Genomic DNA, 62,652 nt, shown 5'->3' with positions numbered 1-62,652 from the left:
ATTTGGTATCCTGGCTTCCTCCTATCCCACACAGAGGCCAGGAGCCACCCACCGGCTGTCCTTCTTCTGCTCACAGCCCTCCATGGCCTCCATCATGCAGGTAAAAGGCCAACTCCTCACTGGGACTCACAACTTACACTCATGCTCTCCTCTCCATCTTGCTCCCCATTTGCTACTCTGGCCACCTCACTGTTCCTCTAGGACCCCCTGCACACTCCTGCCTCAGGGCCTTTGCACTGGCTGTTCCCTCTGCCTAGAATGCTATTCCCCCTGGTGCTAGCAGGGACCCTCCCTTTCTTCAGACTTTACCTACAAATGTCACCTGCTCAGTGCACCCCTGACTTTCCCATCAGTCTTCTTGGCAGGCTGCTTCACTGTGCCTGCTACTCGTTATTCCTGACCATGCACTCTGTGTGGGCAGGGGTCCATCCAGCCCATCAGACCAGGAAGACAGGCCCAGCCTGTGGGAGGTGTGAGGCCTGCCTGGCCTGGTCAAGCATGATGGCCCAGCTGGAGGCCAGAGACATGATCAACGCTGCGGCTCACCTAACAGCAGAGGAGGACCCAGGGATGCTCAACTAGCCTGTCCCCAGAGGCCTCCGTAGGCTGTGCTGCAGCCCTGGACGTCCCAACTCCCCCGCCCTCCCACCCCGCACTATCTGGTCACCATGGCAGCCATCAGTAATGGGAGAGCGCCCCCGCTCACCAGCCCAGTCCCAGATGTGTAGAGTTTCATCTTGGCGGGACCAGCTGGAAGGCCACCAGCGGGTGGGTGCAGGGCAGAAGTGAAAAGTGGCTCCTGGCGCTGGCAGCTGAGACCTGACAAGGGGCTGCTAAGGGTTCCCTTCCCTGTTCCACCTGAGGGCAGGCCTCTTCTCTCCCGGGGAGCTCATTCCCAGGCCATCTCTCCCCACCCCTGACAGCCACCTCTGCCCAGGGAGACTCCTTTCACCTCCCTCCCCTGCTGAGCTCCTCACCAGGCAGGGAGGGGACAAGGGGGGGCCCTGCTGCTGGGGTTCCCAAGCTCTATGTCCCATGCTGGCAACCAAGCACCACGGCTAAGGTGGATGAGGCCAGACTCTGGCAACCCAGGTACCTTACCTTCTTCCTGGAGAGGCCCAGACACTGGCCTAGGGACAAAGGGCACAGAGCCCCGTCCAGCTCACAGAGCCCAGTGCGGCCTCCAGGACTTTGCACGGACTGTTCATGCGGCCTTGAATGAATGCTGGTCCCCCCGGAACCTGGCCTGGCAGCTCCTTCCAGCTGTTCGGGTGGATACAGCTCAATGGTGACCTCATCTAAGAGACCCAGCCAACACCCCTCCCCTGCATGCCTGCCTCCCCCTCTGGATAAGGGATGCCAGCTAACACCCTGACTTTCTCGTACGGAAGGTTGCTCCCCATCAATTTCTCTCTCCAGGTGGAGAGCTTAGTGCCTCAGTCACTGTGCACTCCCACACCCGCAGCCCCAACAGCAGCGGGTCTCCCAGACCAACCGGCTGGACTCCCCCCCAGGGCAGCAGATGGTCCGGTGGCTTGTGGGGGGGTGGCATATGCTCCCTGCACACACCCTCCCCATGTGGCGGAACCGAGGCCTGGACTCTCCCTACCTCCCTCACCACCTACAGACCACCCTGGGATACCGGTTTTGAGTCCTGATGCCCCTCGTAATGGCTGTGACCACCCTGTACCTCAGTTTCCCTAGATGCCAATGGAGCTTGGGAGACACGGCTGTGCCACCTGTAGGGTGGCTGTTCAAGGGGCAAGGGTCCATGCACCTGCTGCTCACAGACCCTGGTCTCCAGGGCTCCCCTCCCGGGAGTAGCCTTGGGTGACAGTGCCCAGGACCGTCCCTTTTGTCCCATTCCCACCGGTCCCTCCCAAAGTGGCCAAAACAAACATAGATGGTGGGGGGAGGATACCTGTGGTGGAGACATTTATTGACAAAATGGGGCCGGGCTAGGCTCGCGCCTCCGCCTCTGGCCAGAACAAGCGAGAGGGCACGAGGAAGGGTGCCCAGCAGTGCGGGCAGAACACCTGGCCTCGCGGGGCAACGGCCCGGGAAACGCATCTGGGGCCAGCCTCAGGCGCTGGGAGCGTACTGCAGCACCAGCCGGTCAAAGTCATTCTCCTTCGGCGTGGATTGTGGACGACGGGCACAGAGAGAGAAGCAGAGAGAACGTGAGTCGGGACTCCAGTCACAGGCCCTCCCTGGCCCAGCTCCGGGGGTCTGGGGGTATGTTACCCGGTGCCAGCGCGGGCTCACCTTGGCCTGGTACTCCTTGATGAAAGGGTGGGACCTGTGTGCGTCCTTCAGCTGGGACAGGTAGCGGTTTGTCACCTGCAGGGGAGGCAAGGCCAGGCTGGATGATTAGGGCCTCCCCGTCAGGTGGCTCTCACACGCAGGGCAAGGGAGGGGGGACCTCCCAGCTGATGCCAAGCAAGAACCCTGGTCTCCCATCGCCTCTGTCACCCCACCCTGAAATCAGGCTGACGACAGAGGACCCTCAGTGGCAGAGCGGAGTGTGGGGGACCGCCTGGAACGGCACCTGGCACAGAGCCCACGCTTAGCACATGGCTGGAGGATGTGCCGCAGGGTTCAGGGGTAGGGGACTGGGAGGGACCCGGGACCCATGGCCCCCAGAAGAGGGCGGAGGGCCGGGAGCAGAAGGCAGGTCAGGCGGGACAGGGTTAGGAGGGGAGGCGGGTTTGTTCCTGGCACGCTGCACAGAGAAACCCCAGCAGGCAGAGCCTCGCCCCCAGCCTCACCCAACCTTGCCAGGCCTAGCCCTGACTGCGTGGGGCGGGGGCGTCTGTCTTCCTGAGAGTAGGGGTCCACGCTGGGGTGAGTGGGACAGTCGTCCTGTCTGTGCTGCACTGCCCTACCTGGGGGCCCCTCCACAAGGGACGGGTGACTGAAAGGAAGCCCTGGGTGGGCCCATCAGTCCTCCCGCCCTCCCTGCCCTCAGACAAGGTGGGCTCACAGGGACTGCTCCCCTGGGCGCCTTTTCTCTGTTTGTTTGCCCACCCCCCACCCAGAGGTGGCATGGGTGGGGGTCCCGGCTCGGCTCACCCTCTGAGCCACAGCCTGCTGGTCTATAGGGTCCATGGGAGCAGCGGTCCTATGGCCTTGGCCAGGGTACGGCCTCAGGCTGATGGCAGGTGCACCCCCTCCAAAGGAATGGGTTCTGCCCGAGATCCACATCACAGGACCCCGCCCACCTCAGGGTCGCACCGTGTGGGCCAGAAAACCTCCCCCGCACCAGCAGGCCCTACCTCAGGGGGCTTGCCCAGGTGCTGTGACAGGACGATGAGGTTGATCAGGGTCTCCGGGTGGCCACTGTCCTGGAAACATGGGGGACACCAGGCGAGCAGGGTCAGCTCCCCAAGGCCTCCAGCTCGGCCCCAACTCAGGCAGAAGAATGCCTCCCACTGTCCCAGTGCGAAGACACAACCCACACAAGGTCACAGCCTTATAGGTGGGGCAGGCGGGGGCTGCAAGACCCAAAGTGCGCCCACCGGCCAACCTGCAAGGCAGTGACCTCGGGGACCTCCCTTCCGCCTAGGAGGCAGCGTGGTGGCAAGGGAGCCCCAGCCCCTCCCTGCCTCCCGGAAACAGCGGCTTCCCTTCTGCGCCTGCTGTCTCACCTGTACACCAGGATGGGACCGAGTGCTGGCGCTTGTGGCAGGGGTGTGTCAATCTCAAAGTGACAGAGCCCAGGCCAAGGCAGCCTCCACACCCGCACAGCCAAGCTGTCCCCCTTGCTGTAAAAATGAGGTCTGAGGCCTGGGGCAGACCCCACCTGCGCCTCCTGCTCTCCAGGGGCCTTGGCAAGAAGCTGCCGGGAAAATTACCAGTTCATCCAAGTGGCTGACCTCACCCCGCCCGCCCACGCTGGGCTCCAAGGCAGAGAGAACCCTGGGAACTGGCCCAGGACCACCTTGGCCAGGAACCCCAGACGGAGCCCCTGGTGGCTCTGAGGCAGGGGCGCCACAGGGAGCCCTGCTGGGCACACGCAGCAGAGACACAGCAACCCAGACGTGCAGGGCCGTGGGCTCGAGGACCCCAGCCTCCCGGGCTCCACTCCGTGCCCGCCCTTCTTTGGGGAGACTCCACTCCCCCACTCCTTAGTCGCCTCACTGCTCTAATGGGGAGCTCACAGGAGCGCCATCCCCAAAAGAAGAGGGAAAGTAGTCAGAAGCACGGGGTGGCCCACAGGCACTGCAATGAGCGATGCCACGGAGGGTCAGGCCATCCGGGGGTCAGGGCCTCGGGGCAGCAAGCCAGCCCAGTGGTATCTCAGAGAACGAGGACACACAGGTGTCATTTGACTGGGGACCCTGCTGCTCTCTCCTTCCGGGGCAGAGACGCCGCACCAGGCCAGGCATTCCTGACCAGCCCCCCCTGCACACAGCAAGCCAGCTAGTCAGACCCTGACAAGGATGCGTGGGGGCCGGTGTGGACACAGGGCGGTGGGCAGGGCCGGGCAGCTCCGTGTGTGTGGCCTGAGGAGCACCTGCCGGCCCGTCTCTGATCTGCACACAGCCTTCTGAAGGTAACGTGACTCCTCCCAGAGATAAAGGGGAGAAGGCTGCCTACCGGCGTCCATTTCTCACTATATCGAGAAACGTTTTCCAGAGGCGCCTGGGTGGCTCAGTCATCAGGTTGAGCCTCTGACTTTGGCACAGGTCATGATCTCACGGTTCGTGAGTTCAAGCCTCACGTCAGACCCTGTGCTGACAGCTCCTGTGTTCCCGTCTCTCTGCTCACACTCTGTCTCTCTCTCTCTCAAAAATAAACATTAAAAAAAATTTTTTAATTAAAAAAAAAAAAAGTTTTCCAAAATGGAAAAGACTTTGATGTTTCTTCTAATTATGAAAACAGCACATAAGCCCTCCCATGCTGGCGGGGAGAAGACAGCTGGGCTTCCCTGAGAGAACACTGCTCTTGGCCCCTCCTCCAGACAAGGATAGGCCGGGCAACGACCCCCAGGTCTGTGGCACCTCTTCCAAGTGCAGGATCAGGCGACCAATCACATCAAGGCCCCCAGGCCAGGGAGTCAAGGGGACAGAGAGAACATTTGCTACGCTCAAGCCAGCGGAAGCCCAAACTGATGGGATCCCTCGCATTTCCGAGAGAAAAAAGAATCAACGTTTTCATTTGCAATCCCAATTTGTAGCTGATCTGGCGTTAAGACACAATGCCACAGGCCTGTGGTAGGTCCCGCAAGCCCGAGCCCGCGCCGTGCGCACTGCCGGGAGCTGGGAGCCGGGGCGCGGGCCAGGCCGGGTGTACCTTGTCCAGGGCCTCCTGCAGCACGCCCTCGGCGGCCTCCCAGCGGCCCTGGGCCATGTGGCAGGCCGCCTGCCCGTTGAGCAGCAGCAGGGTGGATGAGCACTTGTCAGCCATCTCCTGGAAGATGTAGTAGGCGTCCTGCAGCTTCTCGCCACCCTGCAGGGACAGGTCCCACACCCCTGGCTCGTCACCCCGCTTCCCGGCCCTGCCGCTGCCCGCTCCCTCCCAGAGCAGGGATGTCAGCACATCGCCGAGGTGACCCCGGTGCGGGCAGCCCCTGGCTGTCACCCACAGTCCCGACTCCACCCACTCAGGTTCTGTCTGCCTGTGAAAGACGCAGCATCACTTAAGAGGGGGAGCCTGAGACCGAGATGTGCTTGTGGAGAAACCACCACGCTGGCAGAAAGAGCAGGCAGGTTCTCCCTACTGCACTGGACAGATGTTGCAAAGCGGCGTGGGTGAGGCCTCGGTCCCCCGAGGGCAGTGCAGGCACACAAGGACGGGGAGCACATTTGAAGAAGCTCATGCAAAAAAACTGCTCAGAGAAAGGAAGCCCAGGGCCAAAAGCCTGAAAAGAGGCCATTGCCAAGACAGGGGGGGGAAGTGGGGGGGTGGGAGACAGGCATGGGGGAGGTAGGGGCTGGGTGCAGGGGAAGGTACGAGAGGGACTCTGGCAACTGCCCAATGCCAAAAGTCTGGAGAGCAAGCTGAGTAGGAGCCCAGCCCAGGGTCAGCCCCACGAGGACGCCGCACTGCCGGGGCGGCCCCCTCCGCGTACCAGGTCTGGTTCCAGAGTCCCCTGGCTCAGCTTCTCTGGCTCTGGCTAAGCCACTCGGCTATGAGGAGCCAGGATTGGGGCGGAGCTGAGCAAAGTGGAAAGCGAAATGTGCCAGGGTGCAAGCGGTGGGGGGCTTGCCTGGGGGTTGGGCCCCTGGCCCCAAAGGAAACAGAAGGCCGATGTGTTCGCAGAACCCCACAGCGGCACTCCCCCCACGGGAGCGGCCAGCACTGCATGCAGGGGACACCTCCCAGCTCCCTGACGCCCCCCCGCCTCCCCCATCCCCCCAGCACGGCCCAGGGGCTCACCACAGCCAGATTGACCCAGGCGGTGGCCAGCTGGGTGAGGGTGGCATCCTCGTCCTGGTCCTGCATTTTCTTCAGCTCCTTCCTGGGGACGGTGGGGTGGGTGGGAGGGGCCCCCACGCTGCTTGCTCACGAGGCACACGCCGGGGCTGGCTCCCAGCCCTGGCCCGACAGCCGCCACCACGTACTTGTGAAGCCCACCCCGACCCTGTGGGTCCCACTGCCCATGTCACAGAAAGAAACTGAGGCACGGACAGCACCACCCCTGGTCCCAGGCAACATCCTGCAGGGAAGGGCAGGCAGATGAGTGTTACCACCCTGATAGACCAGAATGAAATCAGTGGAGAAGTGCTCGCACCACTCATGCTCTGGGCCTCGGGAAGGGCTCAGGGAGGGTCCCCATGCTGAGCGCCCCCAGCAGGCAGAGGCCGGCTTCTCGAGAGCACAGGGTCCTGACGTGGCCTGGCCTCCTGCTCAGATAGCCCTACGCATGCACGGGCCCCAGGTGGGAACAGACGGGAGAGGCTTACCGGGCGAGGTCCAGGCGGTCCCGCTTCAGCAGGATCTGCACGGTCATGGCCATGCTGTGGGGCAGAGCGGGTGGTCAGGACGCCCCCTCGCCGTGCTACTGCCTGTCGGGGCTCACTCCACGTGGGCACCGCCCCCGGGAACATTCCCAGGAGAGCTCAGGCCACCGGCTCTGCCTCGCGGAGGGCGATGCTGGGCAGAACTGGACTCAGCCCCAGGCACCAAGCGCTGGGCCCAGCCTCCCACCACCTCCTGGGGCCCTGGCTCCCACATTCCACCACTGAGCACACTCGGGGCTGGAGCTCTCGCAGGGTCCCAAGTCGTCCGGCCCTGCCCATCGGTGCTTCACTCCTGGTGTGAGGGCGACAATGGCAACTGGCCAGTGCCAGGAGCCCAGAGAGCAAGCCCAGTGGCCAAGCGCAGGGTTGACCCCCAGAGAACAGTCACAGAGGTGCTGCGGGGGGCAGCTCTTACCCCCTCCGGTTCCCGCACCCATGGCTCCCCTCTGCCTGACAGCTGTGACCACCAATGACCTACATAGTCACTTGTTCCCACGTTTTCGCACCAGCACGTGACCCAACCCCAGGTCAATACCTGTAGGAGCCTGAGAAGTAGCTGCAGAGTCTACTGCCTTGCAAACTATGTGCCAGACCTATTTCTAAGCCACCATGAATCCCTTTCTGGACTTGGGGAGGGGGGGAGGAGGTGAGTTAAAGAGATACAAAATGAACGTGTGGTGACCAACCAACAAAGGGACAGCAGGCAGCAGAGCTTACAGCGGACGGCTGCTGCTCCCTCTGGGCCAGAGCCCCGGACACAGCACCCTGGACCCTGGGGGTGGGGGTGGGGGGCGACTGCATGCTGCAAGGAGCTTCAGCACCCCAGCCCTGGAGTGCCCTGAATGGGGGTCCAGCCACAGGAGAGGGCCTGGGGGAACCTGGGGAGGGCACGGAAAGGCCAAGGCCCAGGGCCCAGGAACACAAGGCTTCGTGTGGGGGTGGGGGTATAGAAACCACAGGCAGAAACAAAGGTGCTTTCTACTCTGCTGTCGGGGACAGAGGGTTTCCAGCCCCAGGAGCCGTGTCCTTGGGAACAGCAGTCCAGTCGTGCAGAAAGGAGTGTCTCCTGGACCAAGAATGGGAGCTGCTGCCTGAATGGGAAGCCGGGGCCCCACCAGTGTCTCAGAGCAGCCCCCCACCGTTCCCATAACAACGCCTACGAGGCCCCAAGCAGCCTGGAGACCGGAGGGGCCGCTCAGGCCTCCAGGCCTTCCCCCCCAGGACAGGGCAGACACTCACCACTCCAGGCTGTCCCCCTGGTGCAGGGCACGCAGGGCCGCATCTGGGTTCTGGTCGTGGAAGTAGATGGAGGCAGCCATCAGCAGGAAGGTGGTGTTGGTCACATCCACACTCCTGCTCATCTCCCGGTCCAGCTCGGCGACAATCGAGTCCCTGTAACACGAGGCTGTTTAGGGCCTGCGGCCAGGGGTGGGAAGCAGCCTCACCCCTGTGGGAGCAGACAGGTCCAGAGAGGGGAGTCAGGCCCCCAGGGGAACACAGCAGCTGCAGGCAGAAGAGCCCAGCCATCTCCGGTGAGCCGCTGGGTGCCGGCTTCCCCGCCTTCCCCTGCGGCACCTCTCACCGTCACACAGAGAGACCGAGGCCAGGTGCTTTCAGGCCTTGTGAGGGGATGTGGTACAGGACGGGCCATGTCTACTAAGCGGCACGAATGACTGCCCGAGCCGACGGTTCTCCGGGCCCTCAGAACCGGGGGACTGAGTGTCCATACCACCCCCAGACGTGGAGGGACAGGCTGACTCGCCAGGGGGCCCTTCACGGAGACTGGAAGCCACACAGACGAACCCCGCACCAGTGACATCGCTGCCTCCCCAGTGAGGCCAGCTGCACGTGGCCAGTGGGCAACATGCTGGGCTGGGGGCCAGCCTGGGGCCAAGGCTCAGCCAAGGAGCAGCCAGTCCCCCCACAGGCCACAGGACATCCGGGCCGCAATCTGCTTAACTAGAAAACAGTCAAGGCCCCTCGTTTCAAAGGGCTGCTGAGCAGCAGACAAGAGAAGGGAAGCAAGGGCCGGGCTCCAGGTCGCTGCCGGACAAAAGGCGCTGGTCAGGGTCCACCGGCCCCCCGCAGATGTGTGTGTGTCGTGTAGGCTGCCGGGGGGCTCGTGGTCAAGGATCCGTGTCTGAGGATGGGGACATGCCATGTGCCTGACAAATGATTTCAAATCAGAGACTATGTCCCACTCTGCACACCCGAACCGCATACTGGGTGTACAGAGTTGGCATGGAGCCCTCGAGGCCGCCCCATGAGGCTTCCTGCCTGGTTTGTGTCCTCAAGAGTAGACACGTTGCGTGCTATTAATGTGACGTCAGCATCTTACATAGTTCCTGTGATATCCCATTGCTAACCTCAGGTTCTGGTACTTTCTCCACAGCCTGCCTCCTGGGCTGTCTAAGGGGCAGCAGTCTGCGCTGCCAGGATAGACGCAGCCTGCGCCACTCCGCCCTCCCGAGCCCCTGCTCCAGGAGGGTCCCCGAGTCCCTCCTCTTCCAAAAGCAGAATGGCGCCTGTCATCCGGCTCGTGAGGTGTGGAGGGAGAAACGAGAGCCTCAGGGAGCCGCCTGTCTTGTGTCCTGGGGCAGCGTCACAAAGCAGCACCACAAACCAGGGGGACAAAAACAACAGGGATAGACGCTCACACGGTTCTGGAAGGAAAAAGTCCGATACCCAGGCGGGGGCAGGGAAGGTTCCCTCCGAGGCCTCTGAGGGCGAACCATCCCAGGCCCCTCTCCAGGCTGCAGCTTGCTGCCCACAGTCCTTGGCCTCCTTTGGCTTCTGTGTCACCCCGGTTCTACCGCCTCTGTCTTCTCTGTCTTCTCTCTAGTCTCTCACAAGGACACCAGTCCCTGGATTCAGAGTCCACCCCGTATCCAGGATGATCTCAAGACCCTTAACTAGTTACACTTGCAAAGACCTCATTTCCCACGATGCTGCATTCACAGGTTCTGGGGGTCAGACCTGGGGGCCCCCATTCAGCGGTCACTGCCGCCAGGTAAATCCCCCTGAGCCTCAGGCTTCAAGGGTGAAAGAACCCAAACAGAAGACGGGACATAGAATGCTGCCTTCTGCAAAAGCAGTGCTGGCGGTCACAGCAGATGGTCTCACCCATGCCTGGGACCCAAAGACAGAGACCTATGAGAGTAGCATGGCATCAACAAGGTCATGATCAGGTCCTGGCTGCGAAAGTCCATTGGACCGAGACTGGGGAAGGCCTTTCTCTGAAGCTCCTTGCCACTATGCAGGATGCTCCGGCTGGGGGCGGGGGGGAAGACCCACAGAGCAGAGTGTCTCCATGTCCTGGGCTAGGCTGCTGCCCTATTCCAGGCGCCCCGCAGAGAGCATTTTACCTTCCCGATCCCAGGGGGCCTCAAAACCAACCATTCCTGGGGAGGGGGGGGGACTGGTGAGCACCCAGCCAGCAACAGAATGAATGGCTCACGCAAGTGCCCAAGCTGGGCAAGAATGTGCTTTCACTGAGGCTCGGGGAGGCTCGGAGGTGGGGAGAGACGCCCAGCCGGCCCTCCCATCCTCACCTCTGGCTGTCGTTGGCCAGGTACTCGGCGAACATGCGCACGGCCTGGAGCTCGGGGGCTGAGGAGGGCTTGATCTCGTCCAGGACCACGCCGTACTTCCTCTGCAGTGAACACAAGCACACCATCAGTTTGGCCCGCTCTCCCCTGAGGGGGCTGCACCTCAGCCCCCAGGAACACACGAGAGCTTTCAGGGCGCCAGCACCACCCGGGCAGGGCCCTCACGCCTGGAACCAGCACCCACCACCCCCAGGGACCCCTCCACCTACCAGGTGCCCGCCCTGCTGCAGCACCTGCTTGGAGCCAACACAGTGTCACCCGTCACCCGTCAGGCCACAGTGCCCACCACTGTAGCTAAAGACACTGGCTGCTGAGGTGACAGGGTGAGGGCCCTGCCAGCTCCAGGTGGGGGGGGCGGAGAGTGTCACCCAGGAGCAGGGGGTCTGGGCATGCGCTTCTATAAATTGGGACATATACCCCTCCCTGCTGACACTCAGAACTGGTAATGGTGGTCACTGCTGGGAGGGAACTGGAGTCAGGGGTCTGGTTTTCACCACATCCCTTTCCAGGTGGTTTTAATGGTTTTGCTTCTGCATATAGGTGCTCTTTTTTAAAAAAAAACACATGTACACATCCCAAGGAGATCCCAACGTGCACCGGGGCAGCCCCTCTGCTGGGGGCCACACACACTGCTCACCCTTCAAGGTCAGGGGGTGGGGGGGGTTTGGCCAATGGGGGAGTGGGAGGGGGTCCCATCAGGCTCCAGAACGTTCCACAGAGGGAAAGATGAACAGAACCGGGAAACTACCTGATGTGAGGTAGAGGCAGCTGTGAAGCCATGTGCCACAATCCAAGGCCTTGGGGTGGGGGGGATGGGGGATGGGGGCAGTGCAGGTGCTTTCCTGCATTCCCCGGGAGGGTAACGTGCCCAGAGCCTGGGGTAAACTGTGCCCTCGGCCTATGAATGGTGTCAACACCAGTGCAGCCATCGACAGGAGCCCCACCAGTGTCTGATGTCAGCAGTAAGAAAACCCGCCTGCCGGCTGGTGGTGGGTATGTAGGATTCTCTTTACTATCGACTTGATTATTCCACAAGCCTAAAGCTGTACTAAAACAAATAAAATCTACTGATTACGTAAAAAAGAAAAAAGGAAAGGGAGAAATAGCTACACGGCCCCCCTAGCCTTGTGAGCCTATAACCTCGGGAAATGGCCACCTACTTGTGGAGGCCACAGCGACTGTCCCTGCCCAGTACTCTGTTCCTCTCCTGTCCCAGGGGCACCGGAGGTCACGGCCTGTGCTCACCTGTGCAAGGTACGCTCTATACAGGAAGACATCCCTTTCCACGTCTCTCTCCGGGCTCGATGGCTGTGGAAACAGAGGCAGATCAGGACACATGGAGCCGCGTGCCAGCCTGGTCTTTGGTGGGGACCAGGAGCAGGCAGCTTCCCCAGAGGATTCTGGGCCCGGGTCCCAGCCCTGATCTTGTCCCACACCGCCGCCACCCCGGGAAGGGGGCTCGATCCTCACCCCATTCGTCCAGGTGAGGGAAAGTGGAGCCCCCACTCCTGGTGCACAGCAAGGGGCCAGGGTGGAGCCCCTACCTTTATCCACGGGACAAGTGGCCACTCATAGTGACAGGGCCCCGCAGGGTGCAGTGGATGGAGACAGAAGCTGCCTGGGTTTGTAAACGTAGAGAAAACAGGCCCAGGAGGGTTCCCATCAAGAGGCGGATGGGTGATTCTGCAGAACTCAGGGGACCCAGGAGATGTGCAAAGGGGACTTTACTTTTTGTGGCAAATACTTCTATGCCGCTTGTTCCTGTCTGGTTTTTGTCCCAAAACACTCTTTAAACATGCAAAAGAGAAGAAACAAAGGTTTGCCTCACTCAGAGGACCTCTCTGGGAGAGCTCACTGGGTTGCCCCGGGACAGTGACATCTGCGTCCAGCCTGGGCCATGCCCGTCAGCCCCACTACCACAGGGCGGGGGAGGGGACGTCACACAGCGGTCACTCTGGGACTGTGCCCCCCGGCTAGGCCACGAGGTTATGGGGAGGCCAACCAGAGCCAGGAAAAGAAGAAGGCTTGTAGGACCGAGACAGAAGCTGTGTGGAGAGGGCTGGGCAGACCTCCAGATCTGAAGAAACAAAAATGGCATCTTTCTGAACAAATGCTTCTTAGCCATTTGCTGCTTGGGGATAGCTCGTCAGAATGACCTGAGAACAAAGGCAGGAGCCCCATAGCCACCAGTCATGGCCAACTCCAGAGTGGCCCCTCACCGCCCCCAGACAGCTCAGAGGTGCAGCCAGGCCTGAGGATAATAAGTGCCATGAGCAGGAGCTAGTGATGGGGTGGGGGCTGCTGTCAGTAAGGTCACACTGGCCCTTCAGCTTCCTGAGGCTGTCTTCAGTGCTCTGTCCCCAACACCTGGGCGGTACCTATTATCTTGTAGGCACTTAAGAAATGTCTCACAGGGACACCTGGGTGGCCCAGTCAGTTAAGCGTCCGACTTCGGCCAGGTCATGATCTCATGGTTCACGAGTTCGAGCCCCGCGTCGGGCTCTGTGCTGACAGCTCAGAGCCTGGAGCCTGCTTCGGATTCTGTGCCTCCCTCTCTCTTTCTGCCCCTCCCCCACTCATGCTCTGAGTCTCTCTCTCCTCTCTCTCTCTCAAAAATAAACATTTAAAAAAAAGATGTTTGACAAGGGCACCTGGGTGACTCCGTCAGTTAAGTAGCCGACTCTTGATTTCTGCTCCAGTCACGATCTCATAGCTCCTGGGTTTGAGACCTGCGTTGGGCTCTGTGGTAACAGTACACAGCCTATTGGGATCTTTCTCTTGCCCTCTTAAATACAAATAAGATTTAAAAAAAAAAAAAAAAAAAGAACATCTCACAGATAAGGCAAAGTCTTGATGACGACACAGCACTATGTCTGATTACTACCTCTGCAAGGGCAGTGACACACCACGTGTTCTACCCGGGGCCACCCCAGAGCTTGGGTCCCCTGTAATGAACTGCTATAAATAGGGCAGTTTGAAATTACACAACTATTCTCTAAAGGTCCTGGAGGCCAAAAGTTCAAAGTCAAGGTGTCAGCAGGACATGCTCCCATCAACGGCTCTACAGGAGGATACTTCCTGGCCTCTTCCAGCTTCTGGGGACTCCAGGCATTCCTTGGCTCGTGGCTCCATCACCCCAATCTCCGTCTCCATCTTCTCTGCCTCCAACCTCTCTTCACCTTTCTCTTAGAGGAGCACCAGTCACTGGATATAGGGCCCAGGTGGCCTCATCTGGAGATCCTTTACGGAATTATATTTGTAGCGGATTCTTTTCCCAAGTGAGTCACATTCACAGGTTCTTTTTGGAGATATAGTCCAACCCCGCATAGGCTGCCCAAGAGGGTTTAGTTGGCCCACGGACCACATCAAATGGCCCAGTGGGGACAGTATTCCCATTCTGGATGCAGCAGGGAGAACGTCATAGTTTTGGCCCATGCGTGTTTCCCACATCACCAAAGGGGAAGTGGCCTCCTGGCTCAGAGGCTGGGCTGCAGCATGCCTGCACCCGCAGTGACCGCCACGTCTTGTTTTCAGTCATTTCCTAAGTGCAGCAGGTCACACTGCTCCTCCCTTTCAGCGGCGACGGAAAGTTTGCACGTTGTGACAGGAGGAGACATCAGAGAACGTACTGCTATGATGTAAGAAGAGCTGCATGGCAGAGCATGAGTGTGACACTGAATCTCACAGGGACCCTAGTGAGACAGGTGTCATCGTTCCCATCGGACAGATGGGGAAACAGGCACAGAGAGGTACAGTGGATCAGCCCTGGCTGCAGAGTCGTGACAGGGCCAGAGGCTGAGCACAGGCCTGTCACCATCGCTATTACCCAGCAAGGAAGCGGGCACACAAATGTGGTGGTGAGCCGAATAAGGGACAACCCCCCCCAAGCGATGTCCATACCAGTCCCTGGAAACTGTGAACAGCTTACATGTCACTAAAGGGACCTCACAAAGGATATGGACCGTAAAATGGGGAAAGTACGCCGGGTTATGGGGGAGGGCCCAGCCTAATCACATAAGCCTTTAATGGCAAGAACTTTAATAGCAGAGAATAGACAGAAATAAGGCAGCAGCAGGAGAAATCCAAAGAAGCCCAAGTGCGAGAAGGATTCGACCTTACGCCCTGTGGCTGGTTCTGACCCTGTGGCTGGTTCTGACATGGAGAGACCACGTGCAAAGTTGAGGATTGGGGAGGAGCCTCCAGGTGCTAAGGCTGGCCCCAGGCTCAGAGCTAGCAACCCGAATGAGTCTGAAGGCATAGTCTCCCCTAGAACCTCCAGAAAAGACAGAGCCTGGCCAACACCTTGATTTTAGCCAGGTGGAAACCATGGAGAACTTCCCACCTGCAGAAACTGACAGAGAGATAAGAAATTTATTTTGTTGATAAAGCCTTGTCCTGGCAGTATCAAAAAATGAATACAATCAACAAGTGTCATTTCAAGCGTCACGGCTTCCTGAAGTCCATTTTAGGCTTTATCCTCATTCCACAGATGATGCTCGGGGAAAGCAGGGAAACCGTCAAAGACCGGAAGCACAAAAAAGGAAGCCTTCCCTACTTCAGAGTCCAAATTCCTCTCAAGCCTCTGGCTGCCTCCGTGAAGAAGTTTGCCATTCCTTTGCTTAGTGCTCCACAGGCCACCGGGACCTTCAGAATAAAACCCAAACCCCTACTGTGGCTCCCTGCCCACTTCATTCCCCATCCTCCCCCTCGCTCACTCCACCTCTGCTACACCGACCTTTTATGCTTTGACTACGCGGCACTCATCTCCGACTCGGCACCTTTGCCACAGTTTAGGGGGTTAGATGCTTCTCAAGGTTCAGTCTCATGTTCAAATGACAGTCAGAGAGGCTGACAGGCCACCAGGGGCTTACCAGACCACTGTCACATGAAGCAACTCTCCTCCCCACCATTTTCCAACTCAGCACTCAGGGAAGTGTATGTGGGTTTTTTTTTAAAGTTTATATATATTTTTAAGTCATCTCTATACCCAACATGGGGCTTGAACTCAGAACCCCGAGATCAAAAGTCACATGTTCTTCTGACAGAGCCAGCCAGGCAGCCCTTCAACTCAGCACTTTCTACCTCACCTCCCCCCTTTAGGCGCTCAAGCTGTTATTACATACTCACTCACTTCTTCACTTGTTTAATCTCTTCAGAGCACTAGGCGTGTACAAGTTTGAAAAAAAAAAAAAAAGACTCCGTTGAAAATAGAAGAGGCCAGAAGGGGGCGCTCTAAAGCCCTGACACTCCAGGTCAAAGGCAGATCCCAGCAGAAGAGAGGTACCATGCATTCCCCACAATACTAAACTTCAGTAGCCCCACAGGAGAACGAAAGATCTCCTAGCCAAGGAGAGACTGTCACAACTCAGGCAATAAAAAGCCAGGACACTTCAAGCTCCCGGTTTACTCCAGTAGATTTTTTTGTTTACAACAGCCCCACCCAACTCCCTCCTTCCCTCTGTGAAAAAGCAGTCCTTCTCCTTTGATCTCTGGATATGCCTATGGTTTTGCCATAGGTTACGTGTTGCAAACTGCAATTCTCCATTAATCCTCAATAAACTCATTTCAATGGTAAAATAAATGGCTGTTTCCTTTTTAACGTTAACAACCATGAGGGCGGGCAAGACCCTGTCAAATTCACTGTTCTTAAAGATTTGCCAATGGCTCAGTTTCAAAGTGTCCGGAACATCCATGTCCCTCCCTAAAAGTTCTTGCTAAAGAACCTGCCACCCCGTCTTCTGTCACCCACTGGCTGGGCTCTGCCTGGCAAGGTTATTTTCTAGCTCTCAAAAAATCAACCTCGTTCCCACCACTATCCGTCACACCAGCCTCTGACTTATTTGCTCGGTTACTGTCTCCCTTGGGAGACTGAGGTTTCCCAGAGAGCTTGGAGTTTTGTCACTGCTTTGAGCCCAGCACGAATACACTCCCTGACCTACAGGGAAGCTCAATGAGGAATGAAAGAATGAATGGGGCAGGTACGGGGAGAAATAACCAGGCTTGTGGGGCAGGGACCATTTCTCTCTGGAGCGGCGGTGTTAGCATTCTAAAACGAGACCAAACAACAGTCCCTCCTTCACGAGTACCGAGGGTACCGGGGCACACGTAGGCCTTCCCCAGGTGAAAATTACTACTACTACTACTACTACTACTACTACTACTATTATTATTATTATTATTGTAGCACAAACGTCTCCCTTATTCAAATTATTATTATTATTGTAGCACAAACGTCTCCCTTACTCAAGTCATTATTATTATTATTACTACTACTACTATTATTATTATTGTAGCACAAACGTCTCCCTTACTCAAATTCCTTCCACCGCGCAGAGGGAGATCTCGGAGTGAGCGGTACCACAAACTGTCACGGCTTTGAGTTTTGTCATAGGAAAAGGGTAATTCCTCACACCGCTCTGAAGAGATACGTGAGGGTGGGAAACGCCGCGAGGACAAGGAAGATTTTTAAAATCAGGGAGCGACCAGTGGCCACCAGGAAGTGGCTTTCGCCACCACCGTCCCCTCGCCCCCAAGAGGCCGCACCTTCACCCTCTGAGCCTCGTTAATGCACTGCTGGTAGCTGCCAATGTAGAAGGCATTCTTCACGTCGAACAGCTCGTCCACTTCCCCGGAGCCGCCAGAAGCCGGGCCTGGAGCCGGAGGCGCCATGTCGTTGCGGTCCCAGTCGCTCCCCTTCCGGAGGGACACGTCGGACGGAAAAAGGGATTCGCTGCAAAGCACGCTGGGAAATGTAGTTTACTCGTTCCGGCCTGGAAATGAGCCAATGGGAAACTTAAACAGGAGTTAAAGGACGGGAGTCGCACGTGCGATCCGCAGAGCATCTCGGGAATTGTAGTTTGACTTGATCACGCGAGCCAATGGGAATCCGGGAAACATGGTAAGCGTGTGGTCGAGACTGGGAATGGCAGAGTGAACTAAGGGAGGGTGGGACCACGCGGCAGGCTGTCCAATAAACTGTAAGGCTTCAGTGACGTCATCGGTCCGCGCCGGAAAACGCCGCTCACGCGAGTGGCTCACCCGGAGCTGGCGGGGAGGATGGCCGGCTTTGCGTCGCTCGGGCTGTCATCGTGGCTTGTGGAACAATGTCGGCAGTTGGGTTTGAAGCAGCCTACCCCTGTACAGCTCGGCTGCATCCCCGCCATCCTGGAGGGTAAGTGTGACCCGGCCTCTTCCCCAGGAAGCCTCCCCACTCCTATCGGCACCCTTTCCTTCTCGCAGCCTTTGCCCGTGCCAGTTCTGCTAGTCGAGGGATAAACTTGAGCGTTACTGGCGAGCTTGGGTCCCAGAGGTAGACTGGGCAGTGTTGGTATTTGGGCTGCACAAGTGACTCCCTGTGTGTCCGTACACAAGTGATGTAATCTCAGAAACTTTCGTGACCTCAGAGCGCATGATGAATCGGTACTGCTGGGAAAATTGGGTGGTCTGTGCTACCATTAATTATACAAATGGACTTTGTGGTTGTCACTATTGCTAGTAAACGCAGAACTCTGGTCCCGTGAATACTCCCCACTCTAACGGCCCAACCCAGTTTGCCATTAAAGAGATGCCCCTAGGAAACCTTAGGAAGTGACAGATTGAGAGATTAAATGAACAAAGATGAAGGAATAAATAGGGAGCCTTAGAACACAGACTGGGTGAAGGCATTCAGGTTTCCCCAAACTCGGATGCCCTGTGAGAGAGTCAAAATGAGATAATGAGTAGTGGCATCTTGGGTCAGGTGGATATAGATTCCAGTCCAGCCTGCTACTCACTGGCTGTGTGTCCTGGACACACCTCAGAGACTCATTTTCCCTTTTTATTTAATGGGAGCAATAATAGTCTCGCTCTCCTAGGATTTGTCAGGATGCCTGGGATGTAAATGGCATAGGCCAGTATTGAGCACATGGTAACTGCTTATAAACATTGGCTGTTGTCTACATGCTCAATGGAACACTTGTCTGCACCTGGAGCGTATTAACACTGTTTGCTCTCTACCCAGGTCGAGACTGCTTGGGCTGTGCCAAGACAGGCAGTGGCAAGACAGCAGCATTTGTCCTGCCCATCTTGCAGAAGCTGTCTGAGGATCCCTATGGTATCTTCTGCCTTGTCCTGACACCCACCAGGTGAGCCCCCCACAGTCCTCCCGGGTGAGTTACCCATCTGTGTTCTCTTGGGGAAGCACCTTCACCTCTTTTAGTGCACTTTTCCTGTGTTTAAAATGGAGACAAATCATGCCTGCCTCTTAGGGGAGGTACAGAATTAACCAGGATAAGGGATGACGAGTGCTGAGCACAAGGCTTGTCTCACAGCCAGTGGCTGGCAGGAGTTATCAGTAGTCTTATAGCCTCAGATGTAGACGCATTTCCTGTTCTTGGGCCAGCAAATGTGGAAGTTGACACAGTAAGTCTTGTAACAGCCTGTGGGAGAGGTAGGCGCTGCATGCTGTGAGGATGTGGCCTGGGGAGGGGACAGTTGAGAAAGACTTCATTCATGGGGTGCCTTAAAGGGACAAGTTTGCTGAAGGACATTCACTAGGCAGAGGGAACTCTAGTGCATTCATGCAGAGGTGTGAGAGAGGCAGGGAACAAGTTGGCCCATTAGAGTCAACTTGAGAAAGCCTGGAATGCCAGGAAGAAGGTTAGAGTCAATTCTATGGGCATGTGAGCAGGAGAAGGCAAGATGGAGGATAGGAAGTGGGTACATGGGCCAGGGAGAGGCATGCGCAGAGTTGGGGCTTAGGAGTAGAGAGGAGGGGACTTGGATTCACCAGTCCCAGGGGATAGGGGACTGACGCTTAGGTCTCAGGCTTAGGTGACTGTGTTGTCGAGGCCACTGCTGAGGAGGAGAGGCCAGTTTGGGTGAGACTGGAGGGAGAAGGGCCATGGCATGTTCTGGGTCCTACCCTGGTGAGGGGACAGGAGCCACAACAGGGCTCCAGTGTGCAGTTTTAGAGCCTTTATCCAAAGGGAGCTGGGAGCTATGGTGGATGTGTGAGGAGGTCTGAGAGGTGCACATGGGAATGGGAAGCAGGCACAGAACCCACATCTAACCCAACCTGGCCCCTTCACGTCTACAGGGAGCTGGCCTACCAGATTGCAGAGCAGTTCCGGGTCCTGGGGAAGCCTTTGGGCCTGAAAGACTGCATCATTGTCGGCGGCATGGGTACAGGGGGCCCAGGGAGGCTCTGGGTAGGGAACCCCCGCAGCCTCAGACCCCCCCTACCCAGACCTACCTCTTCCACTCCACCTGCAGACATGGTGGCCCAGGCCCTGGAGCTGTCCCGGAAACCACATGTGGTCATCGCCACACCAGGGCGTCTGGCTGACCACCTCCGTAGCTCCAACACTTTTAGCATAAAGAAGATCCGTTTCCTGGTGAGTCGGCCTGGGGCACTGATTCATCCATTTGGGACATGTGTCCCACAGGCCATCCAGTGGAGCATTAGGAAAAGTGACAAGGACAGCTGAAGGATCAACAAGAGGGGGACCAGCCAGGGTGGTTGGGGACAGGGCCTCTCTGAGGAGCTGAAATGGTTGAGGGTGCAGATGTCTGAGAACTGGAGGGAGACAGTTTCGGGGCGCCCGTCCAAGGCTGGGAGGGAGGCATGTGGGAGGCAGGCCAGGCTGGGCATGTGATCAGGCCCTGGACGGCACCCTCACCCCCGATCCCCTCCGCCTCGCTCCCTGCCACCGGGGCCGCAGGTGATGGATGAGGCCGACCGGCTGTTGGAGCAGGGCTGCACCGACTTCACCGCAGACCTGGAGACCATCCTGTCGGCCGTGCCTGCTCGCAGACAGACGCTGCTCTTCAGCGCCACGCTGACCGACACGCTCAGAGAGCTTCAGGGCCTGGCCACCAACCAGCCCTTCTTCTGGGAGGCTCAGGCCCCGTGAGTCGACAGCCAAGTTCCAGGGGGCAGGGCAGGCAAGGGGCAGGGTTGGGGGTCACACTCAGAGAGGTTATTGTCCACGGATGGTGCAGGGCCTTGGCTCCATTCAGCAGTGGGGGAAACTGAGCCCACCCATTCCCCAGGGTGCGCACGGTGGAACAGCTGGACCAGCGCTACCTGTTGGTGCCTGAGAAGGTCAAGGATGCCTATCTGGTCCACCTGATTCAGAACTTCCAGGATGAGCACGAGGACTGGTCCATCATCATCTTCACCAACACGTGCAAGTGAGCTTGGGCAGCCCTGCCTCTCTCTTCCCCCCAGCTCCCCTCCCATAGCTCTTTACGAAGGCCTGAGAGGTATGAGACACACAGTCAGACTTGGCCCTCCAGGGCCTCTGCTCAGACCAGAGATTTCAGAGGGTTTGCTCACGGAGGCCCGGAGAGGTCAAGCTGTTTGCTGAGGTCACTGCTCCTGAAGGTGGAGCAGGATTTGGGGCTTCTCAGACCTGCTCTTAACCAAAAGGTCCAGGAGCTTCTGGCCCTCCCCGGAAAACCCCTCCAGCAGCTCAGAAGGCCATGGAACAGCCTCTTCTCTGAGTCTAGGGGAGGCACTAAGGCCTGGCACATCAGCTCCAGTACCCAGGGCTGTCCTCTTTACAGTCACAGAGGCCTTCAAAATCCTTTGAAGCTCTTGGGGAGATTGTCAGGAAGCTGTGGGCTATCCTAGCATGAGTAGATAACGTAGCCTACGTCACATTGAGGAGACCTCCTAATTGGCTGCTTCCCTCCCCCCGCCCAAGAATTTATTGGCTACCAGAAAAGTCTGGATGTAGGGCTGGCTCTCATTGGTTTAGGCCAGGGAAGGGGTCGGCAGAGAGGATGTCAGCAGGCAGCATACCCCTGGCCCCTGCTTCTCTTTTACCAGCCATGCTGGGCGACCTACTTGTCTTGGGGATGCGGGGGCAGGAGCACCTTCCCGAGACCCTGGCCCTGCGGGGCTGACAGTGTGTCTTTCCCACCAGGACCTGCCAGATCCTGTGCATGATGCTGCGTAAATTCAACTTCCCCACCGTGGCTCTGCATTCCATGATGAAACAGGTGTCGGGGGGCAGGCCGCCCTGAGACCACCCCGGCCCTGGCCCTGGCGACTCGTCCCAGCCTCAGGGCCTTTGCCCAGGCTCTTCCCTCTGCCTAGAATACTTCCTGCCACCCATTGGCCTCAGTGTGGCCTTCTCATGGGTGAGCCCTGTGAGGGTGGGACTATCCTGGACTCCACCCCGTCCCCAGGCCTCACACGGTAAACACTCAGACACTTGCTGAGATGCTGCCTGACCCCTGGTCTCCCCAATTCTCTCCCCAACTTGGCAACAGAAAGAACGCTTTGCTGCCCTGGCCAAATTCAAGTCCAGCATCTACAGGATCCTGATTGCAACAGACGTGGCCTCGCGGTGAGTGGCCCCAGCATATTCCCTCCCATGTGTTGACCCAGTGACACCCCCACAGAGGGTCCAGAGGGCCGACCTCGGGCAAGAATTGGGGCGGCCCCCAACTTCACGGCTGTGTGACCTTGGGTGAGTCCCCATCTTGGTTTCTGCATGTGACAGGGGCCTGGACATTCCCACAGTGCAGGTGGTCATTAACCACAACACCCCCGGGCTTCCGAAGATCTACATACACCGAGTCGGCCGGACGGCCCGTGCAGGTAAGTGGACAGGGCGGGCTGGTCCTAGGACACCTGTCCTTCCAGCCTGCCCGCACTGTAAGAAACCGAAGTCCTGAGCTGGTGCAAGAATACGTGGGCACATAGCCCACAGGTGAGAGGCGGTGTTGGAGGGTCATCCTTTCAAAAGCAAAGGCAGGGAGCGCTCTGGCCTACGAGATTCTCTTCTGTCCTGTGGCCCCGGGTGGGTCATATCAGCTCTCTGGGCCCGTTTCCTCCTCAGATGACAGGTAACAAGAATGAGGCCTGCTGCTCCAAAGGTCATGGGACTCATCAGCTATCAGTGCTGTGCCAGCACCCATCGCCCTCACAAAAATGGGGAACAGAGAAACTAGTGTGCGCAGATCTGGGCCGAGGCCCGTCAAGGCTTATTGCCGACATGACTCCCTGGTAGCCATGCCCCAGAAGGGGGTCAGCCACATCACCAGCCCCCACATAAGGCCAGCCTAGCAGGAGAGCTGCCTCTCCTGGTGCCGTGTGTCGCCTCTGTGTTGGACTTGCCCTCCCTCGTTCACCAAGCTCTTAACTCTGTTCCCATCAAGAGGAGCCCTGAGCTGCCTAGGAGTCAGGACCTGTCTTTATTGGCCCCTAGCATGCAGCAGGTAACTGTGCTACGTCCTTGCAGGGCGGCAAGGACAGGCCATCACGCTGGTGACGCAGTATGACATCCACCTTGTACATGCCATCGAGGAGCAGATCAGTGAGTGGAGGGATTGGGCGGGGAGGGGAAGCAGGTGCCCCTGGGCAAGATGCCCACTCACCCCCTCAGACACCTGCCAGGCTGCTCACGTGGGCAGGCTTCAACTACACTTTCCTTTCTGTGCAACCCCAAATGAAGGCTTTTAGCCCAATTCTCAAAACAGAAGCTCCCCACGGTGGTCCTCAGCAGCTGAAAGCCACATCCCGTGGGAAGGGACTTCGGTTTCTCAGACTGGGGTGTAGGGGTGGTCCCTGTGGATGAGTCAGAGGCCCCAGGGACACGGTCTGGATGTGTTTAACCTCCCTCCCCTGCCGCCCCGGCCCTGGGGTCCTTTAATGTGTAGCCCAGACCAAGAATCACTGGAAAATCTGTAATCACTGCACAGACTGTCCTAAAACTCAAGAACCTCTGCACTTTAAAGGACAGTGTTTTGGGCGCCTGGGTGGCCCAGTCGGCTAAGCGTCCGACTTCGGCACAGGTCATGATCTCATGGTTTGTGGGTTCAAGCCCCACGTCGGGCTCTGTGCTGACAGCCAGCTCAGAGCCTGGAGCCTGCTTCCGATTCTGTGTCTCCCTCTCTCTCTGCCCCTCTCCTGCTCATGCTGTCTCTCTCTCTCTCTCAGAAATAAATAAAACATTAACAAAAAAACCCACAAAACTTCCAGTCAAATCCTAGTGCTGCTGACAACAAAAAAGAACAGTCTGTCTATCTTCTTTAGGTCTACAATCCCCGCTCTTGCTTACCTGACCGTTATCTGACATGACCTAGTCTTGCATGCCCCACTGCTTGGGGAGCTCACTCCGAAGCCAAAATCCTTCCACTTGTCACATCTGCCCCCTCCCGCCCCTACAGAGAAGAAGCTGGAGGAGCTCTCAGTGGAGGAGGCCAAGGTGCTGCAGATCCTTACGCAGGTCAATGTGGTGCGGAGGGAGTGTGAGATTGTAAGTATCTGAGGCCTTGGGACCCTGGGGGTCCCTTCAAGACAAGGGACCCCGAGACAGCCTCTCCTTCCCACTCCCCACCCGCCAGAAACTGGAAGCGGCCAACTTCGATGAAAAGAAAGAGATCAACAAGCGGAAGCAGCTGATCCTGGAGGGGAAGGTGAGGACCGAGCTGGCAGGGGGAGGGGGAGGGGAACCAGGGGACCGAGGGCCCAGCGCAGCCACCTCCCGCTATTCCCCGTGCCAGGACCCCGACCTAGAGGCCAAACGCAAGGCTGAGCTGGCCAAGATCAAGCAGAAGAACCGGCGCTTCAAGGAGAAGGTGGAGCGGGAGCTGCAGCGGCAGAAGGCGGGCGGGGCGGGCCGCAGGGCGCGTCCTCCCAGGGCCCCTCCCGAAGGCCCCTCGGCCCCAGCGCCCACCCAGGGCCAGTCCTGAGTTCTGTGCGGCCCCCACCTGCCCAGCCTGGGATTCCTTCATGGAACCGAGGGTCAGAGGGGCCCTCCCGTCCCCTGGGCCTGCTGTGTCCTTGTCGCTGGAACCCATGGACGCCCACACGGTGCACTGCGCAGCTCTCGCCGCCCTGCGGCCCCTTCTCAGCCTCTGCCAAGAGTCAGTCTGCAGAGGAGGAAAGGACACTGGCTGCGAGGTGTGGCTCAACTCCACACACAGGGACCCGGGTTCAGGGTCACCTCGGTGGGGGGTGCAGGGTGCCATCAGGCCCCCAGAGCCAAGGTGTGTTGCCTGCAGGACTCACTCAATAAATGAGTCTCTCCGCTTCCCGGGTCTGACTCTGTGGGAGTGGGGGCAGGGGAGGAGGGTTCAGCTGCTGATGCTTCCCGAGTCCCCTAGAACATCACCCCCACCCCACCCCACCCCCAGTTCTCCATTCCCGTTGGGCCAGGCCCGGAGCTTTGAACTGCAGTGCTGACCATTGTGGTCAGGTGACCTTGGGTTTGAGAAACGCTCTCCGGGCCTCAGTTTCCTCATCTGGGCACACCAATGGCACACTCTGCAAACATGGCCATCAGGTTCAGTGAGAGGACTCCCATGTATAGTGAACGCTACTGTGTTCTAGGAGCTTCCCTACCTGCCCACCTGTGGAATTTGGGGTTTGTAGCCAGAGTGAAGGGAGGGGATGCTTAACCAAGGGCCACCTGAGGGCAAACTGGTCCAGACAATGAGTTGAGCCCAGCGGGGTGGGGACAGCTATGCTGGGCAGAGCGGGGCTCCTGGCTCTGTGGCCTGGGCGTGCTCCTCCAGCTCTGAAACTTCCTCTTTTCACTGTCAAGTGGTTTTCTAAGGCTTCCACAGCCTGAGGGCGGCTGAGGCGCATCGCAGAGGAAGCAGGTAGGGGGTCCAGGGACGGCGGTTAGATGCCTGGGCACCCACACAACACACACGTGCACAGCCACTCTTAGAAATGTAATGTGGGCACCAGCACGTGCCCTGGGGATTCTAGAAATTCTACACAATGAAAAGCCCCCCAAATAGCCCCTGAGCTGTGAGCGGCCAGGGCCAGCTGGGGCATTATGGCCAGGCCCTCCCCGGGCTGAGCTGGGCTCCCAGTCCCTGCCAGGGTGAACGGCCCACTGTGCCGCCTGCAGCCCGGCTCGTGCCCCGGGCGGGAATCATGGTATAAAACCAGCCCCTACAGGCCCCGCTCCCACGCAGACCCTGTGGCCAGGTTAGGGCGTGCCCTCTGCCAGCCGGGCAAGGCCCTCTCGCAGCTCGCTCAGCTCAAACAGCCTGACGTCCAGCAGCTGTGCGGCCCGGCCCACCTCAGCCCGCGCCCGCTCCCGCTCGGCCCGCGCCTCCTCCAGGCTGCGCTCCGTCGCCCGCAGCTGATGCTCCAGCTCGGCGTTGCGGGTCTCCAGGTCCTGCAGGGAGAGGACAGGCAGGATTTGAGGCCCCAACAAGTCTTAAGGGTCACCAGCCCCACCTGGGGCACCCAGCATCTGTGTGTCATCCCAGCAGACCCCACCCTGGGCTGGGCCGGGCCTCCTTAGTCTTGGCCTCCCTGCAGCTTCTGCCCAAGACACTCCCTGTGCCCCTGGCCCATCTGAACGTCATAGAACTGATCACAACCCTCTTCTGCTCAAAACCTTCCTGTGACTGAAATCCACACCTCTCCCTCTTCTCCTTGTTCATTTCAGCTCAGCCTTGCTGGCTTCCTTGTGGTTCCTTGAACATGTTGAGTGTCTCCCCACCTCAGGGTCTTTGCACATGCCGTGCACTCTGCCCAGGAGACAAGAGGGAGCATTTCCCCAACTTCTCTCTTCTGGGTCACCAGATCCTTTAACATCTTCACCTATGGGACTCATGGAACGTGCCCCATGAACGTTTCTCAGGTAAAGTCTTCAGCGAAAGCCAGGCCAGGAGCGCCTGGGTGGCTCAGTTAAGCATCAGACTTTGCCTCAGGTCATCATCTCACGGTTTGTGAATTCCAGCCCCGCATCAGGCTCCCTGCTGTCAGTGCACAGCCTGCTTCGACTCCTGTCTCCTCTCTCTCCCCTCCCCCAGAACTCTCTCCCACACTCGTTGGCCCATCAGACTTGGGTTCAGATACAGTCTCCTGATCTCAGGCTGCGGATGTGTGAGGACTTAATGGGGTCAAGGATGAGAATTCAGCAGACACTCAAAAACTGCTTGTTCAATGAAAGAATATGAAAAATTGTACTGATAATCGTCCTTTACAAAACACTGGCTGCAAACAGGCTTTCCATGCACCTGGGCTTCCCAAGCCTTCACAACCTTAGGTAACTCTTCCTGACCCCTCCTACAGGTGAAGAAACAGTCTTGGGGAGGCACATAGCTGCCCAGGACCCGCCAGGAAGATCCCAGCCCTGTCCCCAACGGGGGCTGGCTGCGTCTGTGCAGACACCCCACCCCATGGCAACTACACACACCTGCACCTTCTGCTGCGTCTCCTCGCGCTCAGTGGTGTCCGGGGCCTCCCGGGGCCCACCGGTCTGGCTCTTCAGTGTCTGGATCTCCTAGAGAAAAGTTCCCAGGGTCTATCCCGGGGCTCCTGGCTCCCTCGTGAGGGGTCAGGGAAGGTGAAGCCCAGGGACACACACTCCGCGCTCACCTGGTCCTTGGTCTGCACTAGTGCCTCCAGCTGCTCCAATGACTGGCCTGGCCCTTCCTTCTCACTCACTGAGGGTGGCTCGGTGGCTGCCTGGGCCTCCAGCTCTGCTACCTGTGTGGACAGGAATGTCAGCTCCTGACCCCTGGGGACTGTCCCTTGCTCAGTCACACCTGAGAGTAGGCACTCATCCCCTCTGATCCCAGCTACCAACTCAGAGCAGGTAGGACTTTAGGGTTTGACAGTACTCAGACAGTACTCAGTACTCAGACAGTACTCAGCCATAATACAGAACAAGAAACTGAGGCTCGGGGAAACAGCCTTCCGAGATCACGCATCCACTGAACCCAGTACGGATAAGACAGGCGGAGGCAGGGGCTCCACAGTTACCAGGGGGGCAATTAGAGTCTCTGGGAGGGAGGGGTCCCCTCACCCGCTGCCGCAGCCTTTCAGCCTCTGCACGCTGGGCCTCCAGCTGCTGCCGCCACTGGGCGGCGGCGGCGTTGGCTTCTCGCAGGGCGCCCGCCAACTTGTTGTTGCTGTCCTGCAGCGCGAAGAACTCGGCCTCCCACTGCACCTCGCTCACGGAGCTGCAGGGATGCAGGGGTTGGCTGGGGCAGGGCCGGGCAGCCCTGCGTTTGGGGGCAGGGCAGGACGGGGCTGGGGGCGGGGCGGGGCTGGGAGCCGGGCCATGGGTGGGGACGTCGAGGGGTAGCCTGATCCTGTCTCGGGCGAGGTCAAAGTAGGTGCCTGGGGTCGGCTCTGGGAGACAGACGGAACGGGGGGCGGAGCCAGCCCATCGGGGCGTGCTCTGAACAGGGTGAGGGTGGGGAGGCACCTGGGGGTTTAGAATTTGGCCGGGGAGGCGTAGAAGAGGCAGGGTTAGCCCCGAGGAGCGGGCGAGGTAGGGGCGGGGTCAGTCCCGAGAAGGCGTGGTCAAAGGAGGAGCACATTCCCGGGGCGAGGTCAGCTCCTAAAGGGGCGGGATCCGAGTCGGCCTCCTCCCTTCCCCCCGGGCAGTGGGTACAGTCAGATCCCGTCGCCCTTAGGCTTCAGAGAAGCCCCTCTCCGCGCCAGTAGTCCTGCCACGCCCTATGCCCGGCCCTACCCCCCCCTCACCCCTCGGAGAGCATCTTCTTGAGCCGCTCGCGCTCTGCGGGGCCGGGGACGTCCGCGCTCTGGCTACGGAACAGTTTCTCGTCACCGGGGCCGTTGGCGCTGACGAGAGGACTCGGGGGCACCTAAGGGCGTGGGCAGAATCGGGGTCACACTGGGGGGCGGCTTCAGTCAAGGACCAGTTAGGTCATGGCTGAGGTCAGGGCCGATGTTACTGGGGTTGTGACTGAGGACAGGGGTCTCTCCCAGCACTGGGATGGGAGCACGCCCCTCCTCTCCTCATGCACCTTCTCTGGCTCCCCATGGCCCTGGGTCAGAGTTTCCGGCACCGTATCCTGACCTGGACTGCCTGGCTTCTCACCAGGCCCCCAGGAGCACACTTGATGCAGGCTGGTCTAAATAAGCCCACTGAGATATTCAAAATCTGCAAGGGAGTCAGGGCAATGTGAAATCTCTATGCTATTCCCTCACAGCAATGCCCTTCCCTGGGGCCAAATTTCAACATGCTTTTAAGATTCTGACAGGAAGCCTTCTACTAGGCTGAATTCATTATGAATCCCCCTCCCAGGCCTGGACCATGAGCCCTGAAGGCAGGGACCAGCCTACTTTTTCAACTCCTAACCCTCTTTTCCACACAGTAGGTGGTCAGTAGATTATGCTGAATAAATTAATAGGGGAAAGTGCCCAGGGACAATTCTTTTACTCTGCCCCTCTACTTAGCCATTTCAAACCTCCAGGTTTTTACTCTGCCATCTAAAGCTGATTTTTTTAATGTTTATTTTTAATAGAGAGCACAAGTGGGGGAGGAGGAGAGAGGGAGGGGGACAGAGGATCCAAAGCAGGCTCTGTGCTGACAGCAGCAAGCCTGACAAGGGGCTTGAACTCGCAAACCCTGAGATCATGACTCGAGCTGCAGTCGGATGCTCAACCGAGCCACCCAGGTGCCCCTAAGCTTGTTTCTAGGCCTCCCCTGATCCAAGGCTAGGCAGGCCCCCAGAATGTGCTCCTGACGCTTTTCCTCCAAGGCTTCTGCTACAGGTCTAGCTTCACACGATCTGTGAGTGTTTGGTCGTGGGCACTCGCACAGCACCAGGACCCTTGATATCAGCTGAGTGACTGGCAGGCATGGGACAAGGGACACTGACCTGGTGGGAAGTGAGTCCCAGGGCTGGACTGGTGAGCTCCCCCCCATCCTGAGATTTCTCCCTTGCCAGCCTCGCTGCTTCCTTTACTTCCTGGAACTTCTCAGCAAACTGGGGGAAGGGGGGGAGAGAGAACAAACAATCAAAGAAAACCCAGCCCCCTCTCCCAGAGCCCCACTAGGGCACCCCCTACCCCCACCCCCAGCACCAGCCCTGTCACTTTGGAGGGGACTTTAGGAGCCACTCATATGCTCTCATCTCATGAACTAGAAGAGTGGTAAGAAGGCTTAGAAAATGTCCCCAGTAGGGGCCCTTGGGTGGCTCAGTCGGTTAAGCGTCCAACTTTGGCTCAAGTCATGATCTCACGGGTCATGGGTTCGAGCCCTGCGTCAGGCTCTGTGCTGACAGCTAGCTCAGAGCCTGGAGTCTGTTTCAGATTCTGTGTCTCCCTCTCTCTCTGACCCTCCTCTGTTCACGCTCTCTCTCTCTCAGAAATAAATAAAACATTAAAAAAAAGAAAAGAAAATGTCCCCAGCAATCAGACTGAGTATCATGGTGGAAGGTGGGATGTTCATGTAAATGTATTACATGGAGGCACCCTGAAAAAGGGATCCCCTTTTCCTCTCAGTCAGGCTTATTTCAGCAAGGAGAGCCTCAGGTGCACGCTGTCTTTAATGCCGGGACACTTGTGAATACCTTTTTATAACAGAGAGAAAGCAGGTCTTGGGCTCAGAGCCTCTTAGAGGCCCCTATAGTCAGTGAGCAAATAAATCACCCTTTTCTCATTTTTACTGAACCAATGTTTACATTTACCAGTTTTCCAGTTAGGGTAGGATACACTCACTGTTTTTCATTTTAAAATACATTTCCTTAGTTTGAAAGTAAATTTTTTAAAGAAAATATTTATATACACACAGTCACTTGATTGGGGCCAAGGGGCCAGTGCAATTCATTGCGGGGAGTAGGGGGGTGAGGGGAGAGAGGAATGATCTTTTCAAAAAACAGTCTAAGAGCAACCGAATACTCAGTGGGAAAAAACACTCCTACCTTATATACCACCCACAGAAATTAATTCAAGACCTAAATTTGAAAGGAAAATTAAAGCTTCTAGAAGAGAAGAAAATCCTCACGATCTCATTAGGAGTCAGAAAGCACTAACCATCCAGGGAAACATGGATGAGACAATACTGAAGCCTAGAGATAGCAGAGGGCGGAGGGAGGCGATGATGAAGTAGTGCCAGGGTGCGTGAGGGCACTCTCAGCCCATCCCTGGCACCCAGAGAAGGGTAGGGTGTGTCCAAAATTGGAGCAAGTGGCCAGCAGAGCTGAGACATGAACCAGGGAACCAGGAAGGGGCTTCTGGCTTTTTCTGATACCCATTCTACAGCTGGGAAGATGGAAACCCAGCACCTGCCCAGAGGCCCCAGTATACCTAGAAGACCCAGGCCCAGCTCCATCCCTCCCACCATGTAATCCTACCAGCCCACCTGGGTCAGATGCTGCTCAGAAGCAAAGCCAAGGCCATAGACAGTGTTGGCGCGACTGTCTGCCCACTGTCCAAACTTCTGGGAGGTTTTGGTAAACGTCATGTTGGGGGTGACAGTGCTATTGATGATGGCCTGGGGAGAGCGAAGTTCAAGGCTGATGAGACTGATAATACTGACCAAGAAACCCCCAGCGTGTCACTTTGTCTTAACTCCTAGGAGGTCCTTGGTCTGAGCCATTTCAGGAGGGAGACTGATCCAGGGCTACCCCCTCAACCCCAGCCCCCAGGCACGCAAGGCAATGGCCAGACCCAGGCCTGATGCTGAGACCCCTTGAGCCTGCCACCCCACCCAGGCCCTGCCAGGACCTTGGCACCCCCAATGCTGATGATTCGGTAGACATTGCGGGTGGCATCATAGAAGTAGGAGACAGTGAGCGCGTGCTTGCCCGCTGGGATCCAGTTCCGCTTGGTGGTCGGGTCAATCTGAAACACGTGCGCCCTTGTGCTGAAGATGGGCTGCTCCCTGCATGGGGAGAGGGTTCTCAGCGGGGCTGGGTATCCCCCAGGGAACTCAGGGCCAAGCTGGGGAGGCAGGGACTCACCTGGCTGTGGACATTGGTCAGGCTGGGCTGGGTGGGCTCCGAGAGGCAGCCAGAAGGACGACAGGAGCTGCGGTTTCAGGCTCTGTGGGGAGAGGGGGGATTTTGAGTGTCTCCCCAGGACAGGCTTAGGGACACCGAGCGGGTCCAACCTCAGGGCGCACCACCAGGTACAGACACCATTCATAGAACCTCGGCCAAAAAGGTGAGAGAATTAGCAGATCACCCAGAGCAAGCAGACCCTGTCCCTCTCCATCTGGAGGAAGCTCTCACAACACCTTGAGCAGGAGCCAGGTGGCCCCTAATAGCCCAGCATAAGCTTCTCAGCATGCTGGTTACTGAAACCCCAGAGAAACCCCCTCAATCTGGGGGCTGGGTAGAGAAGGGCCAAGGTGAAATCCTGCTTGGGATTTTCTGCCACATTCACTCATCACTCCCCAAACCAGGGTCTCTGTCAACATTTAGGGCATCACTGGGTACCTACTGGGACACCAGTCCCCCCACCGAACCCACAGAGAGACACCCTGGCTTCCACCCGAGGGCAGAGGCACATCTTGGAGTCAACAATCCCCAGGTAGCTCCCAGGGTAGTTAAACAGATAAGATGTAGCCAAACAAGTTTACCCTGGTGCCCACTACCAGATCGCCCATGACCACTCAATACCAATACCGGGCAGGGCTGGGTGGGACCAGGGATTGGGAGAGGGGGCTCCCCAGCCTCTCTTGGTTCCTCTAGCCACAACCCCACAGAAACCAGGAACAGTTGCCCTGGGGAATTCCTGACCCTTACCTCTGTGTCCCCAAAACCTGCGCCAGGGGGATCTGTAGGGGATCCAGGGGGGACCTGGGGGAAGGAGGTGGCAAAGTGGGGGAAGGGAGGCCCCAGTGGAACGGCCTCCTTGGTCAGAGGAGGGATGCCCCCCCACCCTGTCCTGGGCAGCTGCTGCCCTGGTCACAGGGTCTGAAACCGGAGCCCCTGGGTGGGGGAGGGGCGGCAGCTCTGGCCTGGGTTGGGAGCGGGTCCTGGGTCGAAGCAGGGTTCCAGGGTGCAAGGGTCCCAGGAACACAAGCCCTTCCGGCCCTGACAGTCCTGCCGAGACTTGCAGCTTTGGGGAAAGTTACTCACCAACCAGTCATGTGCCTCAGACGCCGCTGGCCGCGGGGCTCCCGAAGGAGGCCCCGACCCCGCCCGGTGCCCAGGATCCCCAATCGCGTGTGGGGGCGAAGCCCCACCCCATGCGCCCCAGTCCAGGGGGCCTGATATTCAGTAAGGAAGGAGTTCCCATCCGCGTCAGAAGCGGGGCGCCCAATGCGCGCCCCAACTTCGGGAAGTGCCACCCTCGACCTGGTAACTTCCGAGACCGCCGCAACGCCCCCCAACTCCCGGTCCAGAACTTCGGGGACACATTCTCCGCCTTCTCCAACTACAGCTCCAGAACATCGGGGATCCCTCGCGCCACCGCCAGCTCCCAAATTTCGGGGATTCCCTGCCACCTCTCCAGCCTCGGGTCCGGAATTTCAGGATCCCCTTTTGCCGACTCCCCATCCCAGGCCGGGGACGTCGGGGACACCGCAGTCTCCTCCAACGCCAGGACTGGAACTTTGGGAACCCCTCGGACTGTGCCCTCTCCGACCCCGACTCCGGAACTTCGCGGCCCCTGCGCCCTCTCAAGCCCTGGAACTTCGGGGCTCCCCGAGCCGCCCCCAGCCTCCGTGTCCAGAACTTCGGGGACTCCCGCACCCTCCCCCTGGCCCTAGAACCTCGGGGGCCCCCACGTCCCCGGAGCAGGCTCGGACAGTCGGGCTCACCCTGCGGGCTCGGCGCCCCGCGAGCGTCCGGGCGCGAGTCGGGTGCTGGCCCGCGGCGCCGACTCCCAGCAGCCGGGCGCCCCGTTCGCTTGCTGGCTCCGGGGCCCGCGCCCTCCGCGCCGCCCTCCGCGCCGCCCTCCGCACCGCCCGCGCCTTTGTCTGCGCCTCCGCCGCCGCCCGCGCCGCCTCCGGTCCCATCGCGGCGGGTCCCGACGCGGCCGCCGCCCGCCCCGCCTCCCCGGGCCTCCGAGGCTGCCCCGCAGCGCCCCCTGCCGGCCCTCCGCGGCGGGGGGGGGGAGGGGGAGAGGGAGGGGCGGAAGCTGGGAGGAAGCCGGGAGAGGACTGGCGGGCAAGGGGTTAAGGACGGGGAAGAGGGACAGGGTGGGGATGGGGACAGAGAGACCCAGAGATAGAAAGATGGGGGAGGGGCACGGGAGACAGATGGAGGATGTGGCTTCATTGTCCTGTCAGGGGTGGCCTTGACCCTCCAGGTCACTGCTGCCAGGGCTCTCACTGCCTGAGGTCATGACCTTCTGCTTTTGATGGGATTCCCTCTCCACCTGAGGGATCCTGGGGCAGGGGCACCTGTGCCGCACAGAGGTGGGTGCCTGCACACAGTAGGTGCTCAGTAGGTAATGAGTGAAAGAGGAACCGGCAGAGCTGGAAGAGGCTGAGAGAGGCAAACAATAGGCACTTAACGAGGCTTAATCAGGGGTGCACTGTTCAGAATCCTTCCTGCTTGACTTCCCACCCAGTTCTGATCCCCAGTGGGGGAAGGGCTTCGTCCACCCTTTGTCTCCCACAAGAGGACGGCCACAGCACCAACGACCGTTAGATTATCAGCACTGCTATGCCGTGGGGTCCCACAACTTAAGGCAGAGGGAATGTTGGGGCCCGGTTCCCACCGAATGAGTGAACCCCCTGGAGGCCCTCAGGCCTGGGTTTGCCATCTCTGGTCAGAGGGAGCCCTCCATGCACTTGCCAGGAGAGGGTCCTTCTGGAGCTGAGCCCAGCCTCCCCAGGCCCAAGTCCACCTGTGGGGTCCACTGGTCAATCCCGTGGCCCTTCCTCTGGAGTCCTCCAAAGTCACACAGTGCCATCAGCTTCATGGACAGAGGCACTGCAGCTCCTCAGAACCCAGGCCTGCAGTTCCCTAAGGTTCTGAACCTCATATTTTGTTTTGTTTCTGGTGCAAAAAGGCGAGTTCATTAAAGCTGGGGTACCGGAGCCACGCGCAGAAAGAGCTGCCTGAACCCCATGCTGGAACCTGCCGACCACCTCAGAGGCTTTGCTTTTCACCTTCTCTGTCCCGTCTCTTTTCCCTGTTCTTTTATTTGTTTCCCTGACGAGAATCGTACATCTGGGCTGGGAGCTATCTTCCAATTACCTTTAGGTGAATTACTGGTTGTGTCGTTTCCGGAGACTTATTCCCAGGCCAAGGTCAGGGTTTACTTCGCTTCAGGTTTTTGCCCAACCTGCTCCCTCCACCTGGAAAGCCCTTTCTGCAGGCATATATTCCACCTTGTCATTCCAGGCTCAGCACTCCTGCCACCCCCCACCCCCGGCCTGGAAGTTTCTCTCACTATCTTGAGCATGCAGGCGATCTCACTGTGTTCTGCGCTATGCCCCCATCACTTTCTGTGGGACCCCTGATCTGTATTACCTGTTTATTACTTGGGTCGTGGCCAGATCTGGGCATTTTGGGGAGGACTGGCCCATCCTGGGGCCCCAGCCTCACCCAGTATGAGAGGAACTGCTCATCCCTGCTAGGGAAACTGAGCCTGCGCCTCAGTTTCCCCAGATGCTTCTGACTTCACGAGGCATCTGCACAAGCAAAGGATTTGGCTTTGCTTTCAGGCCTGAAGCCACAAAATGCTTTGAACATTGTGGGGAACAAAGACAATACCGTCTGTTCTGTGCAAAGAGTGACTTTTCCTTATTACCAAAAAAAAAAAAAAAAAAATTTAAGTAACTGGGAAAGGTGCCGACAGGGCCGAGGCTTCTGGAAGCCACTCAGTGTGTGCTGAGTGCTGGACGGCTGCAGCGCCACGGCCATGTGGCCATTCTGTGGGGGCGGCCAGGAGAGGGGCCAAGGCAGGCTTTACCCCTTGTGTGGGCAGAAGACAAGGACATGAGAGTGGAGAGTTGAATCACTTCCTGGAGCCCCGCTCAGGCTTCCGGGAGGGGTTGGGATAGGCTCACCTTGAGCAGCCGTGACCTGAAGGTATATTATTCAAGTACAAATTGAGTGAGTGGCTTTGTCAGTATGGACCTCACTTTTTTCACCTGGAGAATGGGCTGGTGCTTGCAGGGTTGGGGGAAGAGGGAGGAGGCAGGAGAATCCAGGCAACACCAGCAGTTCCTCATTCTCCCCTGGGTATAGACTGCCCCAAGAATGGCAGCCCCAAGCTACCACCTCCACCCCAGCCTGAGACCCCTTCTGCCAGGGGATGTCCTTACAGTGTGGGCAGAGGCCACCACTCCAGGGTGGCTGATTAGGAGCGATAGCTTTCCCTTGGTGCTGATGGAGGATATGAGAAAATGAACTTCCTGTCACAGAAGGGATCAAGCAGAGAGTAGAACTTTGGCTGTAGGGAAGCTGCATTTGCAGAGTGGCTCTTACAGGTTTGTCTCTGGCCTCTGCCTCGTTAAATCTGACCCACCTTTGGACTGAAGCTAAATGGTCTCTCCTCCCTGGAGGATTCCTAGCCCACCAGATCAGGGGACGTCTGTCACTCTTCCCCAAAGCCACATGCCTAGTCTTACGGTATGGATGACATGGGCCACTTAGATCTGTTTATGACATGATTTGGTTCCTATCCACCTCTTCTGTGGTTCTGTCCCCAGCACCTAGGTCAGGTCAGTCCTTACCTGCAGCAGTAACTCTTTAAATGCTTCAGGAAGGAGAGGGTCCCCAGGCCCCAGTATTGGTCTCCAGAGTCACGTGACCAGGGAGTGACTCTCAGCCCTGCCTCTTACCAGCAGCGTGGCCTTAAAGAAGACATTTTCCCCGTTCTGTGCCTTAGTCACTCCATCTATAAAATGGGCATAAAAATGGTGCCCACTTCTGAAGTTTCCTATAAGGATCCACCAAGTGCTTGTGTGAAAAGGGCATGACCCCAGGAGCTTAATAAATGCCAGTTGTTATAAACACTATATTTATTCTTGGCTGTCTGAGCGTGTGGTTTTGATCCTGAGCCAAATTCTTAAAGATTTTCTTTCAGGGGTTGAAGGATCCCAACTAGGCATGAGCTTTCAAGGATAGAAGTAGGTCCAAATTGGCATGATAATTTCTAAATCTTTATCTCTGGGGCCCTTATATGCTCCTCCAGCCACACTCCTCCACTCTCCCCCCATTTCCCCAGCCATGGCCAGTTGGGCCAGCCACCAGAACGTATCCTCCTGAAAACCTCCTATTCATCCCTCAAAGTCCCACCTTCAATGCCCTCTTCTCTGAGAAGCCCTTCCAGGTCTCCCTCTAGACCTTCCCCAACACACTCCCTCCTTCTAACCCAACCCTGATCCCTATGGACTAGGGGTGTCTGTGTCCAGCTCTGACTCCCCCAGCTTGAAGACACCTCAAGGGCTGGGCTGAGGCTTCCCTTGAGCTTGGCATCTCCCAGCATGGGGTGGATGCATGGGGGTCATGGCATAGGAGAATTTGGTGACTCCATACTGGTGATTTTTCATCACTTGAAAGTGATTCCTTAAATTCAGATCCAACTCAACTTCTGCACAAGGACAAAGTTAATCCATTAGACAAGCTGCCCCCAGGAAGGCATGAAAAGGCTAAGGGGAGGGGGTCTGATGCTGGGTTATGGAAGTGAGCTCCCAGGACCAGGGAGGGGTGGGGGCGGGGGTAGGCAGCACTTGAGCCCCCTCCAAACTCCAAACCTGGATCTGCGGTTTGGTTCCCACAGACCTAATTACCCTCATTTGCCACATGCACTAATTACCTCCGCGGTACCAGGTGGCTGGGCGGGGCTGCCCCACTTTTGGGAGGTAGGTCGGGGCCCGATTATTTTTGGCTGTGTCGTCCTTGAAGGCTCTGCCATCCTTCTGCGTGAAGGGCAGAAAGTGGGGCGGAAAAATTGCGGCCACATCAGTAGGGACGCTTGGAGACTTAGGGGTGAGTTTGGCCCAGGAGCTCCCTGAGCAGCGGGGTTTGGGCCCAAGGCCTCAGGGCCTTTGGCACCTAGCTGGAGGCAGCAAGAACTAGAGGCGCAGAGAATCATCCAGCTCCATGGTGCACTGGTTTGGAGGCCTCTCTTAAACGTCCCACTGGTGGGACAGGGCTTGAGTAGATCCTCATATGAGCCTGAGTGCAAATCCTGACTTCCACCAATTTGTTGCATGTTACTGAGCATGTGAACTCCTCTCTTTGCACCTTTCCTGAGGACTCAGATGGGGATAATAATTCACAAAGAGTACTCTGGGCAGAGGGCACAGCATATGCAAAGGCCCTGAGGTGGGGACAGGCTGAGTATGTTGGAGGAACAGTAAGGGTCCAGGGTAGCCAGAGAGAAGTGAATGGGAAGAGAGTAGAGATCACTGAAGGCTAAGGAGGCCAGAGGAGCCAGATAAGATGTCATAAGCAGTGGTGTGGTGTGTGGGTTTCACCCCAAGGGTACTGGGGAGCCATGACAGAGTGTGGAGACAGGGAGGAAGGGACATGATCAGATTTACCTTGCAGGCTCCAGGCCAGATTTCAGCTCTTGAGAGAGAATCAGGTATCTGTTCGTGTACAGAAAGGGGACAGACCTTCCCTTCCTTTGAGCCTCAATTTTCTCATCTGAGACAGAGTCCAAGCCTCAGACAGCCCCAGGACACACTGGACCCTTAGCCAGGGAAGTTCCCTCCCCCCCAAGCTCCCAAATTCCTACATGCCCTCCTGCCTGCCTGCCCTCTCCTCCTACTCTCCTTCTGTGGCCTTAAAGGAACAGCTGTGGGAACAGAGAGCGGGAAGCCGCCGGGAAGGCAACACGGAGGGGCTCCGGGGGCCGTGTTCCCGTTTGGTGACAGCCCACATGGGGCCGAATGTTCTTACAGGAACCCGGTGACTCAGATGCTGCTGCCTCCTCCCTCAGTCTGCTAGGGGAGGCCATTCCTGGTCGCTAGGCATAGGTGAGAATCAGCATGGGCCACTCGGGGAGGCCCCCACACCAGTTCGCCCGAGCCTCCACTGCTGGGGGCCCCTTAACTAGATGCATTGCTCGCTTTCCTGCTCTGGTAGCTTCTCTGGCTCTGCTGGAGGCTTCAGAGGGAGAATCTGGCTCCTCATTGCCATTGGCCAAGCAGCTGAACCCCATCTCTGAACCTTTACCCTTAACCCCATCACTGAGCCTTCGCAATCAGCCCCGCCTATGACCTGAAATGCCAGCCTGACACCCTCTCCTTCAAGAAGCCTTCCCAGACTCCCTCTAGTGCCCCAACCCTGCCCCCCACTGGACTCGGTCATGTCTGTATCCAGCTCTGTCCCAGTCTCAGACTGGGGGTGCCTTAGAGTCCTGGCCCAGGGCACGGCCTCTCAGGGGCCCAATTGTTGCCCAGTGTGGGAAGGCACAAAGAGACCGTGGGGGAGGAGGCATCTCCACGGCCCCGCCTTTAACTCCGTTTTTATAGAAAAGGAAACTGAGGCTCAGGGGGCTTAAGCCAATTTCCCCAATTAAAAGAGGAAAAGCTTGGCCTCAAACCCAGGTCTGAGGGACTAGACCCTGTTCTCTGAAGCTTTTGGAAGCTTATTTACCCATAGGGAGGGGGAAGAGGGCATTCACTTGCCTGAAAGCAGAGTTGGTACAGTCTGGGCTCAGACTCCAGGGGTCTGACAGTCCATCTCCATGGATGCAATGAGAACCGCTCTGGGGGTTTCCTTCTCCGTAGATGGGGGTTCTTCATCTGTTTCCTCATGCTCATTTTTAAAATTAATTATTTAATTAATTTTAATGTTTATTTATTTTTGAGAGAAACAGAGCATGAGCGAGGGAGGAGCAGAGATAGATGGACACACAGAATCCAAAGCAGGCTCCAGGCTCTGAGCTGTCAGCACAGATCCCGACGTGGGGCTTGAACCCACGAATCATGAGATCATGACCTAAGCCGAAGTCAGACGCTTAACCGACTGAGCCACCCAGGTGCCCTTATTTTATTTTTGTTTAACATTGATTTATTTCGAGAGCGAGAAAGTGTGAGCGGGGGAGGGGCAGAGAGAGAGGAGAGAGCAAGAATCCCAAGCAGGCTCCCGGCTGTCAGCGCAGGGCTCAGACTCATGAAATGTGAGAACCGAAGTCAGACACTTAACCAACTGAGCCACTTAGGTGCCCCGTAACTTCTGACAGCATTTTGCAAAGGGAAGAAAACCAGCCAAAGCAACAAGCAAAGATGGGCAGTCAGTGAAGGTTACTCTGACTCAGTAGTGATTCAGGGGAACAGCATGTGCAAAGGCCCTGAGGTGGCACGTGTTCAGCTCCTTGGAGCACCGTCATCGAGGAGGTGGATGTGGCTGGAACTGGGTGAGTTGGAGGGAAACTAGGGGAGGGTTGGCAGAGCATATGGGTAGGTAGTCACAAGGGGCCCTACTGGCCTCAGCAAAGAGTATAGGCTTTATCCTCATAGCACTGGCGAGCCACGGGAGGCTTTTGACAGACTGATTTTAATACATTCTTTGTTATCATGATGCAGAAGGTATCCTGGGCTGTGCTTGGTAAACAAGTGACATTGTCATCAGCACTATCATTATTTCTTTGGGGATGTCCACAGGCCCTGAGTTTATATCCCTGCCAGGGCCTCAGGGAGGAAGTCCATCTCAATAACCCTCTTTCCCCCTTGTCCAGCTTTCCTTTCTCTCCCACGTGTTAGCTCTGATGCTGGCCCTGGACTTATCGCTGAAATCCCAGGCCTTCGAGTAGACGGAAACATCTGCTTCCCTGAGTAGCCTCAAAGGAGGTCACAGAGGAGGCTGCTGACCCCTGGCTGGGGGGAGGAAGCCCACTGAGGGGAAGAGCAAGATCACACATTGGGCGCCAACTGCATACACAGGGAAGACAGTATGTGCAGGCTGCAATCAGGCGCCTTCTACAGGGCAGGCGGTGCCGGGGAGCACATGACCTCATACTCAGCTCTAGGGGAGGAGGGTGAGGCGCCCCTCTCCATCTCATCTTAATTGCACAGTTTCCAGGAGCTTCAGACCCTGCTCTTGATGAGAAGCCAGGAGGAGCCAGGCTGGAGGAAAGGAAGAGCGGCTGGGAGGACAAGGGGCCGTGATGGGGGACGGGGAGGGCACGGGACATAGACATGTACATTTTCTAATAGAAGCATCTTTACATGTTTGCTTTCTTTTTTTTTTTTATGTTTTATTTATTTCTAGGAGAGAGAGAGAGAGAGACAGCGCGAGCAGGGGAGGGTCAGAGAGAGAGGGAGTCACAGACTGAAACAGGCTCCAGGCTCCGAGCTGGCAGTCAGCACAGAGCCCGACGCGGGGCTCGGACCCACGAACCGCGAGATCATGACCTAAGCGAAAGTCGGACGCTTAATCGACTAAGCCACCCAGGCGCCCCTACATGTTTGCTTTCTGATTGCTGAAATAATTTTTGCTCAGTGGAAAAACAGTTTCAGAAAACACAGACGTAATGTAAATAATCTAAATAGCTCCCTCGTCGTAGCATTTAATTTCCTGAAGAATTTTTATTATGCACTTAAGATGTGCCTGATGCTCACTGGTAAGTTAAAAAGCCTCTGGCAAAAGAAACTAAACTCAGACACAGTCCCTGCCCTTGGCATGGGTTGGCACACACCAGGTGCTCCATAAATATCTGTTGATTTAATGAAATTTTTAGAATAAAATCAACACCTAGGGGAGCCTGGGTGGCTCAGTTGGTTAAGCGTCCGACTTTGGCTCAGGTCATGATCTCATGGTTTGTGAGTTCGAGCCCTACGTTGGGCTCTGCACTGGTGGTGAGGAGCCTGCTTGGGATTCTCTTTCTCCCTCTCTCTCTCCCTCTTCCCTGCTTGTGCGCTCTCTCCATCTCTCTCAAATGAATAAATAAACGTAAAAAAAATCATTGTTACTAATATGATGGCTTATTTCATTCTAGATTTTTTTTCTTTCTTCAGCCACAGTGGACTTCTACTGTACCTCATTTGTCAGTCAAGGCTCACTTTCTTTTTTAAGTTTATTTGTTTATTTTGAGGGGGGAAGGGGAGAGAGAGAGAGAGAGAGAGAGAGAGAGAGAGAGAGAGAGAGAAAGAGAGAGAATCCCAAGCAGGCTCCCATGGAGCCCAACACAGAGCCTGATCCCACAACCTCAAGATCACAACCCCAGCCGGTATCAGCAGAGAATGGGATCAGAGTCAGGAAAGGAAAAGCAAAATCCACCCAGAAAAAGGCACCTGGCAAGGTGAAGTGTGGTGCTACCGGGGCGGGAGGTACTGCACACGGTTCCTACCCACCTCTGCGTGTGCATTTCCCTCAACTTCTATCTTTATACTTTGATGTTTATTTATTTTTGAGAGACCAAAAGAGACAGAGTGTGAGTGGGGGAGGGGCAGAGAGAGAGGGAGACACAGAATCTGAAGCAGGCTCCAGGCTTTGAGCTGTCAGCACAGAGCCCGATGTGGGGCTTGAACTCCTGGACCATGCGATCATGACCTGAGCTGAAATCGGATGCTTAACCGACTGAGCCACCCAGGCGCCCCGCAACTTCTATCTTCATAAACAGCTGGAGGGCAAATGAACTGTGTGCATTTAATCACATAGAATGTGGGAGGTGGACAGCTCCCCAAGGAAAGGGAAAGAAGGTGTCGTGGGAGGTGACAAACTGGGGGCCCTGGCCCTAGGGAGGGACCTCTGGGCCTTGAGTGGCTGGGGAGTAGGGCTTGGCAGGGGACCAGGCAGGAGGGAGAAGGGTCACCCTCTCCTGCGATCACTTGATCAGCGTTAACAGTCTCTGGATAGACCTTTACATTTTTAAAAAATTTTTATTTATTTATTTTTTAAACTTGATTTTGTTAAGGTGCCAGCCCTCCAGGCCCTTGGAGCACGTTAGGTCTGCTTGAGGCAGTGGCCAACAATAAATGTTTCCGGAGTAAGGGTGGCCAAACTGGAGATGGCAGATGTCACTGACATTTCCCAGAAGGAAAGCCCTCGTGGGGCGCCCGGGTGGCTTAGTCGGTTGAGCGTCCGACTTTCGCTCAGGTCATGATCTCGCAGTTCGTGGGTTCGAGCCCCGCGTCGGGCTCTGTGCTGACTGCCAGCTCAGAGCCTGGAGCCTGTTTCAGAGTCTGTGTCTCCCTCTCTCTCTGACCCTCCCCTGCTCATGCTGTCTCTCTCTCTCCTAGAAATAAAAAGAAAAAAAAGAAAAAAAAAAGAAGGAAAGCCCTCGTTTTTAAAGCACCTACTCTGTGCTGTCACCAAGCCCGCATGGGTGATTCCCTTTTGGCCTCACCACAACCTCACAGGCCCATTTTGCAGATAAAGCAACTGAGGTTCAGTGCCGCCCTGGGACCTCAACCTACTGGTTTTGCCTTCAGCCAGCGCCCCACTCCCCACCCCCACCCTCCACAGCCTGTTTCCTGCATCTCCCCTCCTGGACCAACTGCCCGAACAACCTCAAACATGTATCCAGAACCTGCTGTATGCTGAGGGTCCAACCTGTACCCTCAAAGTTCGCCCTCTCAACAGCCCACTCTCGGTGAATAAACTGAGGCAAAGAGGCCGTTAAGATGCTTGCCAAAGCTCACACAGCCCGGAAACGAGGGGCAGGGTGTTGAAGAGCGAGTGCGACCTGCACCCATCCTAGAGAGGGGTAAGCTGAGGTTCGGGGAGGTGAAGGGACACGCCTGAGGTCACAGGCAAGAACGTGCAGGGGCAGATTTTGGGGGTAAGGCTATTTTCATAGCCTTAGAGGGGAAAGGTGAGGCACAGAGATCAGCGGGGGCGTCAAGGGCCACACTACTGGGGGCAGCGAGGAGGGGACTTGAACCCAGACACTCCTGAGGGGTTCTAGCGGGGCGAGATGGGGCGCACCTGTGCTGAGGCCTTGCGCAGCTTGGAGTGTGGGTTTCAAGCGGGGCAGGCGGAGCTTCGCCGGGTGGTGCAGGGCTACTCGCGTCGGGTAAAGCAGAACCGCAGGATTGCCCTTTAGGGGGCGGGGGTTGCCCTTTAGGGGGCGGGGATTGCCCTTTGGTGGGCGGGGTCGGGTGGAGTCGCACCTGGTGGGCGGGGCCTGGGAGGGGCGGAGAACATTTGTGCCGTTGAGAATAAATTTGCGGTCGGATCCGGTGAGCCAGCCGCTGGCGGTAGCGTGTGAATTTCGGTGCCTCCTCTGACAACTCCAGACAGCGGGTGTAGATGAGGCTGCCGGCCCACGCGGTTCATGCAGTAGGGGAGGGGAGGAGGCCATTGGCCTAAGCTCCTCTTCAGGGAAACCGGATCGCGACCTTCGCCCCCTGTCTGCGCTCCATTCTCCCTAGATTCTCTCAGCCTCTGCATCTGACAAATGGCACCTTTTACCAGAGCCAGAGGGGGCCTTTCGTGCCCCAGGGCTGTGCCCTGCAGGCTTCAGAATAAAGGCAAACACCTCTCCTTTACACCTTCTTTTCCCTCCACACTCCCTCATTCGCTCGCTGCGCTTCAGCCACAGACATCCCTGTTAGTCCTCACAGGGGTAATATTCTCACCTCAGGACCTTTGCACATGCTCCCTCTGCCTGAAGCTCCTCCCCTCAGCTCTTCCTCCTGACTAGCTGTTCCTTCAGGTCACTCAGCTCAAATGCTGCCACACTGGCAAGGTAGCTTCTTCCCCCCGCCCCCACCAGTTTCAAATCTATGAGAGGAAAAAAGGATGCTGGGCCAATTGCATAGCAATACAAAAATGTATAAAATAGGGTCCATACCTTACGACGTGTAGTAGGATAATTCCTAATGGATCAGAGATGTACTTGTAAACACATATCTTACAAACACTAGAAGAAAATGTATGTATACTCCTCTACTGTCTGGGAATGAAGAGAGCTTTCCTAATGATCATTCAGAGCCCAGAATTCACAAGGGAAAGTATGTATGTGTCAGTGAATATGTAAAATAGAACAAAGGTTTTGTGTGTCAGCATATGTCATTATCAATGTAAAATGATAGATGAAATGGGAAAAATACTTGTAACCTATATTACGAGAGTTAATGTACCTAATATATAGTTTCTAAAAAACAGGTAAGAAAATCAACTACCTTATGTAAAAAAAAAAAAAAAAAAAAAAAAAAAAAAAAAAAAAAAAAAAAAAAAAAAAAAAAAAAAAAAAAAAAAAAAAAAAAAAAAAAAAAAAAANAAAAAAAAAAAAAAAAAAAAAAAAAAAAAAAAAAAAAAAAAAAAAAAAAAAAAAAAAAAAAAAAAAAAAAAAAAAAAAAAAAAAAAAAAAAAGCAAGAAATCATAGTAAATAAATCCAATTGCCCTGGAAACATACTCTAATGAGAAATACGAGTTAAAATTACACAGAGAGTACCCTCTTTGACCTCTACCTGTTCCTCCTTCCTGCTGCCTGGAATGCAGATATAAAGGCTGGAGCTGAAGCAGCCATATTGAGCTCGGTGTCTATTGGACAGGAAGATTCAGGAAGGGTATAAAAATGAGACAAATTTGGGGCACTTGGGTGACTCAATTAGTTGAGTGTCCACCTCTCGGTTTTGGCTCAGGTCATGATCTCAGGTTTGTGGGTTCAAGCCCTACATCGGGTTCTGTGCTGACAGCACAGAGCCTGCTTGGGATTCTCTGTTTCCATCTCTCTCTCTCTCTCTGTCCCTTCTTACTTTCTCTCTGTCTCTCAAAAGCAAATAAACAAATTTTTTTTAATATTAAAAAAAAGAGAGAGACAAATTAACTTAACTCTGGTTTTGAGTTGGTGGTTTCATGCCACAAACAGGAATTACTTCAGGCAACTTTAAAACGCGATCATTTGAACACTGTGCGTGGTTCACACAGCACGTTCCCTGGTGAGCTTTACCCCAACGACAGAAAGAATTACAAAGAAATCTTAAGCTGCTTTAGACAATCCTTAGTAATAATACTGACATTGCTATTCTGAAACTACTGTATTGTTTTGGATAAAGCAAATAAGTAATTTTGTTAATGTTAGCAACCAAGGTTTTCAGTGTCAGATGAAAGGTACAAATATAAAAGCAAGGGGGTTAAGTAAAATCCTGCAATCCTAAATAATTTTGGAAAATCAGCAGGAACACAGAAGGGATTCCCTTCCACAAAGGAAAAGCATGCTTCAGCTCACTCCACCGAAAAGGTCTGGAAACAGGGACCAGACCTGTAGCAGAGAGCACCCCTCGTGCCCGCTCTGGTCTCACTTCCCACGAAAGAGGCTGGGGCTCCTGGAGGAAGAGCTCGTTCCATTATCTGGGCAGCAGATGGGCCAGAAGAGCCAGAAGTATACGTGAGACCAGAAGGCAAGGAAGCTGCTAAGGGTCTGTCAAAGGGGCAAAGGCTGGGGGGGGCGCCTGCTAGCTCCATGTGGGACAAGTAAACCTGAATGAGAGTGGGACCTCGTGGGACGGAAACCCAGCAGATGTGTCAAAAATCCATGAGTTCACGTTGATGCTTAAAGGAAGGAGGGATGAAAGGAAGGAAGGAAGGAAGGACGGACGGACGGACTGACGGAAGGAGGGAGGGAGGGGAGAGAGGAACAAGACAGGGAGGGAAGGAGGGATTTCCCGGGCATCTGATGGAAGGTGCTCAGAATCCTCTCTTTCCTACAGCCTGGGCCCTCGCGCGCCTGGCACTCCTCAGCACTCGGAAGCAGCAGTGTTTGGTTGCTTTCGTGCTCATCCGGCAGGGCGCACAGCCAGACTGGACCCCCCTATATTAGGAAGATTCTGGCTTTGACCCTCCCCGCTCTGGGTGGACAAGGTAACCTCCCTCGAGCCTCAGCCCCCTGGGCCCATCCTCCGCCTGTACCCAAGAGGCCCGGAGAGGTGTTGCTGGACAGGTAGGGAAGCGTCTCTGAGCCTCAGTTGCCCCATCTGGGCTTCCATGAAGGGGTGGGGGCCCCCAAGGCCCCAATCCCCCATGTTCTCCCAAGTTGAGGGATGGGGGGGGGCAGAGAGATGACGCATCCCCTCTGGGGGAAGGGAAGGAGGAGCAGAGAGAAGCACCAGGAGATCTGCAAACTAAGATCTACCAGGAGGCCTTCAGCATTGATTAGGCACCAGCCGTGGCTCCCAGGCCTCCCAGCTCCCCAGGGATGACAGCAGCTGACACGCCTAGACCCTGCCCTGGCCCGAACCAGGTGGAGGAGGAGGGTGGGAGAGGTCACAGTGATTAGTATGCCTGTTTTTCCCAGAAGGAAACTGAGGCTCAGAGCACTGGGGTTGCCCTGGGCGTGAAGCCAGCTGAGCGCAGGGCTACATCCAGCTGAGTGTGCCCTCACCCCCCACGCCCTCCTGGCTGCTTCCAGCGGTGCCCATCTCCAAACTGGGGAAGGGATAAATAATCTGGGCCTCAGAAGGGGTTCTTATCATTTCTGGTCCCTTAACTGCATCTGTTCGTCCTCTCATTCATTCATTCATTCACTCACTCATTCTACAAATAAATGTCAATGCATAACTACCTCATGGGTTCTGGGCTGGATGTAGGGGATATAATAAACATAAAAGGCAAATATATAAATAAGGAAACGTCACCTGGCAATATGTACGGAGAAGGAAATTAAACAGGAAATGGGAGATGACCTAGAGAGCATGGGGAGGGGCTGTTCTGAGGAAGCGACATTTGAGCTGAGACCTGAAAGAGGGGAAAGAGTCAGGCACACTGAGATCAGGGGGGAAGGGCATCCCAGGTGGTAGGCACAGCATGTGCAAAGGTCCTGAGGTGGAAAGGAGTTGGGCATGTTTGAGGAACGGAGCCGGGTGTGTTTGAGGAGCTCCAGGGAGGGTGCTGAGGCTGGAGCAGGGTGAACAAGGGGGAGAGGGAGGGAGAGAAGGCCAGGAAGAGGGGCAGGGGCTGAGCCTCCTCACAGGGCTGTAGGGAGTAAATGGGCTCTATTTTAGGATGATGGGAGCCACAGGCCACTTTTGAGTAGGAGGGTAAATTGGTGTATTTTTTTTTAAGTTCTCAAAAGCTCCCTGTGGCTGCTTTTGTAGGAGAAGGGACTGGGTGGTGGCAGGAAGCACAGAGTATAACTATGGCTTCGTTCAGCATTGATTGGGCACCAACTGTGGCCCTCAGACCTCTTGGATCCCGGATCATCCCCAGACCAAAGATGAGGTAGAGCAGTCTTTGGGGAAAAGACAGCCTGCCTTTGGGAGACGTGGGGGGAACAATCATGAGAAGTTGGCCAGGGCGGGGAATGTTCTGGAGGGTGAGAGAGGAGAAGAGTCTAGGGAGGCTCCTGGATGTCTGGGTTTTTGATGAAGACTCTCCTCGATTTGGGGAGGCTTGGGGGCACGGGGCAGGTTTGAGGGTGGCCTGGGAGCCTCCCACCCAGATATCCCAGCGGACAAAGGCACTGGACACGGGCATGAGCTTGAACTTCCACGTTGGAAGACATGCTGGATCTTCTGCGCAGGGAATGCACACGCAGCTAAGACATCCACCTTTCCCCTTGGAAGAAGGCAGGAAAAGGAAAAAATAAAAATAGGTGGGGTCGGGGCAGGCAGGAGGCAGAGTGAGATGTTTCATCGTCCCTGTAGGAAGGAAGCGAGTCAGAGCTGGCCTGGGCCTTCCCACCCTGCGTCCTTTGGCAACGCTTTTTGCTGACAGGGCAAAGCTTACTCAGCTGGCTGGCCCTCAGGACAGGCCCACAGGGAACGAGGAGACGGTTCCGGTGTTGAGTCAGAAGGATCTGGGTTGGAATCCCCGTGCCTTCCCTGCTTATCTGTGTGAGCTTAGTTAGGTCTTTTAAAAAACTGCTCTGGGGCACCCAGACATCCACTGTGGACCAAATCGGCCTTTGACCCCTACCTCATGCCACACGCAAAATTTCAACCTGGGGCGAAGCCCTTTCTCATTCTGAGTCTCCTCTGGGAGGTCATCTCCCCCTTGCAGAGCTGTTGAGTTCTATGAGACACAATGAGTGCGTGTAAAAATAGAGAAATCTGAATAAAATCTCTTGATTGTATGAATATCAACTTCCTGGTGGTGATAATGTACCACAGTCGCGTAGGATGTTGGTATTAGGGGAAGAAGCAGGTCTTTCTGTATTCTTCCTTTATTATTTTTAACGTTTTATTTATTTTTGAGAGAGAGAGAGAGAGAGAGAGGTAGAATGTGAGCAGGGGAGGGGCAGAGAGAGAGGGAGACACAGAATCCAAAGCGGGCTCCAGGCTCAGAGCTGTCAGCACAGAGCCCGATGCGGAGCTCAAAGTCACGAATGGTGAGATCATGATCTGAGTGGACTGAGCCACCCAAGGACGCCTATTCTTCCTTTTTTAAAAAATAGCTTTATTAAAACAATTTTTAAATGTTTATTTTTATTTTTGAGAGAGAGACAGAACACAAGCAGGGGAGGGGCAGAGAGAGAGACAGACAGACAGACAGACAGAATTTGAAGGAGGCTCCAGGCTGAGCTGTCAAAACAGAGCCTGATGCCGGGCTCGAACTCACAGACCGCAAGATCATGACGTGAGCCAAAGTTGGACACTTAACCGACTGAGCCACCCAGGCACCTCTAAAAATAGCTTTATTGAGATATAACTCATAAACCATAAACCACCCTTTTAAAGTGTTCAATTCAGTGTTTTTTAGTATATTCACAAAGTCATACAACCATCGCCACTATCTAATTCCATAATATTTTCATCACTCTCACAAAGAAACTGTGCCCATTAGCGGTCATTTCTTATTCTTGCCTTCCCCCACCTTGTGCTAGCCACCAATCTACTTTCTTAAAAAATTTTTTTAAAAATGTTTTATTTCATTTTGAGAGCAAGAGAGACAGTGCATGAGCAGGGAGGAGCAGAGAGAGAGGGAGGGAGACACAGAATCCGAAGCAGGTTCCAGGCTCTGAGCTGTCAGCACAGAGCCCAACGCGGGGCTCGAACCCACGGACCGTGAGATCATGACGTGAGCCGAAGTTGGATGCTCACCTAACTGAGCCCCCCAGGTCACTAATCTACTTTCTGTCTCTAGATTGGTCTATTTTGGACCTTTCATATAAATGGACTCATATAATACATGATCTTTTATGTCTGGCTTCTTTCACTTGGTGTCATGTTTTTAAGATTCCTCCACGTTTAGCATGTTTCAATATTTCATACCTTTTTGTGGCTGAGTAATATTCCATTGCATAGACAGTTCACTTTTTTTTTTAAATTTTTTTTAATTTATTTCTGAGAGAGAGAGAGACAGAAAGTGTGAGCAGGGGAGGGTCTGAGAGAGAGGGAAGACACAGAATCTGAAACAGGCTCCAGGCTCCAAGCTGGCTGTCAGCACAGAGCCCAATGTGGGGCTTGAACCCACGAACCGTGAGATCATGACCTGAGCCGAAGTTGGACACTTAACCGACTGAGCCACCCAGGTGCCCCTAGACAGTTCACATTTTATTTTTCCGTATATCAGCTGGAAGGCATTTGGATGGTTTCAACTTTTGACTATTCTAAATAACACTGCTATGAATGTTCACATTCAGGTTTTTCTATGAACATATGCTTTCGATTCTGTCTTTTTATAACTGCATGTGAATCTAGCATTATTTCAAAATAAAAGTTTAATGAAAGGAAAAAAAAAAAAACAGACTTGCTGGGGCACCTGGCTGGCTCAGTTGGTAGAGCATGTGACTCAATCTCAGAGTCATGAGTTCAAGCCCCATGTTGGGCGTAGAGATTCCTTTAAAAGAAACAACAAACTTGCAATGCTGAGGGATTAAGATCCCCTATCAAAAATGACAGAAAATAGGGGCGCCTGGGTGGCTTAGTCGGTTAAGCGTCCGACTTTCGCTTAGGTCATGATCTCGCGGTTCGTCGGTTCGAGCCCCGCGTCGGGCTCTGTGCTGACTGCCAGCTCAGAGCCTGGAGCCTGTTTCAGTTTGTGACTCCCTCTCTCTCTGACCCTCCCCTGCTCACGCTGTCTCTCTCTCTCTCCTAGAAATAAATAAAAATATTTTAAAAAAATGACAGAAAATAATATATTATTTTGTAAAGTGGGGGACAAACTTTGTGAAGATAGTAGAACACATACAGCTCTTTGGAACGGAATGATGGATTGGAGTGGCACATAGGAACCTTCCAGGCTGACCTGGATGGTGGTTACCCATATAAAAAATTAACCAAACTCCACACCTAAAATTAGTGCATTTCATGCATGTTCTTAGGCGAATGACATACTGCAGTAATAGAGCATAATGAAAAATGTAAATTGACATTTCACCACAAATTTGAAAAAATGTTACTGAGGTGTCTGGGTGGCTCAGTTGGTTACGCGTCCGATTCTTGATTTTGGCTCAGGTCATGATCCCAGGGTCGTAAAATCGAGTCCCGTGTCAGGTTCCACGCTGAGCGTGAATCCTGCTTAAGAATCCTTCTGCCCCTCCCCCACTCTCAAAAATAAAAACAATAAAAATGTTTTTTAAGGGAAAAAAAGAAAAAATATTACAAAAAATGTGAATGGGGGTAAGGCAATTCATTTAAGGTGAAAAATGAGGTAGATTTATGAGGATAAAGCTGCACTTCCATTCACAATGCAGAATTGGTAAACAAAACAATTTGCAGATATATGTAAAGTAGAATCACATTTTAGTAAAATAAAGTGTACACACACACACACACACACACTCACACACTTCTGCATCTGTGTACTTATTCCTGGCAGGATGCATATCAAACTGCTCTCCCAAGGGCACGGTGGGGGTTTTCTCTTTCTTTCACAGAACTTGGCAAATTTGAATTTTTCACACTGAGCATATATTATTTTTGTTGATATATAATTGAAAGTAACATCATACTAGCTTCAGATGTACACAGATTTAATATTTGTATATATTGCCAAATGATCACCATAGCAAGTTGAATTAATTTCCACGATCACACATCCTTAAAAACATTTTTTTTCTTGTGATGAGAACTTTGAAGATCTACTCTCTTAGCAACTTTCAAATCGGCAATACATGGTCACCCCGCTGGACATTCCTTCTCAGGATTTATCTATTTAATATTTGGAAGTTCATACCTCTGACTCCCTTCACACATTTGCCCCCCCATTTTATTTTATTTTATTTTTTTATTTTTTTAATGTTTTATTTATTTCTAGGAGAGAGAGAGAGCGTGAGCAGGGGAGGGTCAGAGAGAGAGGGAGTCACAGACTCTGAAACAGGCTCCAGGCTCCGAGCTGGCAGTCAGCACAGAGCCCGACACGGGGTTTGAACCCATGAACCGCAAGATCATGACCTGAGCCAAAGTCGGACGCCTAACCGACTAAGCCACCCAGGCGCCCCTATTTTTATTTTTTTTTTAATGTTTTATTTATTTCTGAGAGAGACAGACAGCATGAACAGGGGAGGGTCAGAGAGCAGAGAGTGAGGGAGACACAGAATCTGAAGCAGGCTCCAGGTTCTGAGCTGTCAGCACAGAGCCCGACGCGGGGCTCGAACCCGCGAACCGTGAGATCATGACCTGAGCCGAAGTCGGACGCTTAACCGACTGAGCCACCCAGGTGCCCAGGTTGCCCCCACATTTTAATTTAAAATAAAATAGGGGCGCCTGGGTGGCTTAGTCGGTTGAGCGTCCGACTTTCGCTCAGGTCATGATCTCGCGGTTCGTGGGTTCGAGCCCTGCATCGGGCTCTGTGCTGACTGCCAGCTCGGAGCCTGGAGCCTGTTTCAGTCTGTGACTCCCTCTCTCTCTGACCCTCCTCTGCTCACGCTGTCTCTCTCTCTCCTAGAAATAAATAATAAAAAAGAAATATTAATAAAATAAAATAAAATAAAATAACAAAAGGAAATTCTGTTTTAATGAATTACCTCTTTGGGGTGCCTGGGAGGCTCAGTCGGGAACTTGTCCAACTTCAGTTCAGGTCATGATTTCACCACGGTTCGTGGGTTCAAGCTCTGTGTCGGGCTCTGTGCTGACAGCTCGGAGCCTGGAACCTGCTTCGGATTCGATTCTGTGTCTCCTTCTTTCTCTCTCTGCCCCTCCCCCACTGGCGCTCTGTCTCTGTCTCTCAAATAAAAGTTTAAAAAAATTTTTTAAAGACTTACTGTTTTTCCTTGTAACTTGTCTCTCTCATCCGCATCATGGATCAAGGCTGGACCCTGGACAAGTCACCTGCCCCTTTCTGGGCCTCAGTTTCTTCTGTAAAATGGAGAGCAAGAGTAGACCCTGTAAGGGCAGATTTGGGTATACTAGGCCTGCTCCTCGCCTCAAGGCTAGACAAGTTTGGGGCGCTGCTCTTGTTCCAGGGCTTCCTCTGGGATCAGGCTGGGGCTGCACCGTCAGGCTGGACTCTGCCGAGGGGGAGTGCCAGCCTTTTCCTTCCTACATCGGCTATTGCTACGTGCGTGCACGCGCGCATATGTTAAGCAGAGGAAAGCAGTATAAAATTCAGTTTTTAAACATGTCTTAGGCACAGTAACTACATTATATCTCAATCTCCCCTGTGCCCTTGGAGGAAGGCAGCATGATTATCATCCTTCCTGTTGTACAGACCAGGAAACTGAGGCTCACAGAGATGCAGCTACCTGTCCAAAGTCACACAGCCAGTGGGAGGAGCTGCGATTTGAACCTGAGCTGTCTGGGTCCAGAGTCTTTGCTTACAATCACTTGCTGCTGTCTTTCATCTCATGAGCGTTCATAGTCTGAAACACCATAAAACTGGAGTTTAACAAAGCATATCTCTGGGTGGAGGAACAGAAAAGCAATTTCTCTGCTTTTGGCTATTCTGCATTTTCTAAATCGTCTGCAGTAGGTGAGAAGTGTTGCGTACTAAGAAAAAGAAAGGCTTTAAAATATTGAGGGTTCTTGTTGGGGGAAATGATAGGTAATTTCTGTTTACTTTTTCCTTCTGCTTATCTCGTCGGTTGCTTTTTCTCCAGTGGAGTCACATTACTTGGATAACAACAACAAAAATAATAAGCCCATTTTTCAAATGCTGGAAGGCAGGGCCTGAAAATACCAACAGAGATTATCGCTCTGTGCTGAGCGATTATGGGAGAGGTTGTGACTTTTTCCGTTTGTTTTCTTTTCTGCCTCTTTGATTCTCCATCAGGAAATTACCCAACGTTTTTAAAATTAGGGGGAAATGATCGTGTAAAGTCCTGGGGGTGGGGCAGCTCCCCGGGGTGCACCCTCTCGCAGGGACTGGTTGGGTGGGTGGGTCTCGGCCCCTGTGCCCAGTTTGAGTTCCGAGGGCTGATGGGTGCAGGCAAGGGTCACGGGCTCTGCATTTCTTGGAGGTGCCAGCACTGTGGATCTTTGAGCAGGAATGCCCCCTTGGGGGCTCCGTAAACAGAGATCAGACTTTGTCACCACCCCCTCCCTGTGTTGGGGTGACGATGACAGAAGAGGCATCAGCTCAGGCAGCGGTCAGAGTCGCCCTCCCCTGCAGCCCAGGGTTCCGATCGAAAGTCAAGAGACTTCCTGAGCAGCTGTTTTTGCCTCTGACAACGAGAGGCTGACATGCGGCCAGCATGCAGTTGGTGTCCTATTATTGCTCTCAAGAAGCATAGAGAGGATGCCCGCTCCCCACTGCAGAGTAAGGATCCTGGTCAGAGAAAGTTTCTCCCTTGCAGGACGTTGAAGTGGAAACTGGTCTCGGGATGGAGCAGAGGGGGCAGATCTTGAGGAAGACCTGTCTGCAGAAGCTGCTTCCCCTCTGCCACCTGAGGGACGTCCCCGGCCTCTGGGTGTCCACCTGTGCATGGTTTCTCACGTGTGCTCCATGTTCCTGCACTCGTTCTTGCAGATTCCCTCTGCCAGGGTCGCCCCCATCACCTTGCCACCTGCTGAACTCCTATTCATGCTTTAATACCCAGTGCCGTTTTCCTAGGAAGTTTTCTCTAACCCCCGGCGGGGCCCAGCCCTCACTCTGGGGTCCCCCAGCCTCGATTTCTCCCTTCAGCCTGGCCCTGGCCCTGTGGGGCTGGGAGTGCCTGGGTTTGGCTCTGCATTTCAGCCAGCGTGGATATCTTCAGGACGGAGGTCTTCCCTGGGTCCAGAATCACTGGGCCCTGGAGCCGAGCACAGAGCAGAGGCGTCCATAATAGTTGTAAACATATGATGCACCAGCTCCTGGACCTGCCTTCTTTTTCTGCAAAGAAGTCATCTGTTTCCAGGCTCAACGTGGAGCACTGGCGGCCCCTAATTTTGTAGCCAAAGGGGAAGATTTGAAGGGAAATCAGCCTGCAGTTCCCCCGCGGAGCTGGCTCTTGGGGACAGCTACAGGGGGAGGCCAGATGGCCCGTGGCATCAAATACTCCTGACGCTGTCATTCTGTGAGAGGCAGCTGAAGTTTTGGCTCAGCAACACACAGCTCTCGGTGAGATTTCTAGTACTGGGAGAAACCGGAAGCAGGACCCAGACCCCACCCCAAAGGCCTGGTGAAGTGAGGCCACATGACAGTGACAGGGCAGGAAGAGAGCAGGAATCAAAACAGTCCTCACACGTGGAACACCATGCCCGCCCCAGCAACTCCACAGAAACGGGACACAGATGGGCCCAACAGCACCACTGCTAGTCACCCTGACCAGAATCCACCCAAAAGGCACCTCCGCGGGAGGATGGAGATACTGTGCTGGACGCAGTCTGTGGAATAGTATACGGTCAAGAAAAAGAGTCATGGCCCAGCCCACCCCCACAGGGAAGGACCTCAGGGTCATTATGCTGGAGAGCTGCTCTCACCTCTGTGTGACTCTACCCCAGGCCAAACTACTAAATCAGTCCACGTGATACACCGCCTTAACAGAAGGATGAAAATCACACGATCATCACAATCGATGCGGAAAAAGCATTTGACAAAATCCAATGCCCGTTCATGGGAAAAAATATTCAACAAGGAAGCGAAGTGTGCTTCCACAGAATGATGAAGCCATAAAGAAAAAGTCATAGCTGACATTATACTCAGGGGTGAAAGATGAAAAGCTCTTCCTGTAAGATCAGGAACAAGACGACTGTCTTAATCCATTCAGGCTGCTATAAAAAAAAGTGCCACATAGACTAGGTGGCTTATAAAAAACCAGAGATTTATTTCTCATGGTTCTGGAGGCCGGAATTCTGAGATCAGGGTGCCAGCATGGTCAGGTTCTGGTGATAACCCTCTTCTGGGCTGCACACGGCCATCTTTTTTTTTTTTTAATTGTTTTTAATGTTTTATTTATTTCTAGGAGAGAGAGAGAGAGAGAGAAACAGCGTGAGCAGGGGAGAGTCAGAGAGAGAGGGAGTCACAGACTGAAACAGGCTCCAGGCTCTGAGCTGGCAGTCAGCACAGAGCCCGACGCGGGGCTCGAACCCACGAACCGCGAGATCATGACCTAAGCGAAAGTCGGACGCCTAACCGACTAAGCCACCCAGGCGCCCCTGCACATGGCCATGTTATGGTTATATCGTCACGCAGCAAAAATAAGGCAAGGGGATTCTCTGGGGGTTCTTTGATAAGGACACTGAGCCCACTCATGAGGGAACCACCCTTCATGATCTCATCACTCCTCAAAGCCCCCAGTTTCTCCTACAACCCCATTGTGGGTGAGGATTTCAACATATGAATTTTGAGGGGGCATATTCAATATAGGACAAGATTCCCCACTTTCCGTGATTCTATTCAGCTTAGTTCTAGAAATCCTCTTCAGAGCCAGGAGGCAAGAAAAAGAAATAAAAGGCATCCAACTTGGAAAAGAAGGAGGAAAATTATCTCTGTTCACAGATGACATGCTCTTAATGTAGAAACTCCTCAAGATTTCACCATAAAAAACCTGGGAGAGCATTCAGCAAAGTGGCACGATACAAAATCAACATGTAGCAATCAGTTTCACTTCTGTACACTAACGAAGACAATTCAGAAAGGAAATTAATTCTATTTATAATAGCATCAAAAGAATCAAATACTTAGCAATGGACTTAACCAAGGAGGGGAAAGACTGTACACCGAAAATTACAAAATGTTGCTGAGAGAAATTTTAAAAGACATAAATAGATAGAAGACCTCCCAAGTTCATAGGCTGGAAATTGTTAAGATGATAATATTACCCAAAGGGATCTACAGATTCAAGGCCACCCTGTCAAAATCACAATGACATTTATTTTGCAGAAATTTAAAAAAAATATTCTAAAATTCACATGGGGGGGGCGCCTGGTGGCTCACTAGTTACACATCTGATTTCAGTTCACAGTTTGTGAGTTTGAGTCCCATATTGGGTAAATTCGAGTCCTGATTGGGGTGATTATGAGCCCCATTTTGGGTAAAACATGATTCCTGCTTTGGGTGAGCCCCATTTTTCTCTCTCTCTCTGCCTCTTGCTCACTTGTGCCCCCCATCTTTCAAATAAATAAACAAATACATACATACATACATACATACATACATAAAATTCATATGGGGCCCTGCATGCCCAAAACACTCTCAAAAAAAGAAGAACAAAGTTGGAGGACTCAAATTTCCTGATTTCAAAACTTACTACAAAGCTATAGTCATCAAAACAGTATGGTACTGATGTAAGAACAAACATGTAGACCAGTAGAATAGAATAGAGAGCCCAGAAATAAACCCTCAAATATACACTCAAATGATTTTTGGTAGAGATGCCAAAAACATTCAGTTTAGAAGAGTCTTTTCAGCAAATGGTGCTGGGAAAACTGGGTCTCCACATGCAAAAAAGAAAAAGATGAAATTGAACACTTACCGCACACTACGTCCAAAAATTAATGCACAATGAAAATAAATTAACTCAAAATGAATCAGAGACTTAAACATAAGAGCTATAAAGAAGAAAACATAGGGCAAAGGCTTCACAACTTTGGATTTGGCAATGGTTCATTGGAGATGACACCAGTATATATATATATTGGAATTTATCAAATTCAAATTCAAATAATTTATCAAAACTAAGAACTGTTGGGGCGCCTGGGTGGTTCAGTCGGTTGAGCGTCCGACTTCGGCTCAGGTCATGATCTCACGGTTCGTGGGTTCGAGCCCCGCGTCGGCTCTGTGCTGACAACTAGCTCAGAGCCTGGAGACTGTCTTTGGATTCTGTGACTCCCTCTCTCTCTGACCCTCCCCTGCTCACACTGTCTCTCTCTCTCTCACAAATAAATAAAACATTAAAAAAACAACAACAACTAAGAACTCTTGTGCATCAAAGGAAACAATCAAGGGGCGCCTGGGTGGCTCAGTCGGTTGAGCATCTGACTTGGGCTCAGGTCATGATCTCGCGATCAGTGGGTTTGAGCCCCATGTTGGACTCTGTACTGACAGCTCAGAGCCTGGAGCCTGTTTCGGATTCTGTGTCTCCCTCTCTCTCTGACCCTTCCTGGCTCATGCTCTGTCCCAAAAATAAATAAATGTTAAAAAATTAAAAAAAAAAAAAAAAGGAAACAGTCAAGAGTAAAAAGGCAACCCACAGAATGAGAGACAATATTTGCAATGTATATATCTGATAAGGGATTAATATCCAGAAAATATAAGAACTCAACAGGAGAAAGACAGAAGGCCCGAGTTTTACATGGGCAAAGATTTTGAATAGACATTTTTCTCAAAGGAGATACACAAATGGCCAATAAGCACATGAAAAGATGCTCAACATCATTAGTTATCAGGGAAATGCAAATCAAAACCACAGTGTGATACCACTGTCACACTCATTAGGATGGTTATAAAAAAACCAAAGGGAAAGCAACAAGTGTTGGTGAGGATGTGGAGAAATCGGAGCCCTGTGTCCTGCTGGTGGGAATGTGAAATGTACAATGATGGAGCTATCTGGTGGTTACTGGAAATCTTAAGCACAGAATCACCACATGATCTGGAAACTCCACTTCTGGGTGTGGAGAAGAACTGACGACAGGGACTTAAAGAGATATTTGTACACTGGGGTTTATGGCAGCATTATTTACAATAGGCAAAACATGAAAGCAACCCACGAGTCCATTTATGGATGAATGGAAGTTTTAATTCAGGGGGCGCCTGCCTGGGTGGCTCAGTTGGTTGTGTCCAACCTCAGCTCAGGTCATGATCTGGCAGTTTGTGAGTTCGAGCCCCGCGTCGGGCTCTGTGCTGGTGGTGCACAGCCTGCTTGGGATTTTCTCTCTCCCTCTGTCTCTGCCCTTCCCCTGACTATACTCTCTCTCTCTCTCTCAAAATAATCAAACTTAAAAAAAAAAATCAGTACAACCTCTTGTAAGAAGCTGTGGTTTTCCAATTCTTCTCAGTTGTACAGAGCAACTGAACGCCAAAAATTAGCATTCCTGAGAGGGACTGAATTCTCTAGATGCATCCCGATGATTCTCCTTCACCCATGTGGGACTTTGAGCTTTTTCACTTTCTTTAGGGGAGAGTCGACAAATCGCAAAAAAACTGGAGAAGGCTCACCAACCCTAGAAGAACCACAACTGCTCAAAGGATCTGGAAACACCTTGAATCTAGTCCCCACTGCAAAAGGGAAGGACGTGCTTGGCAGCAGCAGGTGAAAGATTCGCACGCTCCAGTCCCAGTAGAAATGTAAGAAGGCCTCACAGAAAAAGATGAAGCTGTGCTGCAGGGTAGGGTCCAAGGGGCATCTGCCGCAGACGTTTCAGGGTCAGGTCAAGGACTTTGTGCGGCCCGTGGGGGTATTTCTGGCACTGTACCCACAGCTCAGAGCTCAAGGTCAAGGGCCTTGTGCAGTCTGAGGGGCGGTATTTCTGGCACTGCACCCACAGCTCAGAGCTCAGAATGATGGTTTAGCAACTCCCATTTGTACATCCTAGGCTGACCCAGTCCACCCCCAGAATCTCTTGAATCGGCCCTGTCTCTGTGCCCACAGCCCGTGGCCCAGGCCTTGCCGTTTCTTGCCTGGAGCGGGGCCCTGACCTCCATTGCCCTCCCTCACCTCAGGGTGCTAACAGATCTATACTAGCCAGGGACAAGTCTTGCGGTAGTTAGTGTATCTAAGTACACCCCTGCCCTGCTCCAATGCCTACTCTGGCTCCCCATTGCCTGAGCTCCTTGGCTGTTCCTGGTGAAATAGCTACTGCCCGGCCCCAGGCACCCCTCATGCCTGCCCTGCTCAGTCTCCTTCTGGCTCCCTCTGCCAAGATGCAGCCAATCACAGACCTCTGTGTTCTCTCCTTTGTGATGGGGCACAACATGGAAGGCTTCATCGTGGAGATGGTATTCTAAGAGAGGTTTATAGGAGTGGGGATGGGGGGCCATACTGATGCTTAAAATTTATGTGCCCGCTTGTTCAGGCAATAGTACCAAGTTGTCTGGTCAAACACTAGTCTAGGTGTTACTGTGAAAACATTTTCTAGGTGTAATTAACGTATCTGATGGGTTGACCTTAAGGAAAGGAAGTTATCCTTGGCACTCTGGGTGGGCCTTATCCAATCAGTTGAAGGACTTAAGAACAAAAGCCGAGATTTCCTAGGGAAAAAGGCATTGTCTTCAAGACCGCACCATAGAAATCCCCCATGTTTCCAGCCTATTGGAAATAGATTTGAGATTTATTAGCCTCCACCATCACATGGGCCAATTCCTTAAAACAAATCTTTTCATAAGTATAATAAACATATATTGTATTGATTCCATTTCTCTGGAGAGCCCTGACTGAGGCAGACACCAAGATGCCTGTCAGTGAGGGAAGTTAGCTTGTTTTTCAGAGACGGGATTCTCTTGACAAAGTGAAAGTGTCCAGAAGCAGACCTCAGCCACTTACCTTGGCCTTTCCCGGCTGGACACAAACCAGCCTCGGATGTTGCCCAAGACACCTGTGGGCCAAGGACACGCATCGGAGGCCTCGGATTTCATAGTCCCAGGCAGAGGCCGCCCCCAAGGTGCTGACCCAGCCCGCCACCCTCGACCAAAATAAACCCAGGGCAAGGTGCTTAGATCAGCCACTCCCCAAGCCCCGTGGCCTGATCTGGGTTGCAGAGCCAGCCATTGCTGGCCCTGTGGAAAGAGCCATCCGTAGCCCCCCAAGGCCTGAGAGGCAGACCACCTCAAAGAACAAAAATTTCGTTTTGGAGAGATCCAGGCAAGAGGAAGTGATTACAGCAATTGACAGCGGAAGAACACTTTCTAGTCATGGGGTCTTCAGGTCCCTCCAGGGCGATCCGAGGAATCTAGGACCTGTGTGGTCCCCTTTGCAGGTGAGTTGGGGGAAGGGGGGGCAGATTCCAGCCCACATTCCTGATTTGTAAGCCTGCAGGTTGGATCTGTCATCTACCCAATTTGGGTGGCTACTGACTACGGTTTAACAGGGTTCAGGATAACCAGGAAACATTACATCGATCTCAGTACATATCTGAGAGCAGTGAAAACAGACATCGACAAAAACACCTGGACATACACATTCACAGCAGCCAGAAGGTAGAAGTAACCCAAGCATCCACCAATGGATGAATAGGTGAATGAAATATGGTCCATTCATACAGTATTGATCAGCTGTAAAAGGAACAATACATTGACATGCGCTACGACATGGATGAACCTTGAAAACATCGCACGAAGGGAAAGAAACCAGACACAGGAGGCCACGTGTTGTAGGATCCTATTTATCTGAAATGTCCAGAACAGGCAAATCCACGGAGACAGAAAATAAATTAGTGGTTGCCAGGGGCTGGGGGAGGGATGGGGTGGAGAGTGACTGCTAACGGGGACAGGGTTTATTTGGGGGACAGTCTAGTTTTCTTAAAATTGTGGTGGTGGTTGATCATGTCTGTGAATAGCCTCGAAACCATTGAACTGTATACTTTAATGGATGAATTGAATGGTATGTGGACTGCATCTCAATGAAGCTGTTTTGAAAAATGTTGCTCCAGGGGCGCCCGGGTGGCTTAGTCGGTTAAGCGTCCGACTTTCGCTCAGGTCATGATCTCGCGGTTCGTGGGTTTGAGCCCCGCGTCGGGCTCTGTGCTGACTGCCAGCTCGGAGCCTGGAGCCTGTTTCAGTCTGTGACTCCCTCTCTCTCTGACCCTCCCCTGCTCACGCTCTCTCTCTCTCTCTCTCTCTCCTAGAAATAAATAAAAAACATTAAAAAAAAATTAAAAAAAAAAGAAAAAAAAAAAGAAAAACGTTGCTCCAAATCCCTGCATTTATTGAGTATCCACTGTATACCAGGCAGTAAATTGTGTGCTACAACTGGGCCCCGACAGGGAGAGTCATAGACAGATGACCACAGCGCTAGGGGATTTCCTCTCTTACAGCATAGAGAGGGGAAAGGATGTAGCATTTGTGTGGACGTGTGAAGGATGGATGAGGGCATGTGTGCGTTGGGTTTTGAAGAATGAATAGGAGTTTGCCAAGTTGAAGGTGGGGGGCTGAGCATGAACTCAACTTTACCAAATCTAATAAACAGAATAAAATAATATGGTTTTAAAAATGAAAATGAAGGGGCCCCTGGGTGGCTCATTCGGTTAAGCGTCCAACTTGGGCTCAGGTCATGATCTCATGGTTCATGAGTTCGAGCCCCACATCGGGCTCTGTGGTATCAGCTCAGAGCCTGGAGCCCTTTGGATTCTGTGTCTCCTTCTCCCTCTGCCTCTCCCCTGCTCACGCTCTGTCTCTCTCTCTCTCTCAAAAATAAATGATTAAAAAATTTAAAAAAAATGAAAATGAAAATGGGCGTGTCGTCTTTTGTCTACACAAGCTGAAGGAGTCTTTATACTTAGACCCTTTGTAGCTCACCCTGCACCACGCCTGGCCCACCCAAGCCAATTCCCTATGATGTCGTTCACGTCCCAGAAAGACAGTGCTGTAGACAGCATTTCAATCTCTTCCTTCATTCGGAATGTGGAGAAATCGGAAATTTTGGGCCACCCACACCCCTCATTGCTGTCTAGGAGGATAAACAGAAGGTCAAAGACCAGAGCTGACCTAGAACCTTCCCCAAGACCCTGCCTCTTCTCAGCTAAGCTAGATCCTTTTTGGCCTCCTTTCTCCTGGTGTGGCCAGTGCATGGCTCTGGCAGGTGGCCATGGAGAATGAGGAGGACGGCCATTCTGGTCCGAAAATAAATCGTAGCCCTGAATGGGTAAACAAGAAACTAGGGCGGAGGAGGGGGCCGGGGAGGGACTGAGGGGAAAGAGAGAACTGTGCCTTTCCTCGGAAGATGAATGCAGCCTTCAGAGGCTGGCCTCCCAGTGCTGGGCCGGTGGCCATGTGCTCTGCCTCTGCTGTGCCCCCAGCTGCTCCCAAGCGCCTGACACCCACTGTCCCTTCCCTGCTGAGCCCTGACCCCTGCACCGGACACCTCTTCCCACGTGGACCCCATCGTCGCTCAAAGAAGTCCTTTCCTTGCACTCTTAACGTGGATCTTGTTTTTTGTAACCCCAAGGTGACCTTTGACCGTTTACCGAGTGCAAGATGCTTCCTCGCTATGACCCATTTTACAGCCGAGGAAACTGAGACAGGTGGGGGAAGAGTGAGTATTGGGATTCAATGGTGGAGGACTCCAGGGATTCTCCCCAGACCTGATGATGGCGATTTT

The 62,652-nt window shown here is 54.2% G+C and overlaps 3 protein-coding genes across 6 annotated transcripts; 1 reads left to right on the top strand and 2 right to left on the bottom strand.

Moving 5' to 3' along the window:
- Positions 1–1,913: 1,913 nt before the first annotated feature.
- Positions 1,914–17,296, bottom strand: COPE (COPI coat complex subunit epsilon). Its single transcript, XM_039228258.1, has 10 exons — positions 17,117–17,296; positions 11,819–11,881; positions 10,517–10,617; positions 8,205–8,357; positions 6,909–6,962; positions 6,382–6,463; positions 5,296–5,451; positions 3,276–3,344; positions 2,266–2,340; positions 1,914–2,130 (listed from the first exon to the last, which is right to left on the bottom strand). The coding sequence occupies exons 1-10, from the start codon at positions 17,240–17,242 to the stop codon at positions 2,083–2,085; spliced, it is 927 nt and encodes a 308-aa protein (XP_039084189.1). The 5' UTR covers positions 17,243–17,296; the 3' UTR covers positions 1,914–2,082.
- A 317-nt stretch (positions 17,297–17,613) lies between these two features.
- On the top strand, positions 17,614–24,603 carry DDX49 (DEAD-box helicase 49). 2 transcript variants are annotated; one of them, XM_039228370.1, is made up of 13 exons: positions 17,614–17,744; positions 18,573–18,696; positions 19,650–19,735; positions 19,826–19,947; positions 20,275–20,462; positions 20,606–20,746; positions 21,484–21,559; positions 21,833–21,909; positions 22,066–22,163; positions 22,807–22,881; positions 23,735–23,823; positions 23,912–23,983; positions 24,071–24,603. In XM_039228370.1, the coding sequence occupies exons 1-13, from the start codon at positions 17,630–17,632 to the stop codon at positions 24,257–24,259; spliced, it is 1,452 nt and encodes a 483-aa protein (XP_039084301.1). In that variant the 5' UTR covers positions 17,614–17,629; the 3' UTR covers positions 24,260–24,603. The 2 variants fall into 2 exon arrangements, with proteins under 2 accessions (XP_039084301.1, XP_039084300.1); XM_039228369.1 differs by having other exon boundaries at positions 19,650–19,947.
- A 628-nt stretch (positions 24,604–25,231) lies between these two features.
- HOMER3 (homer scaffold protein 3) lies at positions 25,232–52,398 on the bottom strand. 3 transcript variants are annotated; one of them, XM_039228365.1, is made up of 10 exons: positions 52,243–52,398; positions 31,256–31,337; positions 31,020–31,176; positions 30,655–30,786; positions 29,171–29,278; positions 28,029–28,150; positions 27,343–27,499; positions 26,913–27,023; positions 26,731–26,817; positions 25,232–25,701 (listed from the first exon to the last, which is right to left on the bottom strand). In XM_039228365.1, exons 2-10 carry the CDS (start codon positions 31,267–31,269, stop codon positions 25,510–25,512), a joined length of 1,080 nt encoding a protein of 359 aa, XP_039084296.1. In that variant the 5' UTR covers positions 31,270–31,337; positions 52,243–52,398; the 3' UTR covers positions 25,232–25,509. The 3 variants fall into 3 exon arrangements, with proteins under 3 accessions (XP_039084296.1, XP_039084294.1, XP_039084297.1); XM_039228363.1 differs by lacking the exon at positions 52,243–52,398 and adding an exon at positions 33,061–33,214; XM_039228366.1 differs by lacking the exons at positions 29,171–29,278; positions 52,243–52,398 and adding an exon at positions 33,061–33,215.
- Positions 52,399–62,652: the final 10,254 nt, after the last annotated feature.

The sequence above is a fragment of the Hyaena hyaena genome, unplaced genomic scaffold, assembly GCF_003009895.1.
Source record: "Hyaena hyaena isolate Hyena2069 unplaced genomic scaffold, ASM300989v1 scaffold_30, whole genome shotgun sequence".
Lineage (NCBI taxonomy): Eukaryota > Metazoa > Chordata > Mammalia > Carnivora > Hyaenidae > Hyaena > Hyaena hyaena.
This window is presented reverse-complemented; position numbering and strand designations above follow the sequence as displayed.

What these genes read in the sequence shown, in the direction of transcription:
- COPE (XM_039228258.1), bottom strand. Translation starts at nt 17,242, where the DNA reads ATGGCGCCTCCGGCTCCAGGCCCGGCTTCTGGCGGCTCCGGGGAAGTG. An exon ending in TGCAGGAGGCCCTGGACAAG is followed by an intron (nt 3,345 to 5,295) that starts GTACACCCGGCC and finishes CCATGTTTCCAG; the next exon opens with GACAGTGGCCACCCGGAGAC. An exon ending in ACCTGGGCAAGCCCCCTGAG is followed by an intron (nt 2,341 to 3,275) that starts GTAGGGCCTGCT and finishes CCTCCCCTGCAG; the next exon opens with GTGACAAACCGCTACCTGTC.
- DDX49 (XM_039228369.1), top strand. Translation starts at nt 17,630, where the DNA reads ATGGCCGGCTTTGCGTCGCTCGGGCTGTCATCGTGGCTTGTGGAACAA. An exon ending in TAAAGAAGATCCGTTTCCTG is followed by an intron (nt 19,948 to 20,274) that starts GTGAGTCGGCCT and finishes CCGGGGCCGCAG; the next exon opens with GTGATGGATGAGGCCGACCG. An exon ending in TGCCATCGAGGAGCAGATCA is followed by an intron (nt 22,882 to 23,734) that starts GTGAGTGGAGGG and finishes CCGCCCCTACAG; the next exon opens with AGAAGAAGCTGGAGGAGCTC.
- HOMER3 (XM_039228365.1), bottom strand. An exon ending in TCAGCATTGGGGGTGCCAAG is followed by an intron (nt 30,787 to 31,019) that starts GTCCTGGCAGGG and finishes CGCTCTCCCCAG; the next exon opens with GCCATCATCAATAGCACTGT. An exon ending in TGGGACTCACTTCCCACCAG is followed by an intron (nt 28,151 to 29,170) that starts GTCAGTGTCCCT and finishes CCACGCCCTTAG; the next exon opens with GTGCCCCCGAGTCCTCTCGT.